This window comes from Leuresthes tenuis, unplaced genomic scaffold (genome assembly GCF_036924035.1).
Source record: "Leuresthes tenuis unplaced genomic scaffold, fLeuTen1.0.hap1 SCAF_5, whole genome shotgun sequence".
Classification (NCBI taxonomy): domain Eukaryota; kingdom Metazoa; phylum Chordata; class Actinopteri; order Atheriniformes; family Atherinopsidae; genus Leuresthes; species Leuresthes tenuis.
In genome coordinates, this window is record NW_027325359.1 from 22,696,527 (window position 1) to 22,768,615 (window position 72,089).

At 39.0% G+C, this 72,089-nt stretch overlaps 1 protein-coding gene across 1 annotated transcript; it reads right to left on the reverse strand.

Annotated features, from left to right (window-relative positions):
- Positions 1-5,577: 5,577 nt before the first annotated feature.
- Positions 5,578-42,930, reverse strand: LOC140306674 (chemokine-like protein TAFA-5). The gene is made up of 4 exons (XM_072385274.1): positions 42,326-42,930; positions 26,598-26,747; positions 18,494-18,621; positions 5,578-6,051 (listed from the first exon to the last, which is right to left on the reverse strand). The coding sequence occupies exons 1-4, from the start codon at positions 42,417-42,419 to the stop codon at positions 6,043-6,045; spliced, it is 381 nt and encodes a 126-aa protein (XP_072241375.1). The 5' UTR covers positions 42,420-42,930; the 3' UTR covers positions 5,578-6,042.
- Between the last annotated feature and the right edge of the window lie 29,159 nt (positions 42,931-72,089).

The following is a 72,089-nucleotide window of genomic DNA, read 5'->3' on the forward strand; positions in this document are numbered from 1 at the left end:
ATTTTTTCTGCACTAGTTTGGATTCTGTACCACTGAAATAATTTATTCTGGTAATTCAAGCACTAATGTTAAGAAGCACAACCAGGGCCAGAGTGGGACTCATGTGATATTTTGTTTTATAAAGATCAATGCTTAATTCAGGATTACTACTGTTCCACTTCAACCGTGTTTCCTGGCTTCATAAAGAACAAGCCAGGAGCTGTCAGAGAGAAGACCCAGGATGTGATAATGGTGATAATGTCATACTGTCATCACATTTGATTGTGGAGTTAGATTACATGTTGAAAGCCGTACAATGAACCATTTGTTTAATTACTGTACAATAACTGTAAGTCTAACTTCCCATTGATGCATTTTCGTGTCTGCATCTTCAGTCAAGTTGCACATTTCGCCGGCATGATTCTGCATTGCTTATGTTTGCACTTACCTAGAGCTTTGATGTAAGCCTAAGGAGAGAGTGTCTGTTGAAGTGCCTCATCCTTAACCTTGGGGAAGATGTATAAAAACTATGGAGTGAGAATCCTGCCAAAACCTCGTAAGCGAGCGCAACGTGTTTCACTCCCTCCCAGCGATTCACAAACTTAATGTGGTCTGCAAAGAAACATATCTTCAATTGCAAAACAACATCCTTCAAGTACGAAACTCAACTCTTTCAAGTGCAAAACAATTTCCTTCAAGTACGAAACTCAACTCTTTCAAATACCAAACAATTCTACAACTGTGAAAAACTGTCACTTCACTTTTGGAGCGATCTTACCTCTGTCTTGTGACTTTTTGGCAGTAATTTACTGCGTCATGTGACTTTTGGCACAATTTTACCGCTGTCACGTGACTTTTGGCAGTAATTTTACGCTTTGCTCATCTGTAAGCAAAGGCAAAATAATCCGTGCACAAATGCCTGTAATTTGCACTCCACAACAACAGGTGGCGTCAGGCTCCAGGATGATTCTGCCTTCAGCCGTCGACTTCCAGGCTGCTCAGCCAAGCCACCCACTGAGCGAACTGTTTCGCATTTATTGCAAACTGCTTTTTGAAGTAAGTTAGATATTTAAGCTATTTGATTGCTTCAACTAATGCAAACAAGAGCTCAATTTTATGACAATTTATAGCTAACCACAATGTTGGATTAGCTACTTTGTTGATACAAAAGCCATATTTTTTCAGTATTCTGTGACCTGCTTTCAAGAGTGACTGGTGAAATTAGTGCCTTGCAGGCTAATTATTAGGATAATGATGATTACATATTGCACGTTGTAGCGAACTCAAGTGTGGAATTTAATACAAACTTAAGATTTTAAATGACTGCAACAATCTTTTGTGATGGTCAGTGTGGAAATACCAGATGGGAGATTTCTACATCAATGAAGAGAAATTTACAACAACCTTCCGCCCATGAAAGCATTTTGGGGGAGTTTTCTCAGCCCCTCTCTCCACAGACCTGTGCCATAAATTTAGGTAAATGCATTAATAGCTTAGTGCTAACTAAGCTGAAGAAACAACGGACCCTTTCAGGAGAGTATTGGGGAAAACCAGAACAGGACCCTTCCGACCCTATATTATTCAAAGTAAACAATGGTGACAGTTTGCCCCGACTCAAGCCAGAGACAGTCGCAGCATGGACCTCTCAAAAGGATCTCACCCAGAATCACTTTTTTAGCTGAATCTTGAAACTGTATTAAATGTGCTTTATATCTTTGTACAAGTTCTTTCATGTTCTCAGTGATATCACAAGCTGCATTTTAATACCTTTTTCATGATCGTACGTGGAACGATACAGAAGATGTTATTATTTTGGAAAATGACTAATCAACTTATGGAACCACATTGCCCCTGAGTGGTTCGTAGTACTGAATAGTTAAACCCAAAACTAAGTCAACAACTTGCATATGACATGTGGCATTTATATGAAATAATGGAACTATTAACCAATGCTTCAGCTGTTTCTTATTGTATTCTGTGTTTAACACAGGAAAATAACATTGGTTGGTGTGTTATTCATACCTCATAACTTTACAGATATCCACCTGAATTTTGAGACTCATAACCATCATGTTATGTTATGTTATGTTGTTTTTGATGTCTTTATATCCTAAGTCTATGCTATATCTTTACCCTTTTTATCTTAACAAGTTATGGTGTTTTAGAATCCTCTGAACAAATGTTTATGAGACCGAGGAATGCAGGAGTCGAGCTGCTTTGAGGCACCCTCGTTGCAGGTCACCTTACAAAATATATAAATCCTTATATCTTATCACATCACGCTACGTGTGTCCGCTATGAATATATATTGTTGGTGCCTCGTGTGGCGGCGATATACAATTTGGCTACAACATCATTATTCAGTCAGCTGCCTTGTAGGTTGATTGTAGAGACTAGTGTCAGCGATGATGGTCTAAACCAACCCATGTAGTGTACATATAGTAGTGTATATGTGTTTATGTACTATATATATATATACTTAATACCATGTGTATGTGACAAATAAAAAAGTATAGTGAATGAGAATATGCATCAAAAGTGTTTTTTTTTTAAGAAATGGTTTGATTTAATTAATTCCTAACGATCTGGGGTACCTTTGGAGAGAAACAGCGCAAGTAAGAATCAGGACTTTTGTAATTTTCAGGTGAGGGATGGGAAAGCTTGGGGTTTGGGATTATTCATATTTTCCTCTGTTAGCAGTGAATATTACATTGTTCTAGTCGTATGCATTGTACTCTGTTTTCTCTCAGTCATTGTCAGATCATCACTGTCATTTCATCCATGGTTTGTGTGGCTTTGTATCTCATGTTCTGTACACATTACAAGGTCTCACTCAGAGTTTTGTTATCACTCAAATCTGAGTTTCTCGAGTTAAGATTTATGGAGTACCGGCTTGGCAGCACCTTTTATTATAGTTTTGTTAAAGAAATCAAGTTAAGTTACCCTCATACCTCCTGCCTTCCGTGTTCATCATATGGATCCTCTCATCACCGCTCACCTACCTTGACAGCTATCTTATAAGGAAACTTAATTTCTTACTCTAACCAATCATGCAGAGGCATGACTGTAGATTTTTATTCCCTGCAGGGTTGACCTCTGTAATGCTTTGATTTCTGCTGTCTCTAAGAAAAGTGTGTCTCATTTACGACTGCTTCAATTCTCATTTCCATGTATGCTACCTAACAAATGAGAGAAAGCTCACATGACATACACATTACATTTCTTTTCTTTGTGGAGAAACTCGGACAAAGGAAATCAGAGAGTGTTGATATTTTCAAGACATGCCTTTTTTGTCATATAATTTTATCTGTTTCTCTTTATTTGTGTGTTTGTTTATGTGACAAGCTGATTCATCTGTTTATTTATTTCAGATCTATATAGAAATATAGGAGACTTATAATATGATTTATTATAATTCAACTATTTTGTTCTTAAAATACTCATTTCATACCATTCCTGTCTTTCAGTTCCTCAGAATTTTTTCATTTATCTTTTCTTTTATCTGCCCCCATGGAGCGAGGGAGGGAGGAAGGGATGGAGAGCATTTTATCTCTTTTGTTTGAAATGTCTCTGGTTTATTTATTTTTCTTTTTGTTACATTTTACTGTGTAGCTGTGCTGCTTTATATATATATATATATATATATGTTTTGAAAAAAACTATATAAATAAAGAGAACTAAATTTTCAGGTGATTATGAGTCCTTATGATACTACAGTAGTTTTATGAATATAATGATAATATGGATGATAGAAACAGAAAAATGTAATTCAAAAACATTTTCATGTTCACATGCTTACATTTAACGCTCCAACAGAAATAAATAAATCAATAAATTTGTAGCGACAAAAATATGTGGTAAATTTCCACACATTAACTTTATTTCTGGCCCACATTCATACCAGACTATTCCTACCCTATTTCTTACATTACTACTCTAGATTATATTATATTACTTCTTTTCACAACTGTAAGTGCTTTCAGCAAGCTAATCAACTGACATCACTTTTCTCTCGTCACTTTTTCACTTAGTGCCTATTTATGTCTCTCAGAATTACTTATTTAGATGTGCTGTGCAACTACGCTGGAAAGCAAATCTTTTGTAGTTGTTTGACATAGCTACACAGGATGATACAGTGAAAAGTTGACTGCCAAATGGAGATGGGTATGCAATAATGTTTGAAAATCAGGGTAATGATACCCATTAGTAACTCGGTTCTATTAATCGCATTGCCTCCCAGCCGCCATCAAGCAGAGGGGATCTCTGTACTCAGCTGGGATCTGCCAACTGAAAATAAAGGGTTTTTTTTAATTGAAACTGTCACATGCTTGTTGTAAATGCAACCATAAATTGCAACTTTAATATAAATAACTTCAAGATAATTTATCAGAAAGTGGTATTAAAAGTCTTCTTCAGTCATTGTTAAGAAACAAAATCACTGTCAGAAACTCTTGAACAATGGCTCGACTCAGTTTTAGAATAAAGTTTTCTTCATAGCTACAACATACAACATATACAACATATAAAATTGTTAAATATAGTGGAAATATAGAATATATAAAGTTGATAAATAAATAGATATATAACTATAAAGTTGAAAATACATGTAATTTATTTATGTACAAACAGCGGCTTGTTATCTGGTACTGTTTCACTCAGATCTGTTGAGCTGACCGCATGTTGTTCACGTGTCCGTGAAAATTGTCAAATTTTATGATGAAAGTGGAAACTGTTGGTCCGTTGGGAGGCTCTGTATTGCAAGATCATGTTGTTTATATGGACTCATTACATCAAATAGCTTGGATTTCCACTGAAGTTTTAATTATTTATGTGTTAAATTAGGAGGTTGGTTCCTATTGCAAATGTGTCATCAATGCATCTCCATCACTGTTCTATCTATAGGATTACTTGTAACATGAGTAACTCTGTATTTAGTACCTTAATTTGTTCTGTTCTTTAACAAAGAAACAGTTACATATGCTTTCTGTACCCTCTCTTATGTTAAGCACACAGCAGGCTAAACTGTCCCTACATGAACATCAAAAGCTTCATCTCTCTTTCATCTCTCCTCATTGAGAGCAATGTTTTATTATTTACTTGTGTGTAATTTAATTGATAATAAAAATAATTTAATTTCCACTGGATTCATATTATGTATGTGTGCATCTTTAACTAAAAAGATAGTATTTTCCTAAATCTAACTAAGAAGTTTATTCTTCATCCCATCCATATAAGATTAACATGAATTGTGTTGCCTGAGCCTAAATAACCAGTTAGTGGAACTGAAAGCAAAAAGCAAGTGAATGAGAAAAAGTGGATAAATAGCTATTCAAAGATGCTGCCAAATGTGGATGTCATAATTCCATCTCCTTTAATCCTTTTAGAATTTCTTCTACCTTTTCTTTAGCCATCTTTGGAGTAGCTTGTTCAAAAGCATACTCCCCAGAGTGATGTTTGCTGTGGACATCTAATATTCCTCCAGCTCAGGGCACAGATGCCAAAGGACACCATGAGCGTATCTCAGAGATACTGGGGCTTTGACAAATTGGGAGCACATGACAGCCTGGGAATTAAAACGTGTTGGCAATTTCACTTTGATCAGTTAAATCTTTTATTATATACAATCACAATGTATTCTTTTGTGTATACAAGGTTCTACTGGTGTGTGTGTGTGTGTGTGTGTGTGTGTGTGTGTGTGTGTATGTGTGATTGGGAGTGTTCTAAACGTCTCCCACTTCTATAAATGTTTCAAAGTTGGCTCTGTTCATCTTTGGTCGGTAAAAATGAAACAGAGTATGGTGCCAAACAAATTATATCCATCCAGTGTGGCACTGTGGCAAATATCTTGGAAAAAACAACGCTTTTTATAAGCTGGAAGTTTCCACAATTCACTCCAGCATGAAACTGGGAGTGCTGTCACATCGCTTTGTAACTCGACTTGACAACGGTCTATGATTGGTCTTCAGCAGTTGTAGTAGCAGGAGGTGCTCTGTTTGGCGATGGTGGACAGTGAACGATGGGAATCATTCTGTCTTTGGGGAGCTTCTGTCCTTGGATTGGCTGTCAGGAGACCTGGAATTCAGATAAACAGCATTAGGATGGAACCTCTCCCAACCCAATAGAGCAGTGTTTCACAATCCTGGTCCTGAATGGGGCGTCCTTAGCCTTCTGCAGAGCTTAAAGACCCAACCCATTCATTTGAATCAGGTGTGCTGGAGCAGGGAAACATGGAAAACATGCAGGGAGGGGTGCCTTGAGGACTAGGATTGAGAAACACTGCAATAGAGTATCAACAGGCATTGGAAAAGCTTGACCTCTATAGAAAAGACAGCTACCAACATTGGGGCAAAGTAGTTCAGTTAGGCTCTGTTTTCGGACAACAGGGGAAAATTGTTCAGTAAGATCAATTCATTGCTGCTTTTGGCATTTTTTACAGCAAATGTTAACCAAATAAGAGATTGAGCACGGTGATGAACTGCTTGTTGCAGCACTTGCCTTCATTTGACATTATCTCCAACTCTACTGAGTCTACAGTATGTACATCTTCTAGGGAACATGTCTTTCTGAAGACTGAAATTAAAAACATGAAAGTCGCCAAACAATGATACTTCATCTCTGTCTGCTGTGGAAAAGGAGCTCTCTTCTAATTACATCCTCCTGAAGACTTGTTGGACAAAGACAAGGAAGAAGCAGTGGTAGGACCTCGGAGCTGCTCACCTCTGAATAGTTTGTCTGTCCTGTTTGATTGCAGCTGGAATCCTAAAAGAACTGAAGAAGTCAAGTCAAGTAAAGGACAAGCAGATTATCTCAACGTGGAGACCTTCTAAAACTGCTTTGCTCACAGCTGACTAAACACTGAGATGTGGTTGTGTTTGGAACAAATTTCCACCCTGCAGTCAGACATTTAACATTTTCATTGCTCCTGTGATACACTGCTCAGGCAATCATATGACACAATGAACAATGTGGTGGTGCCTGTCATCTTCAGAATTCTTCAACTAAGTATAAATTAGTTAGGGTTCTTTTCCTATGATACTCAGGTGACCTTGCAACTATAACTTGAGGTTCAAGATGTGAAACAAATGACAGACCAACACAATCTCACGATGATCTATGAAATATAATTTAATGATTTAGTTTTTGTGCATGTGTTTCAGAAAACAAAAAAAAAACAAACGTTTGATTTTAAATGGCAAAACAAAACTGCATCACAAGAAAAACTGTGATGTCTGGTGGTCTAAAGGATAGAGCAGCCATTTAGATGACAAAAGTTCAGTTATTTTGTTTTTAACTCTGATAAGTTGCCACCGTAATATTCTTTTTTTGGGGAGGTGCAGTTTAAACTTCTTTCAGTTGATGTTCGTGATGGAGTTGAGGTTAGAACACCTAAAACCTTATAGCTTGCCTTTTATAAAAGTGTCAAAATAAACTGCAAACGAAACAAAAAGTGATGCAGCTACTGATGCTTCATGATTAGACGTATTGCATCACATCTTGTTACCTTGATTGTGTTCTATGGAATCTTGTACTCCTCTTGGACTATTTAAAATCACTCAATTTCTCATTATAAGTTACACATTTTTGCATAGTTAACTCTATTGCATACTTGTTCTATTCTAACACTCACTCCAACAGACCTTTAGTTTTCATTTTCACTTTTAGTGGTGTGTCTCCTCTGCCTCCTTTAGCGATAATGGTACATGTAACAAATGTAGTGTTTTTTGTAGGCGAGGTTATCTGAATTGGCAGCTCAGCTCTGTGCCATTGAAAACCACCCGATATCTAGCCAGGTCCCTTTAGTCAGTACGGAGCCACCTAGTGTAGGGAGCCCCATTAGCTGCCCCTTGGTAGAACCCAAGCAGCCGGGACGCCAGAGTGGCTGGATGATGGTCAGGAAGAGGAGGCATAGTCCAAAAAGTCAAGCTTGTGGTTCACCATCGACCTGTCCACGTTTCATATAGATTTTCCCCGCTCAGCAACACACCCACTGAGGACAAAACCCTGGTAATTGGCAGCTCTATAGTCAGCAACATGGTATTAGAGACACCAGCGACCATAGTCAAATGTATTCCTGGGGCCAGAGTGGGCGACGTAGAATCCTATTTGAAACTGCTTGCTAAGGATAAGCGTAAATACGTAAAATAGATCACATTGGCGGTAATGACACCCGGTTACGCCAATCGAAGGTCACTAAAATTAATGTTGTATTGGTGTGTAATTTTTCCAAAACAATGTTGGACTCTGTAGTTTTCTCTGGACCCCTGCCAAATCTGACCAGTGATGACATGTTTAGCCGCATGTCCTCCTTTAACTACTGGTTGTATAGATGGTGTCCAGCAAATAACGTGGGCTACATAGATAATTGGCAATATTTCTGAAGAAAACCTGGTCTGATTAGGAGAGACGGCATCTATCCCACTTTGGAAGGAGCGGCTCTCATTTCTAGATTTATGGGCAAATTCAGTAGTCATCCAAAAACATGACAACCTAGGGTTGAGACCAGGATGCAGAGTTGTAGTCTTACACACTTCTCTGTGGCTTCACACCTGCTGCTACCACCTCAAAACCCCATAATGTCTGTGTCTGCTCCCACACTACCCAAATTAAATAAATCAATAAACACAAGAGGAGTAAATCCAGAAAACCTAAAAAAAAATTAAAACAAAAATGTAACTGAACAAAAACATCAAACTATTAAATGTGGTTTGTAGAATATTAGATCCCTCCTTTCCAAGTCTCTGTTAGTGAATGATTTGATCTGTGATCATCAAAATGATATATTTTGTCTTACAGAAACCTGGCTGCAGCATGACGATCTTGTTAGCATTAATGAATCAACTCCCTCTGACTATTTAAATGTTCACATTCCTCAAACCACAGGCGGAGGAGGAGTGGCAGCTATCTTGAGATCAGGTTTACTAATCAGTCCTAGACCCAAGATTAGTTTTAGCTCTTTTGAATCTATGATTCTCAATTTTTCCCACCCAAAGTGGAAATCACAAAAACCTCTTCTATGTGTTGTGTATTGTCCACCTGGCCCTTATTCTGAGTTTCTGTCTGAATTCTCAGAGTTTTTATCCCAGTTAGTGCTGAGTACAGATAAAGTCATTGTCGTGGGTGACTTTAATATTCATTTAGATGTTGAAAATGACAGCCTAAATATTAACTTTAATTCTATATTAGACTCTACTGGATTTTCTCAAAGTGTTCACAGACCTACTCACTGTCTTAATCATACCCTTGATCTTGTGCTAACTTATGGCATTGAGAGTGAACAATTGATAGTATTCCCTCATAACCCTGTCTTGTCTGACCATTTAGCACTGTAGCCAGGCTGACAAAGAGTACGAGCTCTGTTGAGTCATGTATTCCTTTATCTCTTTGCAGTGATGATTTCTTGAGCTTCTTTACCAGTAAAATTGAGAGAGAAGATGCCAACTATTATGACTGATATATCATCAAGTACGGTCTCTTCTAAACCATTAACTTGTATTTAGAACCAATCCCAATCTAGTTCTACAGTGAGGAACCTTGGAGTTATTTTGGCCAGAATTTATAATTTGACACACATATAAAACAGGTTTCTAGAACTGCCTTCTTTCACCTTCTTAATATTGTTAAAATCAGAGTAATGCAGAAAAACTAGTCCATGCATTTGTTACTTAAAGATTGGACTACTGTAATTTTTCATTATTGGGCTGTCCCATAAATTCTCTGAAAAGCCTCCAGCTGATCCAAAATGCTGCTGCCAGAGTTCTGATGAGAACTAACAGGAGAGATCATGTTTCTTCAGTTTTAGCTTCTCTTCATTGGCTCCCTGTTAAATTCAGAATAGAATTTAAGATTCTTCTCCTCACATATAAAGCTCTTAATGGCCGAGCTCCATTATATCTTAAAGATCTCTTTGTAAGATATTTTCCTAACAGAGCGCTTCACTCCCAGACTGCAGGTTTACTTGTTGTTCCCAGAGTTTCTAAAAGTAGAATGGGAGACAGAACCTTCAGTTATCAGGCCCCAGCTTGTGGAACCAGCTGCCAGTAAATGTCCGGGAAGCAGACATCCTCTCTAACTTTAAGACTAGGCTAAAAGCTTTCCTTTTGGATAAAGCTTATAGTTAGGGATGGCTCAGGTGAACCTGGGACATCCCATAGGTCATCCCTCACTTTGCACTCTTTTTTCCCCTGTTCAATTTCTCATATAACATTATGTACATTTGGCATTATTGTGGTCATTAACTTGTGTTTCCCTGTTCCAACAGGTATCCTTTGAATGGTGGTATGGTTTGTTGCCTCTTTTCTGTCCTCTCAAACCCCAGTTGGTTGAGGTAGATGGCCACCCTTACTGAGTCTGGTTCTGCCAGAGGTTTCTTCTTGTTAAAAGGGAATAATTTCTCTCCACAGTCGCCTCATGCATGCTCAGGACAGGAGATTGGACAGAAAAGATGTTGCAATCTGTTGGTTTCCTTGGCTAGGAAATTGTTTTTGAATTTGCTTTGTATGTATCAATTGGACTCATTTTGAATTTAATTAATTGGATTTGTTTGGATTATGATTACAATGAATTTAACTCCAATTGGTTTGAAATGGAGTGTATTATTGAAGTGCCTTAAATATAAATATATATGATATAAATAAAACTGAATTAAATTGAATTGAATGTGGCAACTCGTTCTCAGTTCTGTCTTCTGTGAGCTGTTTTTTTTTTCTTTTTGGTTGTCACTCATGGGGTCTTTGCATCACAAACACTTGGTAAGTTTTAAGCAACAGATTTCTTGTTAATTCAAAGGCACTGAAAATACAAGGTCACATTCAGGAAGAGACTGTATTCAGATTAAAAAGTACATTGCTTTGTAAAGTTAATTCCATGCATAGTAATAAAGTGGAAATGCATGTTTCACTTTGTTTACTAACTGCTCTGAAAACTGATGTAACAGTCTTCTGCATTGAACAGTGACACCAGGGCTGACAAAGAGGTAGTATGAAGTATTGTCAGACTGAGAATGGTTTATAATGTCAAATCTGGGATTTGAAAATTGCTGTTGTTTTATACTTAGGACCTTGATCTTTCTTTGGACTTTGCTTTTGTTGGATATTTTCAACTCTCTTGTCTTCTGGCTTCAGAATCCGCCATTTGACAGATTTCCTTCATTCAGCTTTAGACATTGAATAAAGCCTGAACACAAGAAGCAGATATTGTCAGAGACTGATGAGCATAGACCATGTTCTAGAGAACCGTTAAAGGAGAGAATTATTAAACAGAAATTACATCGGGGAAAGGATGATAGAGATGAATCTTATCATGTTGTTAGTTACATATCAGTTCAACATATATTGCTGCTCTATGATGACAAACACAGGTTTTAGTTATCAGTGTGCGTGCGTGTTATCTGTTATTTTAATGATAAACACCACAGCTGGGAGTAAAGTGGAAAGCAGGCGACCTTGTTTCCGATATAATTGCTTTATAATGAATTGCAGACGGTGATGAGTAACAAAGCCCTTGGACCAGATGGTTTTCCAGCAGAGTTCTACAAAGAATTTTGGACTGTTTTGGCACCTACATTTCACAAAATAGTATTACACATTAAGGAGAATGGCAGATTTACCCCAAACATGAACTCTGCTAACATTATCCTACTACAGAAACTGGGAAAGACCCGTACTTCAACCAACAACTTGGAAACCACAATCGTCTCTCGAGATGCAGAAAAAACATTTGATCAAGTTAACTGGACATTTTCATTTGCAACATTAAACAAATTTGGGTTTGGGTCATACTTCATCAGGTGGATAAGGATAATATATCGCTCCCCAAATGCATGTGTCAGGATAAATGATCAAATTTCTCCAAGCCCCAGTCTACAGAGAGGTACAAGACAGGGTTGCCCACTTTCCCCCTCACTTTTTGCTATTTTCATCAAACCTTTAGCAGCTGCTATCAGAGAAGATAGAAATATTAAAGGCATCCAACCCCAAAATATTGAACATAAAATAAGTCTTTATGCTGATGATGTATTACTTTTCCTTCAGAACGTGCCACAGTATGGGTAGGCTGGTGCAGGTCCTGGTGCCGGGCTGGTTGCTCTGGGACCTCCGATGTGTCCACGGGTTGTTTTTTTTTTTTTTGGGTGTTGGGGCGTGCGGTGGGGTGGGGCGGTGCTTTTCCCCTGTTGGGGGAAAAGCATGTGTGTTCTGTGGGGTGTATTGGATGGGGCCACGTAAGTGGTCCCCTTTGCTGCACTCTGCAGTCCCCCACCCCTGTTTTAATTATACCTTTGACATTACTGCTTATTTGACACCCACACACACCCACACACATTAGGTCTTGGGGGGTGGTAGCACTGAGTGGTCTCTGGTGGGCGGGGCTCTTTGGGTATGTAGGCTGCCCAGAGGGCCGCGCTCCCAGTTCTACAAGGTTGCCTGCCTCTCAATTTTAATCGCTCACTATTAGAAAATATTGAAGAGCCAGAGGGGCGAGGGGAGGGGTCTTCCTACACCCCTGTTGCCTGGTTACTGCCTGGGGTGGGACATGAGGGGGGACATGTGTGGATGTATGTGATGTGCAAGTGTGTGATGACTGGGCCTGGGTCTGGGACTTGCTGTCCTCTGGCCTGCAATGTTTGGTATCTCGCAACACTACAGCATTACAGTGCTCCTCTATCACACTCCTGCTCCTGCTACATGTATGAGTTAAACAATATATTATCTGAATGTCCTTTTCTAAGCCCTCTATTTCAGCTACTGTCATACAGTGGCTACTAAAGGTGAAAAGTAAAAATAAGGTTTTTTATCCTCTTGAAAAAAATCCACAAACATTATAACCACTGCTAGACATTTTAAATGTCTATCAGTAATGCCGTCAGAAAATGTTACAGGCATTATCTGACTTAAGGTTACTTTCTCAACCTCATGAGGAAGCACTTTAAAAATTATTCAATACTTAAACTCATTGTCTGCTTTGTACTTTAAATAGGCTATACAATAAGCTCCACACATCAGAGTGGTTTCACTCAGAGTTAAACCATTGTAATGTTTGCTTCAAGCAGCACAGCGCAACATGTGCCAATACACTGGTCTGCTATTTGTGCGCCACTGTTCCGCATCCACAATTCTGTGCAGGCTGAGCTTAGACTTCAATTCAGTTTGTATCCAGTCACAATGTTAGCACAAAGTAAGACAGTGTTTGAATGTTTTATTATTATCATCATGTTGTAGTCAATGCACACAATCTTTTTTTTTATGTAGCATATCTGGTGATGCTATTTCCTTTATCTGCTTTTCCCTTGTTTAGTTGCGGTGACCTGAGTCGTCTCTGCTACCATGTGAAAAAAGTTTCTATTTTTCTTTTGATGTCTTTAAGTAATACAGTTCAGCAAATTATGGGTCATCTTGAGCAGACTGAATTCAAGAGTAGAGCCAAGGTTAGGAAAAAAGTATATTAGTAATGTCCAGAAAAGTTTCAGCATTGCGTCTTTGTCTATGTTCTTATGTCACAGAGCTGAAAAATGAAGTTACAACAATCCCACTGAACTGGAATAAAATTGTTTAAAAAAAAGCATGTGAAAAAAAAGGTAACTGGTTTTAAGGTGAATTGGATCTGACTGCAAGAGTGACAATTATTTAATCAGTGCATACACGGGCTGTGACTGTCAGAAGGATCAGTAACATCTTCAGAAGAAGTTATTATGTTACCAAGCTGATACTAAGATTTAAACATGACTGAAATTAAACATAGAGGGAGAAAACAATGGCAATAAACAACATAACTTTGAAGACCCTTTGCAGCAGAGCTTCCCATTTTTGTTCAGTGGTATTATTTTCTGAAATGTTTCTAACTGCAAAGCTATTCATGTCATTCTAAAGGGAATTTTTTTCAAGCAGCAGGAGAAAAAGATTAGTCACTTTGGACAAGTCTTGTTGCTGCTTAAAAGCATGTGAGTTCTTAACAGACCCTGTTTTCACTCGGCACAACAGCAATAGGTGCATTTAGCAAATTATTTTATATCTCATTTTAAAACATACCTCAGATGACCCCTAATTGAAGTTCTCACTTTCCTGCACCTTAAACAATAAGTCCACATCTCCTTATGGAAATACTTTATAACAGAGCTGAGTCATTTCAACTACAGACTGAAGCATGCTCAGATGACTATGGTAAGTGCTTTTGTAAGGCTTAAAGGGAGACTGCGTTGTCTGTTGAAGAAGATGCACCGCTGTCAGCAGCTGCTGTGTCGTGCACGACTTGTGTGAGATGCAAAGAGATGAGTATTTGGAGGAGTAGATGTGCCAGCGATATTGAGTTAGTGAGGCATTTCAGTGCCTCATGAGAGAACAACAGAGCCACTGGTGCTCAAATTGAGCACTGGCATTTTCAGCATAAATAGAAGACATAAGAAAATGCAGTCGCTCCCTTTCCTCTCAGTTTAGGTTCACCTTATGTTTGACATAAATTTACATGGCCACTTACTTGAGAATGCAGCTCAAAACGATGCTCTATGCTACTGGGCAGCAAGAACAACATAAATGGATTAAACAAAGTTTAAGATAATAAAAAGGATACCTTTCATGTGAGGATTTGATTTAAGCCAATTGATTGACTTTTATATTCCTAATCTAAAATTTTAGCCTTCAGATCTGTCACACCCGTGGGGTAAGAGGAGGATGGTATAGTGTTCGGAGAGTGAATACATCTGACGTAAGCCGATCTAAATTAATCTAAAACTTACAACAGCAGGGGATTTGTCACTCAGTTCAAAGTAAGTGCATTCTTGGAACTGTGGGTCTCTGGGAAATGTTTCAAATATTAAACTTGTGTTCATGTAAAAGTGACTTTTGGAGACGGTCTTACTCTTTATGTTGCACAAAAAGTTTCCAATCTATTTCGGAATGTGACTGAGCTGGATTAATGTACATATTTCCAGAAAACTAAACTCTTCATTCAATTTTTTGTTCTCAGACTAAAGCACTTTGCTCAGTGATAGCATATAAGGGTATCAAATCTGAAATAAAACAACTCATGTTTCCTCACCATTACTTGAATTTTTAAAAGTCAACAAGAGGACTATTCTTTGCTCTGTTTATCTCATTAAGGGCCTGAGATATTATTAGATATTTATTAGTGGGTTTCTTTCTATACTGTAGTGTGTACAAATGTTTTTATGTTGTTTATGCAGGGTTTATGTAGGATTTATGTAGGATTTATGTAGGTTTAAATGTGGTTCTTTCAAAAAAGTTAATGTTATGGTGCAGCAGTAACACTGTGATATCTACATGTAAAGTTCTTCAGTAAACAGAGCCACTACAATGGAAAAAACAAAACAAACAAAAACCCCATCACATTTTATGATGATTATATTGGTTGGGAAAATGATTCAGTAGTATTTGCAACCAAGTAAAAATAAATCATTAGAGGTAGCTCTCACAACAGTGTAGCACAGGGTTTCCATTGCTCAGTGACATGGACAAAGAAGACTAAACTTACAAACTGAGATACAAATTTTAACAGTTTCAATGTACATTTTCCAATACTTAATAATAATTACTACTATTATATACAGTACATAGTTAGTCTTCTTAGTCATGACATGAGGTGAACTATATACATGTGTATGTGTACAGCACATGTTTTCCAGCTGCTAAGCAGAGTCAGAGAGCTCGGAGATGGGGCCTCCCAATGCTGAGGTGGTCAAAAAGCTCCTCTGTGGCAAGGCCCCAGGGGTGGATGAGGTCCGTCCTGAGTTTCTCAGGATTCTGGATGTTGTAGGGCTGTCTTGGCTGACACGTCTCTGCAGCATCACATGGACATCGGGGACAGTACCTCTGGACTGGCAGATCAGGATGGTGGGCCCCCTCTTTAAAAAGGGGGACCGGAGGGTGTGTTCCAGCTACAGGGGGGTCACACTCCTCAGCCTCCCTGGTAAAGTCTATTCAGGGGTACAGGAGAGGAGGATCCGTCGCATAGTCGAATCTCGGATTCAGGAGGTGCAGTGTGGTTTTCGTCCTGGCCGTGGAAAAGTGGACTAGCTCTACACCCTCAGCAGGATCCTGGAGGGTGCATGGGAGTACGCCCAACCAGTCTACATGTATTTTGTGGACTTGGAGAAAGTGTTCGACCATGTCCCTTGGGGAGTCCTGTGGGGGGTGCTCCGGGAGTATGGAGTGCCGGACCCCTTGATAGGGGCTGTTCAGTGTCAGAGTTTGGTCCGCATTGCCGGCAGTAAGTCGGACGTGTTTCCGGTGAGGGTTGGACTATGTCAGTGCAGCCAGGGTGTTGAGGTGGTCCCGATTTGGCCACCTCAGAATCGGGTCTCTGCTTTTTGCGGATGATGTGGTTCTGTTAGCGTCGTCGGGCCGTGACCTTCAGCTCTCATTGGAGCGGTTCGCAGCCGAGTATGAAGCGGCTGGGATGAGAATCAGCACCTCGAAATCCGTCCTCAGCCGGAAAAGGGTGAAATGCTCTCTCCGAGTCGGGAATGAGATCCTTCCCCAAGTGGAGGAGTTCAAGTATCTCAGGGTCTTGTTCATGAAAGAGGGACGAATGGAATGGGAGATTGATGGGCGGATCGGTGCGGCGTACGCAGTGTTGTGGGCTCTGCACAGACCCGTCGTTGTGAAGAAGGAGCTGAGCCAGAAGGCGAAGGTTTCAATTTACCAGTCAATCTATGTTCCTACCCTCAACTATGGTCACGAGTTACAAGTGACCTAAAGAATGAGATCGCAAATACAAACGTCCAAAAAGGGCTTCCTCCGCAGGGTGTCTGGGCTCTCCCTTAGAAATAGGTTGAGAAGCTAAGTCATCCGGGAGGGGCTTGGAGTAGAGCCGCTGCTCCTCTGCATTGAGAGGAGCCAGGTAAAGTGGCTGGGGCATCTGGTTAGGATGCCTCCTGAATGCTTCCCTTGCGAGGTGTTCCGGGCACATCCCACTGGGAGGAGACCCCGGGGAAGACGCAAGACACGTTCGAGAGACTATGTCTCTTAGCTCTCCTGGGAATGCCCCCGCAACCTGACCCCCGGAGAAGCATTAGATAATGGATGGATGGTTGTATGGAAGTTATGGTGTTTTCAGAATCCTCTGAACAAATGTTTATGAAATGGAGGAATGAAGAAACCAAGTCCTGTTGTGGCACCCTCGTTGCAGGCTCGTAACTCAGAATAGATCATCCTACAAAACATGCCCAGGCAGATGTCACAACAGTTTCAGGCATACCATTGGCTGAAAGTGTAGCATAAGCCTACGTCATGCCCCACTTCCGCGAATCAAATTCTGGAAACCGCGATGCAAAAGTTAGAACAGAAGAAGAAAAAAGAGAAGAACAGAGAGTGTTGAAATGATTGAATGAGAGTCTTGCGGAGAGTCTTTAACAATAGAAGAGAGGAGAAAGAGTTTTTGACAGTGTTAAGAAATTAAATAACCAGATAGATGGCAGGAGAGATGGAAGACAAAGATTTGAGCAAAGAAAGAACATGATGAAGTAATAGAAGGACAGACGCTTTGTGTTTTTTTGTTCTTCCATCCTGTCTCCTGTTTATGTAGCAGTTTTTCTGCACGCTTCATCACCAAGTTTTGCTCACCAAGAGAGCCAGCTTTAAGCTAGTCAACCATTTTGTCAATCTTTTATGAATTTAAGTTCACCTCATCAGAGTTGGTCAGCAACCAAAACCAACTCGACCCTTGGCCAATTTTGTCATTATTTGCGGTGAATTCCTACACTACCACCCCGTTCGTCTTCTGAGCCACCAGAAGCCCCTCCAGTGCAGGAGAGCGACTGGTCCAGGCCACTTTAATTAAAGTCCCCAAACGTCACCTACAAGGAAATCTGCGAGACGCGGAACCGAGAGAGACCCAGTTGAACCTGCTGGCGTTTACCTGTGGTCTGGAGCTGACTTAACAGGACAAAAGTGTGTAAAGTAAGATCTGCCCTGTTCTTACATTTCAGACGGTATGCTAGAAACTTATTACACATTTATCTACTTGCTAATGTACAGTATAGAGATGTGTCTGACACCAGCATCAGAGAGCTTGTCTTAAGCTCTTGCTCATGTTCATAATTTTGCTTTTGGACTATCTTGAATAAGTTGACATGCTTTATTGTTCATACAACACATCATTCTCATACAGTATGTCTAAAACACTTCATTTTAGCTCTCGCCTCTTTGACTCTTCTCCATTACCTTGTGGCCCAACTCATCTCTAATCAGTCCCACACCCTCATGTTTAAAGAGGCTGTATTCAAACTACACATGGTTTAGAAAAAGAAAAAAAAAAGTTATGTTGATTGGGTTAAGTTATACTCATTCAGGGTGTCACAGAAACACTTTCAACCACATAAAAGATCAATTTGTATGCAAAGCAACATCAGCAATTGGTTGTGTTAATAGAAATTAATACAGAGATGTGTTGAGCTTTTAACCATAAAACATTCCCCCAGTTGAAAGTGAATGGAACTGCCAACACAGTAACTACAACAAAATGGCTCTTTTTGTCACATTTGTATGAGATGGGGTTTCAGTCTCACCGTGGTGGTCTTGACTCGGCCTCCTGGTTGCATACAAGTCCAGCCCGATTGATTGACTAGGAGATTACAGCCTTCATCGTCCAAACATGGAGTCATCTCACACCACATTCGACTCCTGACAATACGAACTGAGGAGGAGTTGAAGAACAGCAAACCAGACAGATCAGTATATTTGTTTCATCTTGCATCTCTGTCCTGAATGACCCAGTTTGAGCTTCCTCAAATTTGCTACTTTAAATCACGAGATCAAGCAAAAACTGTAAGTGTGAATTAATCTTATTCACCACAACACTTAATGTGCATATAGCTGCTGAAGTGAATCGTGCAAAATTAGAACTAAATTTCTAGAGGTCAGAGACACCATGGTGGATAGCTGTGGACCTCATGGTGTCCCTTCTTTTTTTCCTAGTCACTGCAGAGGATCTGACTGAGACCTGTGGGTACACAAAGATATAAGGGAATTAGGTTGAGGAGGGCTTTAAAGGTAAGAAATTCGTAAAATCAAAATTGGTTCTGGTTATGATGCATGCAGCTGAATTCAGGACAAGTTTAACCTTATGAAGGAGCTCAAGATGACTTAATCATAATCAGTACTGGATGTAATCAAGCTATGAGCTATGACTGCAGCAAAAACCTAAGTATGCAGTATGACTACATAATTCATATGTGTTTCAAAGGAAAATTAGCTGTTGAAGATGTCACCAAAATTTTAAAACTGGTGGGATAACCAGAGTTTTAAGCTGTACATGATAATATGAGCAAGAGAAGATATACCTAAACTGAGCCTGTTGTGATAGATATGAACTGTACCACGTAAGAAAGGGGCCACTGATTCCACTGGAAGCTAATCTGTCATGAAGTGTGGAAGGCTGTTAAAGGCTGCACTCACATCAAGGACGAGTACCATTAAAAGCCCAGAGTCAGCAACCATTAAGAGGTCATTAGTGATTTTCACCAGAGCTGACTGAATTTGTTAAAACAAATCACAGATCACATGACTTATTTAGAGTCATGTGATCTTGAACCTCAGCTGTAGCTATTCTGTCAAATATTTTAGAGATAAATTGCAAATTTGAAAATGGTTCTTCAAAGAGTCTTCCTGAATCACCTCTTCACGTGTTGTAACGTCACATAAAATTGTTGGATAATGCAGGGCAGTGTTATGCATTCTTTTAATGCAAAAATACAATATGTACACAACATATTGTTACACAAAATTAGTTGTTAAGCCCTGCCATATTTTTCTTGTAAATCCTTTTTTTTGCCTTTTTCCCAATACAACCTAAGTAACAAACAAAAAATAATTATCCTTATAGAGATAATATACAACTTTAAGAAAACTAAAGTGAAGACTTAGGTGCGGCCTTTCAAAGAGCTAAGTGCATAAATAACTACCTCAGATAAAACAGAGCTATTTGGATTCAGATCATGCCACTGATTTTATGGGAGAATTTTTTTTCAACTGAAGAAAGTGCATTATTCAGTAAAGAAATAGCTAGAAATGTGTTTGCTCTGAAAGAGGTGTGTGCAAAAACATTTTGTATTTTGCAAACGGTTTGCATGCTTACTGGCAGTACAGTATCCTAGTCTCAAAAAGCAGCAAATGATGAGGCGAAAAGAGGGAGAGAAGCTGTATTAGGTTGTATGAATGTCAATGTAATTCAAATTTTTCGTCTCGCAGACACTTTTTAAAAATATTTTAACATTTATAGCACTAAAAGGTAAAGTAGGTATCACTGTTCATCTTATTACAACACAATGTTCTGCTAGAGATAACTTATATCCTAGCATTCACATGGACGGTAGTTTGACACTTGCCACCTATCTAACCAAACCCCAACAGGACAACATCAGCCCTCCCCTATAATCACAGCCCAAACCAGAGGGAGAGCAGTGGCCCCACTGAGCTCAAAGAACATGACAAAGGGTCTGAGCTGTTCAACCGGCCACCAAACAACCTAAACAATCCGCGAAGACCCCATGCCACAACCCAGAGGACCCAAAGGATCTATTGCTAATGTCCTGGCACCAGAACCTGAAGATGTTTTTTTTTTTCTCCATCAAATTGGTGAGAGTTCTTTTTGGTATTATGAGTGGACATACTCAATTTTGCCAAGGTAAATTATAATGTAATGGAGGATCAGTCCATATCAAAATATTATTTTTGTTTAATGAGCAGCTTTCTCGTTCTATCTGATAACTGTATATTTTAAATCTTTTGACCAGGAGAAAAGTTTAAGTAAAAGCCAGTTAAACTTAGTCCAACACCAGGGATTGATTCCATTTACTGAACAGACCTCATCTTCATCACACACCAACCTATTTATAAACAAGTAGGACAGTCCGAAAAAATTCCATTTGCATATTGTGGCTCTCTGATTGGAGAACAGTGGAAGAATGTGTTGTTTAATAAAGTCTAATCAACAATACATATCCATAAAAAAAACTAATCGCAGAATGTAAGGGGAACCTTCACAGTAGTATTGTTCAAGCTCCAAAGCTGTACAGACCCTCCTTCTGGTAATCATTCTAATATTTTGTATATCACACCTCTATTGTGTAAAGCAAGCTTCCTGTTATGAATTCATAGTCCTAAAAGCCAGAGCAGATTCCTCAGATTTCATGACTATCACATTTTCGATTTTATTTTCTCTTTCAGAGACACAGAGGACATTAAAGTAACAACATAAAACAACTACTTACATCTAGTGATCAAGTTATAGACAGAAACCATCTCAAATACCACCATCCCACTGTGTACCAAGTAATATTGTGTAATGGAGATGCAGTGGATTAATTGTAGGTATCAGTGAACAACTGAAGACCTGCAAGCTCTGCATTACTACCCTGATAAATTAACAGCCCCAATTAAGATCCATCCACTGTAGAGGCCATTTTGCAATGGCTTAATTCATCAAAGACTGCATCCAGAAGAAGGGTCGCTGCTTCATCCCAAGAGGATGACACGATCGGATGGGAAAGAGACAGGAATGTAGAAAGTAAGAAAAAGGCAAAGAACCAAAAAAGAGTATTGAAATCCTATCAGGAAGTGGCCACAGAAACCATTATTCATTTTTGATAGAAAACAGTTTGTAACATCGCACAGGGTATCAAGGCACCCTGTTTCATAATTACTTTCTCCTCTCTTTGCTAACTCTTCATCCATCTTTTAATCAACCTGTCTTTGTCTTTACTTTAACATGATTTCTTTTTTATTTTGCTCTGCTAACCCTGAATAGCCTACAAATTTTTTAAAAAGTTCCTTATTTGCTTTTATCATTTCCAGTTTTGTTCCTTCATATTAAGTTTGAATAATTCCTCATCACCCATATTTGTTTCTCCATAGTTTTGTCTTAATTTCTGAGGTCATTTTAGGATTTAACGTCTCTCCAGGATTCATTCTAAACACCTGAACATTTAGTCTCTCTGCCCTTTTCAGTTTGTTTCCATCTGATGATAAACAAAAAGGTCTCATCTCTGTTCTGTTTGTTATTTGCCACAAAGACTCAGAGCCCTGTTGCCTTTTTTGTTTGTCGCTGTCTATCTGATTCCAGAAGAACATAACAGCAGCAGCAGGATGTAATCCAAAACCATATAATTTTTTCATTGTCCTGCTTAGGTCACATTCCAAAGGTAAGATAAAAACATCTGCTGCCATTTCCCAGGAGTTTTCAGATTACTTTTTAATTAAATCTGTTAGCTTTCATTTTGTGTAATAAAATATCTTCATGAACCAACTCACAAGGGCTTCGCCATCCTATTGAAGTATCTGCGAACATCACTGTGGATTCCATAAGAATCCATAGGTTCTCCATAAGAACAAGCTGTTGTTTCAAGCAATTCAATCTGGTGAATTATTTGGATTTTTTTCAATCAATGCAAAAACATTACGCATATCAACTCCTAAATATAGACAAGAGTAGAAATTTAAAAAGAGACAGAATATCATAATTGATCATTTCAAGTTTAAACAATGATCTGATAACTAATATTACGAGTAATATTATAGTAACTATATGAAATATCAGTTAATGGGAATTAATACATTTCTAAGTATAGTTTCACATGCATTTACCTCTCATTAGTGAATATTGTTGGATTATTTTCCCTGAAGATATAGATGTTTAATTATATACATTTGATCTTATTGGCTTCTCTTTATCCATTTTAAAGATTTAAATGAAATGTTTATGTAGTAATAATGATTTACAGCAGAAAAAATAACAAAAGAAAAGGTAAGCGGTTAACGTAGACACAAATTTATGTAATATTCAACACGCATTATCAGTGTACTGAGAGCAACACAGAGCTACGAGTTTGTTAACATGTATGACATTATGAGCAAGCTTTAATAATATCTGAAAAGCTGGTTTTAAGGTTAGGTAAAGGAAGACTGAATATAATTTATACCAAGAAAAATTCCTGTCTCTGCCAACAAAGAAATCTCTTTAGAAAGTATTCAGCTCCATTTCATTTTGCACATTAAATTATGTTTCAGAGTTAATTGTAAAAGGTTCATTTGCTCATTTACTAATAATCTCCTGTCACTAACCCAGTTTTTTCAAAACATATTTTCACATCATCACAGATTATCAGCTGATGATGAACAAACGTAAAATAAAACATTTATCCACTTAAAAGTAACAACACAGTAATGGACAAAGGAAAAAAGCTGTGCAAATACTTTCTGAAGTGAAAAATCAAATAAAAGTTAGCTGAATCATATTCAACCACAATGAGGGCTGCATCCAGTTTTCTGCTTCAGTAAGTCTTTCAAACAACATGACAAAATAAGAGTGAATACATTGGATGTAGTTCATAGGAGCTTTAGATTAATTGAAATTCCATATTATGTGAACAAGGCTAGTCTTTTTCCCTGAAACACTGACAACTCTAGTTTTTATTAAATATTGCACATGGAACCCCAAGTGACATAAATATCAACATGCAGCTCTGTAAAGGTCATAGAGATTCTCCCCTGAGGGCTCTGAAATCTGCTCTGAAAAACATTTCTTACATGTCTTTTGCATGCCAGTGCAATGTGGCATACTTTATACAACAGTTTAAAAATTGTAAATGCCAGATATAGCTAGAAAGAATCTTTATTTCACTTCATTAGTCAACAAAAGTCCTCCACTTTTTTAACACCTTTATTAACTTTATTGTTAATATCTAACAAACAACAGAAACTCCTGTGTATCACTGGGAATCCAGGAAGGTTTACTTTGAGCTTTTCAGAGATATTCAGTGAATAAAAACAGGAAACTGCTGACGAGTCTCTGAGCACAGAAAACAGGTTGCAGAGCTCAGCGGCGCTCTCACAACAAGTCTGCTGCCAAAAATATCCTCCCAAGGCTGCAGAGCATGTTCAAACCAGCTCTAATCACTGACAGCACAAATTTTAAGCTGTTCAGCTCCAACAACACAAACGTCAACTGCAACACCTTCAGTATCACTTGAGCAGAAATAGTTTCTTTACGTAGCTCCATCAGTGTAAACCATGAACAGGGTTTATGCTGTAATCTTGAGTCCCTGACACTGTAAAGAACTGTCATGATTTACTTAAATGAGAAAAGGAAAAATAGATGAGATACTGTTTTTGCTCATTACAAATAGTCATATATTTGTGAGATACTATGAAAACATGCTTTGGCAAGCTTGAGTTTGAGTAAGTTTTTAACATTTAGAGTATCATGAATATCAAAATTGCTGTATCTTTGGATGAGCAGTGTATGACCAGGCTTCAGGTTGACCACCTTGTCAACACTCAATGTGAGTCACACAGGGATAAACAGCTTTCTGTACCCATACTATATCATATTATAGAAGCATGAATACCATCTTCTCTCGGTCTGAGGACTTCAGTACAGGACAAGTTAAGAAAACTGGATGAATCACAAATAACCTCTTTCTGTATTCGTAATACAGTACAGCTATGTAGCGTACAGTACATCAAAATAGCACTGTTAAATTTTAGTATTGTAGCAGCTTTTCACAAAAATTACAAAAAGCAACTTTTGTTACGTAAGTACACAGCTAAGTATATACAACAATAAATAAATTTGCATACTAGGTAGAGGTTGGGTGTTTTCAGTTCACATCAAACTGAGTTTGAATTTACTTTTGGAAAAAACTTTTTTCTGGAATTTAATCTACTTTTGTTTTTTTTTTCGTCTCCTGCTCGTGGGTCCAGCCTCCTGAGGAGTTGTAACATTTGCATTAATGAATATCGTTCATTAATTTTTGATGAGCTATAATTTTTCTTGAAATGTAGTAAATGTCTCACTTTCAACATTTGATTTTTTTTCATTTGTTTTTTTTTACATTTTACACAGTAACACCAACTTTTTTGGATTTGTGGTTCTACATATGTAGTCTGGCAAAAGAAATCCACAGAAGCCGTAGAGTGTTTTCTGCTGCTTGTCTGGTTTTGCTTTGGTTTTACTTTTATTTGTATTTGTTGTTGTTGTCTTCTTCTATCTGTTGCATCTTTTTCTCCTTTCTCCTCTCTTCACTCTCCCCCTTTCTTTGTTCCCCTTGTCAGGTTCAGCATTAATACATCATTTTAACAAATGATTAAAAGAAACAAAACCTAAGCATCCAGAGGAGCTTTAAATACCTCAGAGTAAATATGATTGGCACAACACAAGACTCAGACCTCGCTCTGCTTACCATGATGATGGACAGGACAGGGTATTTAAAAAAAAAACAGAGAAAAGAAACAATCTTAGCATCAAAGAGCTTTCATCATTTCTGTAGATAGATTTATCTGCTGAATTGGTTCATTTCATTATTCCCCCTCATTTTTTACTATGATGACGCCAAACGGTTTGTCCTGAATGCAACCTAATATCTGAGAATATTCTGAAATAACATATACAAAATTCTTTGTAAATAAAGAAAACAGCAGGGGTTACTGAAGAGGCTCTTTAACTCAGCAAAACAACAGCTCTATTCAACGGGACACAGACTGTCCCTGCAATGCAGAATGAGTCCTCCAGCTGTTGTCATCGTTTCAAGATGGCAGAAACAAAAAAAGAATGTGGAGACAGGCGGTGATGAAATATAAAGCAACGCAGGGATGTTCCCACCTGGGAAGTGACTTTCTGAATTTCACACATAGATAAAGAGATGTGGAGACTTTATAGGGAAGCTTCAGGTAACTGTTTGTTTCTTTCGTGAACCACAATTATTAGCCTATGAGCTTGACCTGCAATCTCTGTAAAGGATCTGCATTATGTGACATTTTCACAATCCCTAAAAATATACTAATTTAATCAATAGCTTATCTATCTTAACTTATACAAACACAATAATCAGAGACTGCACATTGAATGATTGTTAATGGAAAAACATAATGACACAGAGGAGAGGTTATATTGCAAAAATTCTGCAGGCTATAGAGATGACAAGCTGGAATAAAAACCAAACTGGATTATGGTGGAAGCATTGATTCAACACTACAAACACTATGCAAAACTCACTGTTTTTCTTCCCTGCCTCAATGATAACTAATTGTAAAAATAGAATAGAATTTATTGTCATTGCACACCAGGATATTACAAAATTCAGGGTGCTCCATATAAGCTTGTGCACTGAATAAAAAAAAAAATAAAAAGAGTAAAGTACAAAAGAATTATGCAGGTGTGTATATGTATATACACATACTATGTGCACACATATGTACATAAATACAGTATATATATAGTATATATATATACATATGTTTATATGCTATCGCTGGGGGAGTGTTGTGAGTTTGTGTAAAAGTGCTTGTAATTTCCGTATTGCACACAACAAAAAAAAAGCAAAAAATACAAAATAGTTCACAAAAAACTGGATCCTCGAGTTGCTGCGCCCACTAGTGCCACCACACATACTACTACATCTTTCTGAAATGTAATGATCAGAAATCTCAGATAATCTTATCAAATTCTACTTCACAAAGAGAGTGCTGTAACCAAATTTTTTTGTTTTAAACATTGCTGTCAAGTTTAAACGTAACCCTCAACTCCTTCTCTAGTTGCAAGGTGCTGTTGGTCAGTTTGGTCAGTTCTGAGTGTCTCCATTCAGATGCAGCCTTCAGAAGAAGGGAGTGTCTTACCATCTATGCAGGCCGGTTTGGCTCGTGTTGTCCCGGCGATCTGTCCCTTCCTGCAGGCGCAGCGTGCCGTCTGACGGGCGATGGTCCTCCTGGGCTGGCTGCTGTCTCGGTCCAGAGTTACAATCTCACAGGTCCCTGCCACCAGCTGGCCTAAAAAAGGGAACAGAGTAAATCATATAAATACCAAACATTTTCACACTCTTAATGCTGATGATGTTTTATATTTACTCACAGTTATACATTTACTTTCTAAGACCATTAGGATCACATCCAAGTCTCTAACAGTTTTTATTAAGCGTTGTTATTGCTCATGGCTGCGTGTTCTGTGGTGGTTATTGCTGTTACCTCTCAGCACAGGAGCCTTTCATTGTTGAATTTGCGTGTTCTCTCACTGCATGTGCTTCCTCCCACCCTCCAAAAACATGCATGTTTAGTTAATTGGTGATTCTAAATGGACCCTTGGAGTGAGTTTGAGCGTTCATGTTTTTTGTCTCGTTTGTCTCTGTGTGGCCCTGTGATGAACTGGCGACCCGTCCAGCTGAAATAGGCTCCAGCCCCCCTGTGACCCTCAATTGAATTAAACAGGTATAGCAAATGGGTGAATTGATGGATGGAGAGTAACCCCAGTCAAGAGTATGAGAGTGCATGTTTTGTCTCTGTGTTGGCCCTATGAAGGACTGACAATGTGGCCAGGGTGTACTCTGCCACTCATCTGATGGCAGCTGGATAAGGTTTCAGCCCTACCAATTTCCCTCCCCATAACCCTGAATGAGATAAAATAGGTATGAAAAATGAACAAATGTATGGTTACTATTCTCGATATGGTCAGCACATAGTATGATTTCCCTGAAAGAGCTGAGATTCTTGTACGTCCATGTAAGCTTGACGCTGATATAACAGGGAGAGGCATTAAGACCTTTAGTGACTACAACCTTATTTAGAAAGTGTTAAACAGCTTCTAAGACCCTGCAGCCCTCTTATACAAGCAGAAAAATAACTTCTTCACAGAAGAGACTAAAGATTTCACTACATTGTCATTTTTGCTTTTCAAATCAGTCTTTATTGACAAAAATGAAAACAATCACATTGTAAAATTACCAATAAGCAATTTTTATGATTATGTTCATTTGTAATTTGTGTTTTTTTATTTTTTTATCTATTCCCCTTAAATGATAGGGGAAAAGAAGACCAAATCGCATCTTCACTAAATGCAGCTGAGGCAGAGCCTGATGGAGGGGTGACTGGTAGGTGGATTTAGTCACTGTGGTGACGGCAGAAGCCCCCCCCTGCATGCTGATGAACTGTCATCAATAGGGCCATGGATCGTACCCTCTCCAGAGAGGACTTTCCTCACAACTGCCAGACCCTCGCAGCAGAGAAAACAAAAGTATCAGTTTAGAGTGATGAGGTTGGCTGGGTCAGAGCAACAAAAACAATGATGACGACATCAGCAGCAGCAATAGCAATGGTAGGAGCTCGTTAAAGACACACTATCTTGATGTTTTAGCATCTTATCTGAGGTGTCTCAAATTCTTTTTATAAGCAAAAAACAATAAAATTCTGCCTGGCATAAAAGACAAGGTGTCGATGGGTACAACTGTCTTGCCTTACATGAGTTTAACCAATTTGATCATTGAGGCAGTGAAAGAGACTGTGGGAGGAAAACCTGCAAGATGATGATGACTGAACTGCTTATGTTAGTCCATACCTTACATTCAAAATAGCTCGTATAAGCTAAAATATTTATTTTTTCTAAAAGATGTCAAAACTCAAACTTTACTTTCCATTTTACCAAGTACTTCAGACTGGAAAAAGCCCAAAGGTGGGGGTGCAACGCTAAGTTTTTTTGTTATCAGCCAAAAAAAATCATTGCCAAATAAATCCAGTGATATCTCTCCCCACATCCATCGATATGCTCTGAACAGAAGCAGCTATTTCTGCAATGCCAGACATATTTAGGTGAGAGAATAAAGAAAAATAAATATTTTGTTTAAATCCCACTGATATGAGAAACTTAGTTCATGTTCAACACGGTGACACTTTGGCGCTGTGTGAGAAAACATTCAAGACTTGCTCTGTTGGACAACAATGCACGTATAAGTATAGCCAAACTTACGGCAATAACATTTGAAGTTACTTAAATTGTGATTTTGTCAGATGATTGCGTGGCCATAAAATCAGGATTTTAAAAGAGCTAAAAGCTTTAGTGTGACTGCAAGTTGACACAAAGTCTTAATGGGCTGTTTTTAGCCATACTTTCTGTCGCATTTAGTCATCTGGCGAAAGAATCAGAAATCTATGTGAAGAAGAGTAGCTTTAATGGGAATTCAGTTGTTTTATGCACTTATATCTTACTGTTTTTACAAAAAGATGGAAAAAAATTTAACTTTTCAGCATGTGTGGTGTGCTTTTAAATCTAGTTTGTGCAGTAGTGACTCTATCCTCACCTGCATTACAAAATTTCTTTTAGCTTTTGGCTTTACTAACATGCTTACAGGTATTTTAAATATCCTGTATTGGTCAGACTAACACAATAATTAGTTTTTTTCTAGTGTTATGTAAATATTCTTACAAACAGTATATATTTCTAACATTAAAAAAACTCTGAGGTACCCTCTAGAAAATTGATAGTGCTTGTATACAATATTTCTCTCACTGAAAGTGGTCATCATCCAACCTAAAGTGTGGTATAAAGTGCTTTGTAGAACCTTGCTAAGATTAAAATTGCAGAATTTTAATTTACAATTAACCTGAGGTAACACATAGAGCTAAATACTGAGGAACTGCAAGTTGCTTAAATTCAAGCTGCAAAAGTTATGTGTAAAAATGTGACAAGAGAAATCCGTCAAAAGGTTCATTCTATCATCTTTTATGTTGAGTATAAAGAAATATTTCATATTATTTTTTAGTGTTCATCTAAGAGGCCACTCTTTCCTTTAGATTTTTGACCTCATTTGGTCATTAATGTTCCCAGGTATGTTTGAAATCCTGACAGTGCTGCTCAATGTTTGAGAGAGAGTTTGGGAAAATGAATGAAATCGCAGTGCTGCTGTTTCTATAAGCTCAGAGTCATTACTCCTGTCTGTAAAGTGAGGTTTGTTTCTGAAGAGGATGGAAAGTTGTTAGAAACATAGGCTACTCCACTTCAATAGAAAAAATTACATCATGGAAACAATACATGAAAACATCAAATATACAGTAAAAATGTCTATGCAAAAAAATTACTTCTCTGGTATGAAGCTGCGTTCACACCATTTTATTTCAACTCCTTGTTTAGACTTGCGTGCAAGTGCTTTGTGCTATTTTTCAGCCATATAGACAGATGTATTATTAGTTTTCAAAGAGTCTGTTTGAATAGTTCAAACATGAATTTACATATCTTTCCTGGGGGAGAGACGTTTGAAATGTGAAATGAACAGTGATATCAAACAACAGTTGTCAACCAAGGGTAGAGTACAGTAGTAGGAATGGGCATTTAAGTGATTTTTTATGTCGACAATTCAAGCCAATTAAAGTCGATTAGTCATGATCTCATCTTTAAACTTATACTATTACCAAAGCAGTTATTTGTTCCTGTTGTCCTCATTTTTCTTTGTCCTTCCCTCTGGTCTTTTAGCTCCTAAAGTGCAACATTTTTCATTGTTCAGTACTGTTATTTGCTTGAAATCACTTCAACATGCTGTTAGCTAATAATGTTAGCAAGAAGGATATATAATCTCTTTATAATTTGAGGAAATATTTAGTTTTCTTTAAACTACCAACTAAGGCATTTTTTGCGTTCCTTATTGTTCTGCTGACACCACCTTCAAGTTCTTAAACATGGTAGGAATGCTCATGATTAACAAGAGATAACCTTTTTAAAGCAACAGTTAGTATTAGCAATAGTTTGACTTATAATAAAAGCCCACTTGTATGTCTAAGCAATTAAAACATATGTACAGTCATCAGTCAGTTAAATTAGTTTAGCTCAATGTGAGCAAAATTTCGGTTTCTTGTTTTCTCTTTCTTGAACTCAACACAGTGAGCAAAGTTTCTTTATAACTTCATCAGTTTGTAGCTTCCTAAAACTGTTACTTAAGGACAAAATGCATAAAAGAGAATTTTTTTCTCTGTGAGGTCCAGGTCAAAGACTTTCTCTGTGTTGCTTGTTATCTGACATTCAAGAATGGCACCGCTCTAGAGGCAGGCAGCCTGTTGCAGTAGATCTGGACATACAGTGTCTTTCTTTCATCTTCTTGAAATTCTTGAATTCAGCTGAGCTTCTTCTATGAAAACACAGATTTCTGAAACACTTCTATACTGGTTTGGATGCTGGGCTGATGGAGAAACTCCTGCTGCTAACTTTGACAATTTTTCACATCTGTCCTTAGGCATTACCATGGCAACAGAAAAGTTGTTAACCAGTTGGAGCAGCTAACTGAGCTTTCCAAAGCCCAAGTCATGCCTGGAATAAAACCCCAAATCAAGATGAACTGAGGGGGGGGTGACATTTTTCTATTCTATTCTATTCTATTCTATTTATACCATGGATAATATTGTTCTCTAAGTGACGTGAAGCTGTTTAAAGTTCAACACCTCAGACAGATATACAAAATATTTTTAGTCTAAGATGGTCACTGTGTCAGAGTAGAAGTATGTCGGTGCACGTTGAAAAATTTCAAATGTATTTCAAGCAAAAATAACAGCAGTTTTTTTTTTGCTTGTTTTACTATCTGTAAAAGCTCAGTGTAGCAGTGCAAATACACCAGTGAGGGCTGTCTCAATCAACAGTCAACTGTAGGTGCCTAATATAAAAGGTAGATTTGGGAAATTGAGTCAAATCAGTGGTGAAATTACTTTTTTGCATTTTTGAAGAAAAAAAAGCCCCAGGTTTTTTCAGTCCTGGATGCTGCTGATCAAAATGCATGTTGTGTTTTCAACTGGTTTTCATAATGATATTCCTCAGTAGTTTAAAGTTATCAGCAGTTTCACCAAAAGGACCAAAGCCTTTTCACATATGTGGTTTAAGCTTGGAGTGATGGGCCTTCAATGGCTTAAATGGCTTCTCACACAGTCTACAATATCACAGCATTGGACATACTTCAGTCAACAACTCAGTATTGCTACAATGCATGTTTACTGGAACAAGGACCAGGTGTCTGAAGTCGCTTGTTTGATGGTTGCAAGGTTACATAATGTAATGGTACTGTATCTTTGCATCATTACAGTATGTATTTTACAAAACATACTAGTATTTTTGTTAAGATGTTGTGAGGCATTCTAGAGGTAGCAACTGTATCCTGTTAAAGAATGAAACAACACATTGCTGTGCAGAGCACTCATTTTCAGTCCCTGTGTATTCCAAGTCGACCTTGGCATCATGCAATCGAACATTCTCAGTGGAGTTGGACCAGTGTCCTAATCAGATAAAAAAAAAACTGCAAAGAGGACAGGCTGGAGACCAATTTCAACAATGTAGGTGTATATAAGTTGCAATATACACCTATATAACAATAGGTTATACTGTAACCTATTGTTACAGTATAACCTATTATATTGGTTATATTGTTATCACCTTATTAATAAATATCTTTATTAAGAAGGTGAACCTCCAGCTTCATTCCGTAATAACACAGAGAAGTTCTGGTGTAAAACTTTGCCAATAGTTGGGACGAATCATGGAGCTGACAATGAGGTGCATAAAAAGCAATAGGACTTGTCTTCAAGGAGACCCCTTGAACTTGTCCAGTCAATGTATTCCATGTTGGGGAAGAACAAGACTGTCAAACCCAATCAGGTTTACCTGATCAGGTTGGCTAACAACACACTTCACCTTGACAGAAAAGACATTCTAGTACATCCATGTATATATTTTCAGCTTGCCAAATCCCTATTGTCTAATTTGATTATTTCAGATATGTTTGATTCTTCATATTGTGATTGTCTATCATAATGGCATCTGACTAGTGTAATCCTCAGAACACAACCTCAACTGAAACATGGAATACACTGAAGGATACTATTTTCTTTGACTACAGGGCTGGACAGAGATGCAAAGATAAAATCTGTATTTTCAAGCACATTTAGTGCTGCTTGCCACCAAATCACACGCTATTTGTTTATTACTGCTATTAAGTCCAGTGTCTGCCGCATAATAGGCTTCTTTCCAGGATCTAAATAAGTTCATGAGCAGACTGAGAGAGAAAAAACTCTCAGTAAACAGAGAACGTAAGGGAATTAAAGTCAGCCTGCAGTTTTGTTTTATCAAAACTTTTCACACTGAGACGATAAATGAAGAACAGACCACCACAGCCTACTAAAACCATCCATCCATTTTCTATACCGACAGTCCGTTAATTGGGTAGCGGGTGGGCTGGAGCCTATCCCAGCAGTCATCGGGTGAAAGGTGGGGTACACCCTGGACAGGTTGCCAGTCCATCACAGGGCCACATAGAGACAAACAACCATGCATGCTCACACTCACTCCTACGGACAATTTGGAGTCACCAATTAACCTGACATGCATGTTTTTGGATGGTGGGAGGAAGCCAGAGTACCTGGAGGGAACCCACACATACATGGGGAGAACATGCAAACTCCACACAGAAAGGCCCCAGGCAGGGCTCGAACCTGGAACCCTCTTGTGGTGCTAACCACCACACCACCGTGCAGCCCCACTACTAAAACCATTGTTATTTAAAGAAAGAGAAGTTTGCCTGTTTTATCTGATATCTTAATGTAATTTCAACTGACAAACCACATCTCTTTAAAAAATAAGTCTCTGTCAAATCACTGAAAACCTGCACCAAATCTATCTGAGCTCTGACTGATGAATTTCAATGAGCAGCTGCTGGAGTTTATGATTTTCCACTTTCTGCACCAGCACATATTTTCCTAAACATCTGCATAAGAAAATAACAAGAGTCAGAAGCAGCTGCTGAACAAACCCTGAGTTTCTGCTTCAGAAGACTAGAGAGCAAAATTATTGTTTATATTTTAGATCAGAGACTGAGAGGCTTTGAATGTAGTATTCCATCCATAATGCGTTCTGATGCCTCTGAACCTCAGGATAATTTGGATAATTTGCGTGAACATTACTGTAAAAAGTCTTGGTTATATTGCAATATTACTGAAATGCTTGAATGAAACAAATGTTAAGCCTTTCTGAAAAATGTACTTCTGCAATGATGTAGTTATCCTTAAAGTAGGGGAAAGCATGACTTTCATGGCTATTGTCGTCGATCTTTCTATGGACACAGTGATGAAACAAGACTAAACAAATGGCTCTCGGCTCATTTTAGAGTTTAAAAACTCTCTGTTATGAATAATCAAATAATAATTGACTAATATACAGAATATTACTATGGTTGTTAGTAGGACAAGCTAGTTTGCTTCCTCTAAGAACTGAAAAGTTGTTTCTTATCCTTTAATTCCCTGATCTTTGCTAGGTTTGGTGTTCATTGTCTTACTTCATATAGGCAAAATGTAACATAAATGAACAGATGGATGTTTAAGATATTTATTAAGAAGGTGATAACTAACATGAACAGGACCAAGACATGCCTTACTACAGATAATAACTTGCAAAAAGCTAATGAACTAAACAAAACTTTTTTATAAGGTTTAAAAAACACTATCTTTCTGTTGAGTATAACACTGTGATGGAAACCATGTCCACTGACCTGTCCTGTAGGAATTTAGTTGACCCACGTAAGATTCAGTCTATATTTAAACATACTCGTAGTAAAAAGTCCACGGGGCCAGACAGCATACCTGCGCTGCTCTTAAAGTCATTTTCAGAGGAGGTCATCACAGCCTGGTGCCATATTTTCCAACAGTCTGAGGATTTACACACTGTTCCTGGCTGCTGGATAAAAAAAATCATCACAGTTCCAACAGCTAAGAAATTGTGTCCAACAGGAAACAATGATTTTGTCACGGTTTATTTTCTGTTCCGTGTCTTGTCTCGTGATTTCCTGTTTTATTTTGGAAAGCACTAACTGTCTCCTCTCTTTTCAGGTATCTTGCCCTTCCTCCCGTGTCAAGCGTCTCATTGTCTTCCCTGATTCCCAAGTATGTCCACCTGTTCCCCTTGGTCCCTCATGTGTTCAAATAGTCTGCGTTTTCCTTGTCTTGTGCCAGTATGTTGTCTCACCACTTGAGCGTCATTACCAGCCCTTTTGTCTTGTTCCACGATCCTGCAGTGCGCGATCATCCTGCAGCGCTTTCTTGTTTTGTAATTTTTTCCTTACCCATAGCCTTAGTTTATTTAGCGACACGGTAAGTTTCATAGCTTTGTTTTTCCTCCGCTTGCAAGGAGTGATTTTTGTTGTAACTTTTCATTTTCACCTCCGTTTAAGGAGAGTTTTGAGTTATCCTTAAAGTTCATAGAGCCTCTGTTTGGTCAGAATGCGTCTTTTGTTTTTACTCCGCCTCGTTAGGAGAGCGTGACTTTATTTTGTTTAATGTTCATAGCTTTTCTGTTTTCCTCCCAGTTGGAGTTTTGTTTGTACCTTTCATAGCTGCGCTCTTCCTCCGCTAGGTTACTGAGGAGAACGCTTAGGTTTTTTTTCATAGCCTTTTCCTTTTGCGCTGCCAGGAGATCGCCCTGCATTGCTGTGCTCTGTGGGCCGCATTTAAATAATAAAAACCCTCTTGAAACCCATACGACCCTGCATCTGTGTCCTGAGGCCCCTGGTAATCTGACAGATTTTAGACCTGTGGCCTTGATTTTGATTGGCAGGGGAGGGCCACCGATGACGCCATCAACAGCATAACTCATCTCACTCTTAAGCACTAAAAATATCTCAAGGTTAACGTATGGATTTTTTATTTTTTTTTAGTTCTGCGTTTAATACACTTCAGCCTCATCTGCTCGTTTTAAAACCGAAGCAGAAGAGTGTCGATAATTTTTTAATTAAGTAGTATTTTTCCTTTTTTAACCAAATGAAGTCAGCGTGTCAGAGTCAAAACCTTTCAGAACCCAGATCCATCAGCACAGGAGCCGCACAGGGTTGCATGAGCTCACCAATCCTTTTTACACTATACAAAAATGTCTGCACAAATGGTCATCCTGAGAACTTTGTTTTACATTTTCTGATGACACCACCATCTTCAGCCTACTGCACAAAGACAAAAGTCCATCAGCCCATTTCTTTTTCAATTTTGTGCAGTGGTGTAATGCAAACAATCTCATTTTAAAATGTTCCTAAAAGTAAAGAGATGGTTTTGGACCCAAAATCATTGGGGGATCATAGTCCTGTGTTCATTCTCAGCATTGAGGAACATCATTGAGGTCCATTCATATAAATGCCTCGAGGTTCACATCAACGACACCTTCAGTTGGAAGGTTCATGTTGACAATATGTGTTCTCATTTACAGCTGAGACTGTACTTTTTACACAGGCTCAGAGTGTATGTTATGGACCACATAATCAAGTTTTTATTTTACCAGTTTGTTCTAGAGAGCATAATCAGATATGGGATGTCAGCATGGTATGGAAACCTGACTGTAATAATAAAAACTAAACTATCCCATCTGGTTCATACAGCAATGAAGATTAACTGAATTCCAGCTTCATCAGTCAATATATGTGTTGATAGGCAAACTCAGACAATAGTGACCTATCACATATCCTCCACAAATAATTTGTGCTTCTGCCCTCTGGAAAATGGTTAATATTCCCCTTCTGCAAATTGACCTGCTTCAAAAATGAATTTGTGCCTTCCTCCATCAGACTTTTGAACAGTGCCATTTGGGATCATAAAACTGGTGGGATGTGTGTATGTGCAATATGTATTGTGAAATGGTTTTATCTGTTTATTTATTTTATGAAACATAGAGCGTGTGCTATGTACTATCTTGTGTATTTTTCTATTTGTGAAGCGCAGCACTTATTGAAACTTATTGAAATGGAAAATGTCTGTTTACCTGGTTGATCATCTTATGCTATTTATCTACCTCCCTCTCACTTTCCTCTTCAGTTGTAGCTGTGATGACTAAACCTCTCCATGGACAAGATCATTGTAACTTTGATTCATCAGGTCTCTCTATTGGTTTTCCATTACATCTACTGCAAAAGCTGAGCTTTTCCAGTAATCGATGGCATTTGGATTTTATACTTTTATTGTTCACAATAATGAACAAGGACGAGGCCATTTGTTGACTTTGTACAAAGTAGCTGTTTTATTCTACAACATTTATTGGAAATTCACTTAAATTAGATTTTTGTAAAATGTGACAGCTTTGGGAAAGCAAAGATCCCTTATGCTGCGATCACAGTTTTCTACCCAGTTGAGCTCTGTAATTTCACTGGACCTTGATTATTTTCTTGTTTGCCCATTCTGTGGTAGATTTGCTGTCGTACTTGGGATCACATCCTGTTGCATGACCCGATTTCAAGCAAACTTTAGCTGTAAGATAGATGGCCTCAGGACAAGAGGAGACTCCTCGAAAATTAAAAAATTTTCACAGGTCACAAATTTTGACCAATTCACATGAAAATTGTCAGAGAGTATCTTTGGACCAATCCGCACAAAAGTTGCTCGTTTTTTACTTCAATTTCGACTTTGTTCACTAACTACAACCAATCAAAGTTAACGGCGACAACGCCAAAAAGGACGTGAGGCCATATCTCAGCAACCGGTTGGTCTTTTGACATCAAACTTATGACACAGACTCATAACTCGATCCTTAACAGGCTTAAGAATTTTAGTGATCTTTGACCTATAGGGGGCGCTATAATTAGCAAAAATTTATTTTTGCTCATATCTTTGGACCCGTTTGTCTAAATTTCACAAATGAGGTACCGTTGTAATCCGTGGATATATCCGAGGTCAACGAATCCTATGACCTCATTTGCGCCATCTTGGATTTTCCGCCATTTTGAATTATGTCAAAAACCTCCAAAACGCATTACAGGTCACCCAGATTGTCTGATTTCCACGGGACTTGACATATAGAATCTTAAGACCAAGGCTCACAAGAGCTATCATGTGGAATTTTTAAATTTGCTTCCGTTTGCCCGTAGCAGCCAATCAAATTCAGCAATGACGCGCCAAACAGGACGTGAGGCCATATCTCAGCAACCATTTAATATTTTGACATCAAACTTGTAACACAGAGTCATGACCAAGTCTGTAAGAAGCCCAAGAAGTCTGGTGCACTTCCACCCAGAGGGGGCGCTATAAGTAGAAAAACTGCATTTTGCTCATAGCTTTGGAGCCGTTGGTTCAAATTCGACAAATGAGGTACCATTGGAATCCCTGGATGAAGACGAGTTAATTTCAAACACCAAACTTGGTCTGTGGACTCATGACGCCTTCCTGAGCAGCTGCAGGCTTACCTGCTGTTCTGCTAGACCCCGTATCGCTGCTTGCAGCTATATTTTTGTTTTGGTTTTGGATTATGAGCCGATATCGCTGCTCTTGGTCTGACCTGTCTGAAGAACATTGTTTCAGAAGTCCTGCTCATGTGCAACTCAGCAAACCTAAGTTGTGCTGCCACATTATTTTTAGATAGAAAAGGCTCTCTTCCGCAACCCTTCCAAACAAGCCTTGTTCAGCCTTTTTCTAATTGTACTGTTTCTATTGTATTGAACTTTAACAATGTGAGCAGTCTTTTTAAGGCTGATGATGATGCAGGATGATGAACTGAAAACAGTGTGAAAATTGCTTAATAGAGTTAGATTCCCAGATTGATGTACAGCCACAGTTGATTGTCTAAGATCATTGCTGATGTGTTTCATTTTGTGCATTGAGTTAACGCACACCTAAATGCTCCGGACAAAGCAAATTGCCCAAACTATTATACAGGTGCTGACATTTGCTGATGATAATTTAATCGAGTCCATTTAATTATCAGCACCTAGCAGTCACTTACTCTCTTAATTCCATTGGAAACAGTGGGTGTGTACTTACTTTTCACATATTGCTTATAAATATTGGCTTAGATTTTTGTAAAATAATATTATGCTGTGTAATGTTGTGTTATTTAACACTTTATCTATAAGTGTGTACTTTCTATTTTTAATTACAAACTCAGGATGGATTAAAAAGCTACACTTGGTATTACTTCGAGCATTCTTAGTGAATTTGGCTAGATATCTTGAGGCTTGTGGTCTGCCAAAACTGAATATTCTGACAGACTTTAGGGACGATGAAGGACACAGGAAAGATTAAACAGCGAACAGTTACCTGCATGTTACCAAACTCCAACAAGACAACAAGGAAAGAAACTGACTGAGAACAGTTCTGAATGTGCAAAAGAGAAGTAGGAACCTTTCTACATTGCATTTGGAATATATTTGGGAGTCTCTTTCTGTGAGACAATTCTTGGTTAAAATTTAGGAGGTCAAAATTGCTGATTCAGTACTTCCCTGTATCATGTTCTGTGTGTGTTATCAGGGCAAGATCCCAAATACTAAATATAACAAAAGTTATATATTTTGTTTATGATTAGATTGACCACCAAGATTTATATCGGAAAATAAAGTTTTTCCTAAAAGCACTAACACCAATGCAAGACACTTTTTAGATTGCTTTTAAGATTGCACAGTGACAGATCTTCCTTGACAGTAACAGGTTATTAATAAAAGTCACCTCGTAACTGAGTCTTTAACTGGAAGATAAGTTGTGCTTTTTCTTCCATCTGTTTATGGATCATTAATCATCATCATTAATTTATTAAATATGTCAGGCTACACAGTTACTGACAGCAGTTGTGTGTGCATTTATGCGTGACACATTAATGATCAATTCAAGTGTTGATTTTATTGGTCACAGAAACTCTTGGTATATTTTCAATTAATTTTAGTGATAAAAGTGTTTACTGAAGAAGAAAATATAATTTTGTCTTTTTTATGCTTGAGTTCAAAGTGAATATTTGCAGCCACAATTATTAGATTGTGGATATTTACCATAAAAACATATGGTACAATCATACACTGTCAAAGACTTAGTGGCAGGAACATCTACAAATGTAATGAATTTTACTGCCTGATTTATCTGCAGTGACAGTGAAAATGAAATATTCTGAGGTTTTATGTTTATTTGAATTGGATCTAAAATTCACGATTCTGTCATTCTCTTTGTTGTGTATACGTATACAACTATTTGTGATCATTGTATATTGTTTTCAATTCTTGTATTACCACTGTGGACTGAGCTTCTGCTGTTTTGGTCAGGAAAACTCTGGCATGAGATAATATCAGGCTGGAAAGTAATGAAAAAGGCAGAAACAACAAAAACACATTTTAATCAACTGTAAGCTGGTGGCATGAGATACAGCATCCTTACACGTGAAAAGAATAAATTAACTGCATCAGCAACAGAGCCACTACATGACTCAAAGTCAGGTAACTGACCAGGTGTCTGACATTCTGGAAGGGGGGCCCATCATGCCAAGATGATGGTGGAACAATCACACAGTTTTTATCAACATGTCCCCTAAAAAGGGTAGACAAAAGTTAAGCGCTACACCCCTGTCTGAACTCGTTGTACCATAACATTGTACGGCAAGCAAAAGGTAATAGTATCATTTCTTTAACTCAGACAACTCTGGGCCAGCTTCCTGATAGGTTGTGTGGACTTGTCTTCTTCTTGCAAGAGTAAATGTGTTGTGTTAATTGTCTCCAGCAACTGAGCCTAATTTTGAGAGAAGTTGGACTCAATTTCTGAAATCAAATAGGCTATCATAATGTTTTAGTCTGGAGGCAAAATTTAAAAACCTGAAATCACAAGGCAGACGAGATATTATGTGATGATCAGTCTCAAGTCTCCAGGAAAAGCACCGGGTTGTGTCGTGATTTTGGCATTTTGACCAGACTTTCCCTTCACAAACTTCTCACAAAAGAAATGCTAAGAAGTTTTTTGCAACTGCAGCTGTCATTCAAATGAATAAGTCACCAGTTTGTAATGAAGTTTCCAATTTTTTTTCTGAGAGGGGGACACTGTTGGCAAGTTCAACCACTGCTACTGACAAAGAACGAGTGATTAAAAAACAACAAAAGTCTTCTCTGTAATATGAAAGTCAATTCATGTTGATTAAGTTTCTTTTTGTCTTCTTTTAAGCAATTTAAGGTATGAAAAAATAATTCCTTGTCTCCTGAGTTTGCATTTGGATGATAAAAAGCTTCTCTGGCTCCTGCTCAAGTCTTATTGTTTCTAAATCTGATGCAGTGCAATTTTCCAAAGCACTTTGTTTTTTTAATTTTTTTTTATATTCTTCAACTTTGCAAACAAAAATTCAATGCTCAAAAACTGTGTTTTGCAAATATAATATGATGTAATGAAACTCACTGCCATGATATCATCAGGTATACACTGTATGAGTTAAAACATCATACATGTTCTCAGAGAACACTAAAGGCCTAATTTGCTAAGGCTGCATGATATCAGGAAGATATGACAACTGCAATATCAATAAATGTGTCATTCTCTTTGTTGTGTATACGTATACGTATATGATGACGATATAACCAGTGATAAATAATCAAATCAATAAGTAACATGGTGATAAGCTCGGTTGTATTTCCACTTCTACACCTGCTGTCTAGTATAAAACTAATGTAAAAGCAGAACTTCCTCAAAGTGGAATGCAGTCCTCATTAACACACCTACTATTTCAAGTCAAATTGTCTGACAAGAAAAATGTTTATAGTTTACTCTTCATTTATGTCATTTTCATTATTGATACCGTGCATGTTGAATTAAATTTTCTGTATAGGTAGGAATCTGGAAGTATTGGTATTTAAAATATACCCTCATTGTTATTATCTTTACAATGTGCCATAGGACAAATTTTTCTCAAAATCTTTTTCAGCTGACAGGGTATTCTGTTTCCGTGAGAAAAATCCTGGGTACATATATTCACATCTTCAACAATGTTAATTTTTTTTTGTAGTAGAAGAGTTCCATGCTTATTGAAGCTGAAAAAATGCTCCAATGTAACTTCAATCCTGGGAACAATAAATACTGTGTTGAACACAAACAGGATGACATCTTATTATCTTTCTTATCTTCTCTGGATTTTCGCAAATGGACTGTGTAAGAGTTCTGTCAAGACACAGCGATGAACTCAAAGTGAACCCATCAAGTGAAATCAAAATCACAAAAATCCAAGGACCAAGCTTTGGTCAAACTTTTTTTCTCTCTCTCCTTTTCTATATTTCAGTTTATTTAAATTCCTCTGTCACTGTGATAGACTAGTGATATGTCCAGGGTCTACCTTGCCTCTGGCCGGAAGGCAGCTGGAACAGGCCCCAGTGCCCCTGCAACCAGGAATAGGAAGGAGTCGGTATGGAAAATGGATAGATGCGGGTGTATGTTCTACCACGTAGTATTTGGTACATTTGAAAATTTTCTTCTGAATGTGAACTGTATAGTGTCTGATACTTAATAGAATAAATAGAAGATGACTGCTGAAAGTTCAGTCATTTCTATTTTTTTTTTCTTCCATGGCCACACAGCCTAACTGCTGCCGCTTCCCCTGTTCTTCATCACCCACCTTTCATCAACAAATCTTCCTCTGCCGAACGCGCGCGGCATGATTGGTGAACAAACATGAACGACTGAGTGCACACGGGTTTAATCCCAGTCGTTAAAAACGGAATTTTAATGTGATCTCAATAAATAAATAAAAACAATCATGCGCTTCTTCTCTGACCAATTATCAACACTTATTTGACCCTAGTCATATAAACACACAACACGTACATACAGCATCACGCACACTGTGAGCAGACCAGTACCTTCTCTCAGTAACTGGTTGCGGAGGAGCAGGAACAGGAGCAGGAGGTAGACAGCTGCGGTAGTCAGAGTCCAGGCCAGTCGGAGGAGCTGCATGAGGGAGAGACGCGAGCCGCGCGGGGAGCTAAAAAGTCCAGATAAAAATGATCCGCAGCCAGGTGAGTTCTCACGGTGACACACTCATTTCGACCCGACCCAGAGAAGGACGGATGCGAGAGACAAGTTCCATCTTTGGTATATGTTACCCTACCACGCACGTGCACAAAATCCAGAGTGGATACGTTTTTTATTTCCTTTTTAAAGAAGCAGAGGTTTTTTTTCTTCGCCGACGTGAAACTCTGTAGCTCTTAAGGTCCGAACAACGGGCGTTAAAGCAGGGGCGGCCGGCTGCGGATGCAGGTGGTCCCTTCCACAGCAGCACGTTCATTTAAGCAGCACATTTGCTCCAAAGTAAAAGTTATCCAGATTCCCGCCTTTAACTTACAGTTCACTGCACTTCCGATCTACCAGGAGTCTCGGTCCGCTCAACTGTTTAAATCCAGCAGTTATGGAGGAAACGTGCCCGACTGGTGCCAAGGGCATGTTATACTTTTTCCCACTGGGTCTGCCGTCCTGGTCAGTGGCCAGTTGCCCGCTCGTAGAGTGAGGAATGTTCTGCTGCTGCTGGTAGTGGAGATCTCTCTCTATCTCTATGTCTCTCTCTCTCTCATATCTCTCTCTCTCTCTCTGTATATATATATATATATATATATATATATATGTATATTATGGCATTCAGCCGTTCAGGAAATTAATCTTTGAATATATGGAATGAAACTTTGAATATATTGAATGAACCTTGAATATATTGAATGAAACTTTGAATATATTGAATGAACCTTGAATATATGGAATGAAACTCTGGATATATGGAATGAAACTCTGAATATATTGAATGAACCTTGAATATATTGAATGAAACTTTGAATATATTGAATGAAACTCTGAATATATTGATTGAACCTTGAATATATGGAATGAAACTCTGAATATATTGAATGAACCTTGAATATATTGAATGAACCTTGAATATATGGAATGAAACTCTGAATATATTGAATGAACCTTGAATATATTGAATGAACCTTGAATATATGGAATGAAACTTTGAATATATTGAATGAAACTCTGAATATATTGAATGAATCTTGAATATATGGAATGAACCTTTGAATATATTGAATGAAACTCTGAATATATTGAATGAAACTTGACTGACGTCAGACTTCACGGAAGTGCCTGTGGCCATCTTGTCTAAGGTGTGGATACTGTGGCGAAAAGCAAATGACAATGAGTCAGTCCGCTCGGAATTTTGTAGGAGGAGTATTAAAGTATGAGGACATCATTGACACACTGGCGAATGCATGTACGGGCCAAAATCCTCCTGATAACCCTGCCCGTTCTTCTAACGAAGAAGTCGTGGCAGACTCACGACAACAGGCCAGGCAGCTGTTTATCAGGCCAACCTCAGCATGCCTTCAACCTCTCAGGAGTGCCCCAAAACAGTCCCTGTGTGCAATCTTCACCCGTAAACAAGAAAGGGCCCAACACACAAGATGTTGGAATAGATAGGCTTTATTTAAAACAACACGAGGGCCCTGATGTAATATAGATAATACCTCAGTGCAGCTATAATGAGCCCTGGTAACACGGCTTCTCCTTAAAAAACAAAAGCAGAACTACTAACAGAACAGTCTGCTGTGTGTAGAGGTCTGTATGTAGGTCTGTATAGTTAGCTTGATAAAGTTTTCAGTTGATTTAATAAAGGTGAAACACAGTGAATGGCCGTGCGTAATGACACTGCACTCTGACGCGGCACTCCTCCGGCACTGGAGAAGCTGCTGCGGCTACAGGGATTTCGTGAACTGAAAGAGAAGCTCTTAATATATTGTTTAGATACAATAAGAATCACCCACATTCATAGTCCAATGTAGGCTGAATATTTAGTTTAGTATTGAACGCTTTGTTCACGTTACTCACAGCAGATAGCGGACAGACAAATGCATCGTGCCCAAAGTGGACATTGTGTCACGCGATAACACAGCAGGTTGCCATGGAGAAGTCCTTGATCGGGTCACAGAGGGAGTCAACAATCAACAGGTGAAGGGAGGGAGGGAGGAAAAAGGAGTTCACAGTGTCTCACTGCAGCGATCTCAGGGGGGGTTGTTTCAGCAGCGGCCTTGGCCAAAGCCACAAGCTTCCTTCAAGATATTTTCCATGTTGCGGTTAATGACCACAGTCTGAGTGCCAACAGCTCTGCCCACTGCTTCAATCATGTCGGGCAGCTTGGGGCCTTTGACCGCTGTCTCAGACTTCTGAATTTTCTGATACACCAGAGCAATGCCTAATCCAATCAGCAGATAGCCCGTTATCATGGTTCCGAATATGTAAAGATCCTCAATGTCCTCAATGGAAAGAATCGCCAGGAACACGACCCTCCATGTCTCCCAGGAGTCCCTCATGTAACCAGTGGCAAATGTTCCATCAGGGCAGACAGTTCCCCCTGAACCCAAGCTTCTCGTTGAGAAAATTTTGTTAATTGCGTTGAGAGACCATTGACCAATTCCATGATTTTAATTTTGAGAGCATTGCAAAGTGAGGCACCAAAGTTTGAGACAAGACAGGACAATACGTGAAGAAAAAGTAGGGAAGATAAGGAAGAAGCAAGACAGGGGAGAGAAGAGAAATGCGACCACCTTCGTTGAGAGCAGGAAGAGAAAGAGGTGCGAAGAATATGGCAATATTGAATTTCTTGCTGTTATATTTCAGCATTTAATTTAAAATGCCATCTGGACCACTGGCCTTCCTTGATTGTCGGGCCTGGATTTTAGTTAGTAGCTCATTTCCAGAATTATATAATTTAAAGGGTTGTGGTTGTCTTTAACGATTGATTCTAGAGTTTGTAATTTGTTGAGGAGCTCATTTTGGGCCGAATTCAGTGTAATAGTACTATACAGGTTTTCAAAGTGTCGTTTCCAAATTTCACCATTTTGAATAGCCAATTCTTCTTTGTGTGGTTTGCTGATTGTTTGCCATTTTTTCCAGAAATCATTTGAGTCAATGGACTCTTCAGTTTCATTCAGTTGGTGTTGTGCATGCTGCACCCTTTTAGTTCTGAGTGTTCTTCTGTATATTTTCAATGTTTCCCAATATTGGATGCGAAACTCGGGGTTGTCAGGTTTTCTGTGTTTTTGATTTGACAAAATTCTCAGTGTTTTTCTCAGATATCTGCAGTGGGGTGGAGTGGTGTACCAGGTGGACGTTGGGTTTCATGACACAGTCTCTGGAGACGCTGCTTTGAATTCCTGTGAATGGTGTCAGGGTGGAACTCTTTCCTGGGCAGCAGGGTTGATATAACTACTCTACTGTTAGGGAATGTGATGGAGGCCTTTTCTATCATTGTGACTCTGATGCTCTTTCCTGCTGCGTTCTCAGCTCGTTGATGCCGGTATGGATGATGATGTGGCTTCGGAGAACCCAGACGCTCCTCTGATAGCAGATTCATGGTATATTGACTGTTTGGACACCAGAGTTCGGCCACTTTGTGGTTGGGGAACAGTTCCTTTTCATTTAAGAACTTTCCATTGGAGTCGATGAGGATGACGATGTCTGGTTGCTGTGTCAGTCTGGATGGAGGAGGGGTGGATTCGATCTGTGGGCTGGGGGTGTATGTGGGTGTGGTGTTGGTTCGGTGACTGGAGGGGAGCTGCTGGGTGGGTGGATTTTCTGGGTTCTGGTGGCTTTACGTGGGTGGAGCCTCTTGGTCCTGGTGCTTCTGTGTGGGGCTCCTAGCATCCTGGTTGTGGTCTAGTTGTAAGTTCAGCTGTTGAGGTGGGATTGAGGTGGTGATTGTGTCTGGCAGGGTGTGGGAGTCATCAGGTGGGGGGCACTTCTACAGTTGGGCTCTTCCTCTTATGAGGGGAAAGACCAGCTCAAACTGCCTGAGGTTCCCCTGCACCATGACAGTCCCATTCTTGTATATGTTGACTAATGTCATGGGGGAGTCTGGTTCTTCTGCCTCTTTGACTTTCAGTTTCCAGTCATTACAGATCCCCTCTTTCTTCACAGAGTAGTGGGTCTTTATGGCAGAGTGCTATGTTAGTGGCTGCTCTGTGAAGAAGATCAGGTTGCTGATGTCTCCGTTTTTGTAGAAGTCAGAGAAGAGTGTCTCTGCTCTTTCCTTCAACACTTTCTGTTTGTATGCCTTTCTGGCACTTTCATTTTTCACATCTTGAAAAAAAGAGAGGAACAGTTTCTGTATGTGCTGTATCTGAGGTTCCAGGGCTCTGCTGAGGCTGCATGGTTGTTGTTCCAACTCCTTAGTAATCGTTGCTAAGGTTTACAATCTTGTTGGTTAGCTGTTAGCTTTAACTTAAATTAGTTTGTAGTTAATTATTTAGTTTTTATAAGTCCTTGTGCAGGTTATATTGCCTCTGATGTTTTCAATCACTTCATTCTCTGGCTTTGTTCTTCTTCTTGGTCGTTGTCAGTTGTGTGTTTGTCGTCCTTTGGACAGTTTGACAAACTCTCAGTTTGTCAGTTGGCTGGACTCCTCAGTTCAGATGGATTTCTCAAAGTTTTCTTTGGTGTATTCTTTTCTGTTCTTCTTCTTTCAGGGGAAGTAATTCCTTTCGTCTTCAAAATTTGATACAAAATTGAAAGTTTATCTCACTTTAAAGCAAAAAAAGAGGTTGTCTTCAGGAGTTCATGATGCTACCTACCTACCATGGTGTTTGGGTGCAAATCCATCGCCATATTGTACTAAAAATGGATTAAAAGTTCATTAGCAGACCTGTTTATTTACTATTATACATAAGGCAAGCTAAAACACACAGTCGACATATCAACCAAACCTGTCCAACCATATCATCTCATAAAATTCTTAAGGCCTTGTAACTTAGTTACTGCAAATCACTCATTCACACTAACTAAACATTATCTCATTCTCCAAGCTGGGCAAATGCCATCCCAATAAAATCATCCCTTCTATAGAGGTGTGGTCTGAGAACTCACTGGCATTACAATTGGTGTTATACTAGGCACAAATGTTAAAAAATACTTACAAGATATTATTTGTTATATTATATTGAAATGAAAGTACAGTTGAAGTTTTTCACAGGAATGAAAGTACTTTGTAGCTAACTTAACTTAAACGGCTCATTTCACCAATAACAGCTCAGTGTCTGACCCTTTATTCTCTCCTTAGTTTCTCCTGTTCAGAGTCATGGGGGTTTGAGCATATTCAAGCTGATTTAGGGCATGACAATTGGTACCTCCTGGACAGAGTTCTGGTAACGGGGCTTACTCAGAGAGGAGAACAATCACGTATGCACAGTCATGTACTCGCACTCAAATGAGGAGGAAATCAGAGCACATTGGGGAAAAAAGATGTTTTCAAATGAAGACCATGCAAACTTCACACAGAATCCAGGAATGAATTAAACTGGGAACCTTTTTGTTGTCTGAGACACCCCCAACTTTTTGTATACAAATTCAAAGTCTAAACAAGAAATTTACTATAGTAATGTCTACTGAATTTAGCAGACTGGGGATATTACTAATTAGGTCTGCTTATAATTAACCATGCAGTTGTCTTTATATGTGCCTTTATGTCAATATGTGGTGTGGCGTGGAGGTGAGGAGAGAGGACCCGGATGCAGGTGTATAAATAAAAAATTGGATATATTTCACAGAGCTGTAGCAAAAAGCGTGGCTGAGCCAGAATTCACAAACCTTAAAGGAGAAGTTCGGTTTTTTAAACCTGGAGCATATTTCTGGCATAAAATACATTCATCTACTCACCGATAACAGTTTGGTGAAAGTCGGCGTCATTCGGACGCTATTTAGATCACTCATGATCCGCGTATATCCATATCCATACAGCCTCTAAATAAGGCATTATCTGTACTTATTTCACCAATACTTTAAGATGAATGAATGAATGAGTGAATGAATGAATGAATGCTAACTATTGCACTGTTAGTTCAGAGCTGCCATGCTGTTGTTATTGGGGGCTATCGGGGGCTTTCTACACACGCGTCTAGTGGGATGACGTCATTGATGTACCCCGATTAAAAAAACGAGTAACTGTTAATAGATGAATAACTATGACTATAAAAAAATAACTTGGATCATAACAAAAAAATAAATAAATGACAAAACTTGACTAAACTGACAGACCCAGACAAAACGACATCAGTGACGGTGAGGATCTGACAAAGAATACGAACCAACTGGGAGACTAAATACTGAGGAGGGTGATTAGAGAGTGAGTGCAGATGATGATAATGAAACACAGAAGGGAATGGAGCTGATGACCAGACCAGAGAGAACTGAGGAAAAAGGTGAAGACATGGCTAAAGACTAGACATAAATTTCAACCATAGAACATAACCAAAAAAATGCAGAACGTGACCGAGACATGAAACCATTGGTCCTTACTCTTTTTGGTCCTTAATGTACCATGGCTATCTTCTACGCACTTCGGCTTAAAAACTAAGTTTTGTTTGACCAAAGTCTGTGCCTCTACTGCAGGAAATAAAATGTCAGCCCAATGATGCATCACCCCCTCTTTTTCCTGTAATTAATCCTACTCCTGTACAGTAAAGTGAGCAAAATAATTCCACACAGACTACTATGGTCTGCCTAATGTGCTGGCCTACCTCTGACTTTAAAACTGGCCCATAAATCCAGAAACTTTAGAGACAATGACTGAATAATGTGGTGATTAGATTATAAGTAGCATGCATGATACAAGGCCAAGGTCCAATGTAAAACTGCGATGAAAACTCTAATATAGTCATTAAATGTCACTCTGAAGTTTGCATGATAACAAATGCACAGCTGAAGCAGCAGATATCTGATTATCAACATGGGACCTACACTGATTTAGTGAGGCTAAAATGTCAATGACCTTTTCATTGTGTATTCTCTTCTTAGCAAGGGGCATTGCCAAGGGAAGATGCTAAACAACTAAAAGCACCACTCACTAACCAATCAGTTCTTTTTGGAGAAAAAAGTTCATTTGCTGGTCCTTTGAGAGAGGATGGTTTTCCAATTCTTGTTAATACAGGATTCTAGCTGTTCAACAATCCTGGATCTTTTTCGTCACATTCTGCAGTTCATGATGTGCCAAAAGATTTCACTTGGTGAAAGGTCTGTATTACAAGCAGGCCAGTTCAGCATCCAGACTTTTCTACTACACAGCCATATTGTTACATCAGATTAAATAAAACACAATAAGAAATTGGATTTTGTTGTCAGTATTTTTTGTCAAGAGAGACCTGAAAAATGAAGGCTCTGCCTCTCATCCTACTTTTGGAAACTCTGCGAGCAATGTGATATATTGGGCAAATATCTAGCAGAACTAGCAGAATTTTTTATATATTTTTTTTCTCCCCCTTGTCCTGTTCAGCATTATGGCAGCAGAATTGTAGTCTGAATACCTTTGATGCCAAACAGATTTGCTTTGCCAAGGGAAGTTTTATAAATGTAAAGCTCCCCTTGATGCCCATTTATTTATTTCTGTTGACAATATATGACATGTAATAGAACTGAACCGGACCGGGGGACAAGGAAAGAAGAAGAGGAAAGAAGAGGAAACAGAACAAAAATAGAAACAAAAACCAGACAACCAGCTGCTACACCTGTAAAAAACAAAACAGACAACAATCCATGGCCTCTGAGGGGAATACAGCCTTAGCGCCACCAGGAGCACCTGAAAGCAGACAAGAAGAGAAAAAACAAACACACAAACAAACAAAAACAAGCACAAGAAGCGGCAATCGCATACAACACAACTGTGGATATAGATGACCTGAGACGACATGATAATACATCAACTGCTTAGCGACCATGCTACTGGACTAATGAATGTGTGTGTGTGTGTGTGTGTGAGAGAACCTGCAACACCCATGGCACAGGACCTACATGATAACCGTGCTTAGTTATGAGTGTATAAGTGTACAGAGCCACAATCCACAGCTGCCCCCCAGCAATCAGAAGCAGGCAGAGAGGGCCACAAGACCCAGGCCACCAGCAGCCCCCACGGAGCACAGAACCCAGAAAGCCCACCACAGGGACAACCACGCATCCACCCAGAAGACTGCAGAGGAAGCCCCCGGACAGAGCCCCCATAAGCATAGGGCAGAGGCCCTCCGGGAGCCAGGGGCAACAGCCCACCGACCCCGCCAGGCCCCAGCCACCCAGACATGGGCCGTGCACTGGACCCGGGCCCCGGGAGCCCGAGCGCCCCCAAACCCCCCGGCAGAGGCCCCACCCAATACCCAGGAGGGCCAAGCGCCCCAGACAGCCACACAGTGGGTCAGCGCCTGCCCCAGCGCCCCTGGCCAAGTGCCCTGGGAGTCAAGACGTGCCCACAGGTGGGTGAAGTCGCGAGCAGCGGGGAGAGGCAACGCCGCCCCCCCATCGGGAGAAGCACAAGCAGATCTTTGAAATATGTTGGAGCTTGGTTATTAAGAGATTTGTATATGTGGAGAAGAATTTTAGATTATTTTCTGAATTAAACAGGGAGACCGTGAAGAGAAGATAAAACTGTAGAAATATGATCTCTCCTGTTAGTCCTTCCATCCATTTTCTATACCTATCTAATCCAACTCAGTCACGAGTCGCTGCACCTGGAGCCTATCCCAGCTTTTATTGGAGCGAAAGGCAGGGTACACCCTGGGCAGGTTGCTAGTCCATCACAGGGCTCTCTCCTGTTATTTTTCATCATAACTCTGACAGCAGCTTTTTTGGATCAACTGGAGACTTATGCAGATATTTTTGGGGCAGCCAAGTAGTAAGGAATTACATTAGTATGATCTTGATATAACAAATGCATGCACTAGTTTTTCTGCATTCCTTTGAGACAAGATATTTCTAATTTTTAGCAATATTATGAAGGTAAAAGACGTCAGTCTTAGAAACCGGGACAAAAAAATAAGACTCTTCATTATCATGAACAAACTACAATTGTTACGTCCACTTGGTGTAACCAGTTAGCAGACAATAACACGACAACCAGTAAATCAAATGAGTCTCAGTTGAAGTGAACAAATGAGCTTTATTGTAACAAAAAAAAAGACACTCCAAGAAAGAAAGAAATTAAACAAAATACCCTCCAAAACAGTACAGTGGTGGCACACCCAATAAACCTAGTGGAATAACGATTACATGCTACGTGAGTGCAAAAGAAATGTAAAGGGTACCCCAACTTACCTAGTCCCAAACCTTCCCACACCTACCTGAACAATTATGTCTCTGAAAGAGCACCAAACAGAGACTTCCTCCATTTTAAAGTGGCTCCTCAGTTGTGATAGGTCAGCGGTAGAGGTAATTATCCAACCAGCCCCACCGCCTGCTCAGACAGGTGAGCAGCATCCCTGCAGCAATTACCTAAAGACAACACAACACACAGGGAAGGGGGGAGGAGACAAAACCACAGAATACCTGGCTGCCTGGCACGTAACAACAATCTATTAGATTAATATGATCTAAATCAGCCTAATTCTGTTTGAAGCCTTTGTAATAGAATGTTGTGATTGATCATCAATCAAATGCAGCTCTGAGATCCAACAGGACAAGCACAGATACAAGTATACAATCAGAGGCTAAGAGAATATCATTTGTACAATTGCTGTCAACAAAGACAGATCGAAATCAAATCCAGTATGGAAGTGTTAATAAAGATGGAAATCTCCTTGAAAATTCTGGTTTGGATTGGGTCTAAAATTCAACTTGCACTTTTGAGCTGCTGTAAAACTGTTATTTACTTTTATCTGACTTGCTGCTGTTGAAGCTCATATCTTACACCAGCTGTCACTGGGAGACACAGAGTACACCCTGGACAGGTTGCCAGTCCATCACAGGGCCACATAGAGATAAATAAGACAACTCATTTACTCCAAGAGACAATTTAGAGTCGCTAATTATCACATTGGATGTTTTTGGATGGTAGGAGGAAGTACCTAGAGAATACCCATTTATACTTTACCCAGCTGCGTTTTGAACCAGGAACCCACTTGCTGTGAGGCAACAGCAGTAACAATCACACCACCATGCAGCCAATCCATCACATCTGGGTTTTTTTTTCAACTTTTCGCTTTCTATAAAAGTAACCTGCGGGCGCTGTTGGTGTTGGCTACAGGTGTCACGTGCATGCTGTGCAACCAATCATATGAGGATTGACAAGGATCATACCACCAAGCAGGGAAGGGCGGGGGTAGCATCAATGAGACGGTGACAGGAGGAGGTGGAGGGAGAGACGCGCTGAAGGAGAGAGAGGAGTGAGGAAGCGAAAGGAGTGTGGTGCTAAGATGAGTGAAAACAGAAAAAGAATTATTTGGAGGCATTTTGACAGTTGTGTCAATAGCTGCCCTATTTTAATTTCTATGCTTAGGTTTTTAGAGGCATTTTCTTTCTGCTTTGTGTAGCAGAGTGGTTCTTCAAGCAAGTTAGAGAGTTACAAGGGATTTTACAACTGTAAATGCAATTGGCTACAGCAATTTATTGAAATGTAAGTGATATATGTGTTCAAATACAAATCACAAGTCAAAACAGCGCTAAATTTAGCTGACTTCTAAAAGGTATAAGTGGTAAAATGGAGAGCCGTTTGGGAGCCATTTGAGAGCCGAAGGAACCGGCTCTTCTTGGTGAGCTGAGCCTAATGATCAGGCTCACTAAATAGAGCTGAAATTCCCATCACTAGTGGGATAGTGTTGAGTTTAGAGATGGATAATTTTTTTCAATAACCAAACAGAATAACTTTTGAGACCATTTGTGCATTAATTTTATTATTCTACCATACTATTCTCCACAATAACTTTGACATGTCTTTGCATAGACCTAATCAATTCCATAATTCTGGAAAACATGAATTTCTTTGGGGTGGTGAACATGAGGCAGATTTAGAGAATTTGGGTTAAAAAACTATGTAGTGGCACAAACATAAATTTGAAAATTATAATTTTTTGCTTAAGTTTATGGTTTTTAAAGTATTGCTTCACCTTTAAACCATCTCCACATCAACCTCCACTAAGATGAAAGTGATATTTAACAGATTGTGAATGCATTTGGCCTCTAAAGACACTAAATAAATCTCAATATGACTATTTATTTTTTTTAAAAAAGGTGTTAAAAAGAACAATCCTCTGCTTTTTGTTATATTCTTTCTTTTCTGCAAATTACCCATTGGCATGGCTCTGCTCTCTGTGGCCAAGTTCCAGTACATTCTCTTCTTCTGGCACCTTTTGGGAAATTAATTCATTTATTGCTAAAGTGTCTTAATAATTACAGTGACATCAAGGTTAATTGCCTAATCTCTATTGTATTGAAGGCATCCTGTTGAAATCCCCACACAATCTGTTCGAGAAACAGTAGCCAAAAGATCCTGTGTTACCAGAGGGGACACTGACCTAAATAAACTGTATTTTTTTTCTTCCTTTTTTTTTTAAACATCCAGCAGGTAGTAGACAAGGAGCTCAGGTACACTGTCAACTGTTATTAATTCTCCATTTTGATTTAGCACTGTAAACTTGTTCTGGAGCACAGGGAGGGAAGCTGTCTGAGATTTTTAAGATATAGAGGTTCACTGAAGCGATGTCAGCTGTGGTCTTCTGTCAGTAAAATTAAAGTACCACAGTTTGCTGTAATCTTAAAACTCTGAATTATGATTCAGAATCACTTTGTTACAGACACAGCTTTCACTTAATCTTCAAATTTTCCTTTCACACATTTAGTCTCTAATCAGGTGAAAGTTTGTTTTTTTAAAACTTACAAATGTCAAGAGTGTCAAGGATTTGTCTGGATACCAAACTCCTTCCAACCAACTCTGCTGCATAAATAAACTATGGTGAAATAAGTGCTGTATTAAATTGGCATTGTACTTTGTTTACTTTCACTTTTTTCCAGCGAGTTTTTCATGTCTGTGTCTGTTGTTCCTTGGCTATGTCTCTAGTGCAGTACATGTCTGTTGCCCCATTCATACATGCAATCACTTCCATTTACATGAAATCTTCTAAATGTGTGAATTAGCATCCTTCTTTTCATCAAAAAGTCATGATAGAAATTTGGCTTAATCTGATGTAGTAACAATGAATTTCACCAGGCCTGAGCTAAAGGATAGACAAACAGTAGTGATGGGTCTGAATTTGTTTTTAAAATTAATCTTACTTGAGCCAAATGAATAGGGGAAAACTATGCTGACTGTTGGCCGTTATGTTGGCCTCACAGATATATAAGACGACAAAAAGAATCCTTTATTATATCGTTCTCAAGTATTAAAAAAAAGCTAAATCTATATATATTCAATTAGACTCATCTAGGGCTGCATGTTTTACACAACAATAACATCCTGTTAAAAAGAGACATAACTAATAACTTATTGGCCTTAATATACTCAAATTAGCCTCTCCTATGAGGGTTGTTTTTGTTTTGTTTTTATCATAAAAAAATCCTAAAGTTTATCACATACTTTAAAATACATATGCTGGTATTACTTTAGGTGCACACTGCTTTCTTGGTCAATGCCATAATCTCACTACTCTTAACAGTTGCCACTTTGGGATATTTGTAACACCTGTAAACCAACAAGATATCATTTCAATGCCACATGGTGCTGCTTTTGGTTGTAGTTTCCAACCCAAAGGTCACAAGGGAAGTAAAGCAAGTCTTCACAGCTTTGCTGACAATAACAGATTCTTGAATATGAGTAATGTCATTTCTATACATTTTTCTGATACTAAATGGCTGGACAGCAAGTGAACAATGCACAGCTGCACCTGAGGTTAAAAAAGAAAGCGCAGTACGGTAGACAAAAACATTAGGCTCATAATTCTTACTCCTTTTGACTCTGCACACATTTACCAAAGCTGACTGAATCTTACAAATACCTCAGTCAGCAATTATCAGTTATATGGAGCCAAAATGCAATGAATAAAGGAATAAATAAATAATCATTTAAAGTTGAAGTTGAAATTGAGTTTGTTTGTATCCCGGAAGTTGTTTGTAATGTGGAAGCCTACTCATGCTAGTTACATGAAGGGCCTGAGAGGTAAGGTCTGCAGTTTCACTGTAATGGGTATTGCATCTCTGCTCCTTGTGTCTCCAAATCTAAATATCCGAAACTGAAGTAAAAAAGGTAAAGTAAAACTGCCATTATATAAATAAATGTAGTGTTATGTATGGCATGCCGTTCAGGAAATTAATCTTTGAATATATGGAATGAAACTCTGAATATATTGAATGAACCTTGAATATATTGAATGAAACTCTGAATATATTGAATGAACCTTGAATATATGGAATGAAACTCTGAATATACTGAATGAAACTCTGAATATATTGAATGAACCTTGAATATATGGAATGAAACTTTGAATATATTGAATGAAACTCTGAATATATTGAATGAACCTTGAATATATTGAATGAAACTCTGAGTATATTGAATGAAACTTAACTGACGTCAGACTTGACGGAAGTGCCTGCGGCCATCTTGTCTAAGCTGTGGATACTGTGGCGAAAAGCGAACGACAATGAGTCAGTCCGCTCGGAATTTTGTAGGAGGAATATTAAAGTACGAGGACATCATTAACACACTGGCGCATGCATGTACGGGCCAAAATCCTCCCGATAACCCTGCCCGTTCTTCTAACGAAGAAGTCGTGGCAGACTTACGACAACAGGCCAGGCAGCTGTTTATCAGGCCAACCTCAGCATGCCTTCCACCTCTCAGGAGTGCCCCAAAACAGTCCCTGTGTGCAATCTCCACCCGTAAACAAGAAAGGGCCCAACACACAAGATGTTGGAATAGATAGGCTTTATTTAAAACAACACGAGGGCCCTGATGTAATATAGACAATACCTCACTGCAGCCATAATGAGCCCTGGTAACACGGCTTCTCCTTAAAAAACAAAAACAAAAGCAGAACTACTAACAGAACAGTTTGTTGTGTGTAGAGGTCTGTATGTAGGTCTGTATAGTTGGCTTGATAAAGTTTTCAGTTGATTTAATAAAGGTGAAACAGTGAATGGCCGTGCGTAATGACACTGCGCTCTGACGCGGCACTGGAGAAGCTGCTGCGGCTACAGGGATTTCGTGAACAGAAAGAGAAGCTCTTAATATATTGTTTAGATACAATAAGAATCACCCACATTCATAGACCAATGTAGGCTGAATATTTAGTTTAGTATTGAACGTATTTGATGATCCGCGACACAGCTTTGTTCACGTTACTCAAAGCAGATTGTGGACAGACAAATGCATTGTGCCCAAAGTTGTGTCATGGATCATCATATACGTTCGTTACTTAACTAAATATTCAGCCTGCATTGCCGTTTTGGGCCACTCCTGAGAGGTTGAAGGCATGCTGAGGTTGGCCTGATAAACAGCTGCCTGGCCTGTTGTCGTAAGTCTGCCACGAGCGAACGTCTTCGTTAGAAGAACGGGCAGGGTTATCGGGAGGATTTTGGCCCGTACATGCATTCGCCAGTGTGTTAATGATGTCCACATACTTTAATATTCCTCCTACGAAATTCCGAGCGGACTGACTCATTGTCATTCGCTTTTCGCCACAGTAGCCAGTGCCACACCTTAGACAAGATGGCCGCAGGCACTTCCGTGAAGTCTGACGTCAGTCAAGTTTCATTCAATATATTCAGAGTTTCATTCCATATATTCAAGGTTCATTCAATATATTCAGAGTTTCATTCAATATATTCAAAGTTTCATTCCATATATTCAAGGTTCATTCAATATATTCAGAGTTTCATTCCATATATTCAAGGTTCATTCAATATATTCAGTTTCATTCCATATATTCAGAGTTTCATTCCATATATTCAAGGTTCATTCAATATATTCAGAGTTTCATTCCATATATTCAGAGTTTCATTCCATATATTCAAGGTTCATTCAATATATTCAAAGTTTCATTCCATATATTCAAAGATTAATTTCCTGAACGGCATGCCATAGTTATGATATAAAATTAAATATGTACATTTCATTAGTTACTTTTCTTTAAAAATGTATCTCCTCGATACATTTCTTTCTTGGGGGGATTCTTATTTCTCATTTTGAATTAAACTTTTGTTTACAGTTTTTCTCAGTCGCTTTGGTACATTTCTCGAATCATCGACATTTGCAAAACAGTAAGTGCATTTCTCAAAACAATTCGTACAAATAGCAAAACACCATGGATTACCTGCAAAAGCCAGTCTCTAGCTCAAAATCCTGAGTTCATCTCTCAAAAGTAAGTATATGTGTCAATGAACATGTCACTGCCATTAGAATGACAAGTCTTTGTGTCATTGTGTACGGCTGAGACAGTCAAATTGCTTAGTCATGACGTCAATATAATAGTGTACTCTGGTGGGATGTTTTGATGTAAACTATGGCTAAAGTTTTGATGACAATTATTGTACATTGTAATGTGAGAGATTGATTGCAAGAGACTGGACAAGATTCACATTTACCCTTTAACTGTTTGTACTGTAATTTGTTGACAGACCATGTCATTGCAATACAGAAAGGAAAAGACAGCACTGCATAGCACAAAGAAAAAAACTAAAGCAGAAAAGTGAACATAGGACAATCCCTGAGGGAAAACTGTACATGGAGTGCTGTAGTAATTACAGTGCAGTCTTCCTTCACCTCCCAATGTTCCTGTCTGTTGGGCCACAAATTCTCATCCACATCACAATGAATATATTCTATTGCGATGCAGCGTGGAAAGTGTCTTATCCAGCCTCTGCAGGCATCTGCTGTGATGTCATCACATGCTGCATCCATGGCAGCCAGAAGGGTCATCTGTGTATGTGGCTGGAGATCATACACGTTCCATCTCCATGCTGAGAAAAATTCCTCAATGGGGTTAACGAATGGGGAGTAGGTCAAGAGGAACTCCATCAGCATCGTGTTGTGGGTCGCAAACCATTGCCTGATGATGTTGGAGCGATGGAAACTGACATTCAGATTCAGATTTCTTACAGATTTCTTTATTGTCATTGCAACGAGTATGTCAACTTTCCTCTCTCATTTCAGGTATCTTGCCCTTCCTCCCGTGTCAAGCGTCTCATTGTCTTCCCTGATTCCCAAGTGTTTCCACCTGTTCCTCTTGGTCCCTCATGTGTTCAAATAGTCTACGTTTCCCTTGTCTTGTGCCAGTATGTTGTCTCTCCACATGAGCTACATTACCAGCCTTTTGTCTTGAGCCATAGTTTACATTGAGACATAGATTCCACGGGCCTGTAGTGAGCGATCCTCTTGCAGTGCTATCTTGTTTTGTAAATTATTCTTGTTCTTAGTCATAGTTTATTTTTTTTAATACGGTAAGTTTTCATAGCATTGATTGTTCCTCCGTTTTCAAGGAGAGATTTTTCTGTTGTTGTTGCAACCTTTCATAGTCGCCTCTGTTAAAGGAGAGCTTGAAGTTAAAGGAACAGTTAGTTAAAGTTTCATAGTACCTGTTTTGTTAAGAGTGCGTCTTTTGTTAAATCCACCTCATTAGGAGAGCGTGAGAGTTTGTTTGTTACTGTTCATTTCTGTTTTCCTCCCAGTTTGGAGAGATTTATGTTGGTTAACTTTCATAGCTGCGCTCATCCTCCGCCTTAGTTACTGAGGAGAGCGCTTAGGTTTCCACAGCCCATTATTTTGCTCTGCCTGGAGATCACCCTGCCTTGCTGTGCTCTGTGTGATATTATAATAAACGTCTCTTTGAATCTGAAAAGACCCTGCATCTGTGTCCTGAGTTCCCTAGTACCTGACAGAGTACAACAAAAACTAAGGTGCAGGCCTTTCAGAGTAGACATTAAAAACTGTGTAAATACTATAACTATAAAAGGACACTATGACTATATAAAAATCAATATGACTATTGTAATGGAAAATTGTATTTAGCCATGTGTCTCATCATGCTTAAATCACTTATAAGACTTGATATTCTTCCCCAGGTATTAGATGCACCAAATGTTACAGTACAATATTTATGTTGTTACTTGTGAAACCTGGTCTCCCTTTCCCATTCACTAGAGAGATAAGATGTTTCCAATCAAACAATTCTGTATTTCATTGTTCATTTTGGTTTGCGCACTCCACAAAGTCATCCAGCTCATCAAGAGATAAGAAGTTAGCTTGCATAATCTGATACATAGACATCTCTATGTGTTCGGGTAAAATACAACATGCACTGAAACTGCATGTTGAGCTACACTCTGACACAGGTGCTCTGTGTTCAAGTTTTGCTCTCTCTTGTACAAGAACTGTTCAATAAACCTACCTGAATGTTTTTCACCTTAACAGTGCTTGGATAATCATTTTTTTTCCACCACACTATGGATTAAAAAAACAATATATTGCACTTATCACCGTAAAGAGGCATTTATGGCTCTGACAGCAGTTGGAAAGAAACTATTTGTCCTGGTTTTGATGGCCTTTTTAACGTCTTCCCAACGGCAGTGGCTCAAACGAGATGTACCAGGTGGAATGACTCCTTCTGCATGGTGTTGGCTCCCCTGATGCAGTAAAAACCATGACAGTCCTCCAGTGTGGGTAAAGGACACCCAATGACCTCAGTAATTTTATAGACCCTCTGGAGTTTCCTGTTTGCCACTGTGCAGCTGGCAAACCACGTACAGAGGCAGTATGTATGGATGCTCTCCATGGTGGAGCGGTAAAAAGACAAACAGTCTCTAGCAAATATTGTTCTTCCTTAGGATTATCAGGAAATGGAGTCTTTGCTGTGCCTTCTTGGCCACCTATGTGGTGTTCTTGTCCCAGGTCAGTTTTTCCTCTATGTGGACTCCCAGGAAGCGGAGTGGTCCCAGTAGAGTGCCTGTGTACAAATCCCTCCGTTAGCTCTCCTATAGCCGCAAGCCACATAACAGCACCTATGAGCTAACAGAGCTATAGTACACGTTCATTCAGTCATTCAGCTTAAAGTATTGGTGAAATAAAGACACATAATGTCTTATATTATTATGGATATACGCAAGGAATCGCAAGTTATCTAAATATCTTCCGATGGAGACCCGAGTTTCACCAAACTGTTCTCGGTGAGTAGATAAATGTATTTCATGCCAGAAATAAGGTCTAGGTTTAAGAATACCGGAATTCCCCTTTAAGTACACTAAATGTCATGTACTTGTTATGTAAGACTTTTACTTAAGTAACATTTTAAAAAGTGACTAACTTCTACCAAAGTCATTTTCTGGTAAGATACTTTTACTCAAGTATCGCTTTCAAGTACTTTATACAAGACTGGTTTTAGTGCATGAATGATTGTCTATGTTTGACCCTAAACATAGACCTAATGTTTACCTAGTCAGGGTTACCTCTCACCATGTGGATAGGTTGGATAGGCCCCTGCCCCCCTGGATGATGAACAGGAAAATTCAGGCATGAAAAAGAGGATGGATTGAATATAACAAATACTTGGACAGCAAAAGAATGTGTACCTCTTTTAATACCTGCCCATTAAACGTATAATTGTGTGTCTTAAATCAATAGGATGGTAACTTTTAAAGTGGCGCTCTGCTTTACTAAGACCAGCAATTATCAAAGTTTGATCTTCACAACACAAGTGTTTCATGACAGGGTAAATGACAGAAGATTTTTCAATGATGTAAGAACAAACGTTACTGCTTATTAGGCTGGAAATAGTCTAAACCATGTCTAAACTGTTTCAACTCCTTAATCTACCGTCAGACAAAATGTGTACAAAGGGAGAAAATGTAAAACCAATCAAAAGCTAGTCCCAAAGAGTCATCAACAAAGCTCACTCCAAGAGTAATCTGCAGTCATTTTCAAAGTCACAAAATAAACCAAAGTAACTTCTGAGTTAAACTGGCCAAAAGGTCAAACTGGCGAACATTAATATTAATGAGACCAATATCTTGAAAACACTGAAAACACTACCATGGAAAAACAGAAAGTAGGTGTCTCCTGGGTGTTGTATTTAGAGATGGGAAGAAAATGCCCTCCTGCATATTAATATCTCTTTTTTTAAAAAATAAATAAATGACCAAGTTTGATATTAATTAGTCCCAAATTTTTGGTTGGATTGGAAAAAGATACAAAATGTCATACTTTAGGTGCTATTTATACAAAAATATAGAAAATTCATCAGTTTGTACCTCATATCCTCAGTTTCTCAAAAATGTCTGTTGAACCAAATACCTTATTTTCCAAAACTAGCTTGTTTTTTTAAAAATGTCCTCTATTCTCCAATACATCCTAAGTTTCCTAAAGTGCCTTCCCCATAATTTAAATTAAATTCACCATCTATGTGTCTGGTTAAAATGTAAAATTGCAGCACAATTAGTAGTGCCCTCCTTTTTCTCCATCACTACTCAGGTGGTGTGGCCATGTCAGCATGATGTCCAGACTATACCGCTGATTAATGACGACCTGTATCCAGAGCTGATGGATGCAGGTGTTAAGGCGAGTGGCAGACCAACAGTGGCGAGGGGGGTCACAATAGACATTGGCCAGCACTCCGTCTATGTAGACTGACTCTCTATTATCTCTTGGGACAAACTCACGTGCATGAAAAGTCAGTAATCTGTTAATGATAAGACGGAGCAAAGGGATGTCACTGAACTGGCAAATTAACACATACTTTATAGTGTACCTGTGAGAACAATTGTAGACTTATTGACAAAGATTAATTTAATCTTAATCATGGCTGTATGAGGGGAAAAGATCCTGCTGAACAAATTTGAAACTAATTGTCACCCAGATTTTCCTTTGTGGTGGGTAAAACCTGGATCTTGTTTAAGTTGTATAAATATTAACATTCTGAACAGTTTTTTTTTATTTCAATGTGGTCACATACATTAAAAATGACAGACACATGACACCACAGCATGATGTCATCAACAACTCACTTGCATACAGTGTGAACTGTTGATGACTGTTGTATTTCACTTTTTTTTACAGTCAATGAGCCTGCCCTACACATGTCGACACGGCTACGTACTGGGCTCCCCTCGTCACACTGTCTACAACCAAACTGATGGCTTATTTATCTCTGTTTGAAATGGCAGCAGAGGAAATGGTGGCAGCACCGCTTTGCCACTTTGACGGCAGGAAGAAAAGTTGACCAAAAAGCTTTGCGAAATGGAAATACTGAACATTCAGCAATATGTTCACTGTCCTCAGGGGCAAACAACACATTCCATTTAGTGCTTAATAGGTTGTCATAACATGGCAGACAGTCTCAGAGAGTGATTGAATAAACTACTAGCTCCTTCTCTGCAAAAATAGTTTAGGGTGGTCATGGGGGGACCTGCTGTTCAGTGAGAGACTTATTGATATAAAGTTTATCTTTAGTGATAGTTATTTGTTATTTGTCACAAAAATAACAAATATTAAATTAATATTGAAAAAACTAAACTACCATCAGCTTTAATGCATTATTTTTTGTTTTTTTCCCTGCATATAATAATAAAAAAGAAGTACACTGTCCACATTTTTTACATTTAACCAACTCCTACAGTCAGTCAAATTTTATAAAATTAAATAAATGTTAAAATAAATTTGTAAGAAGTATTTATCACAAAAAAAACAGTCCCTGTTGGATCATATTGTAACTCTCTGGCAGAAAACAGTGGCCTGTGAGCCAGAGTTGGTCATTCCATGGAAAAAAAATTCACACCACAACAAAAGCTGAATTTATTTGTAACGAGAATTTTCATTCAAGGATTTCCAAAATTGATAATGTAAATTCCAGCCTTTTGTGAATTATTATAAATATGACATCATTATATCTGCTAAGTCAGTATTCCTCATCTTAGACACATCTTTGGAAATCTAAATAAAATGGATGCTATTAAAACAGTATTTCAATGCCAATTAAAATGGCAGTAATGTCAGAACTAAACTTTTGATTATTTTTTTAGCCAGCTGAGTATCAAATAACTTGCTATAGCTCCAGGAATCTTAAACAAGCTAAACTAAAAATACGATCTTGTCCCCATCTGTAAAACTATGTTGGTATCCCTGTAAAAGAAGAGAAAAAAAGATTCAGTGCTTGAACGTACGGTTATTGCTCATTGCTTATCTTTAATATGATCAAATTTTCTTTGACCAGTCTTTGACCACTGAACTGTAGTGGTTAGCTTCCTTTAGTTCTGGTTGTGTGCCTTCAGCCAGTCCTGCAGTATTCAGGCGCAAGAAGGGTTTTTATTGATAACCACAGTCAGCCAGTCTCTGGCAGCCACAAGCACAGTACCAACAATTAGCAGAGTGACCTCGAGGGTGACTGATTAGGTCGTGCCAATGGATCCTATATTTACTTACATTACCCACTCAAGAGCTCAGAAGATGAATTACTCAACAAACTGTGTCAGGCAAATTTGCTATAATTCAATTTAGAAACTTTGATTCGTATATTTAAACCTGCAGTGAGTTATTACAGTGAAGGAGATAACAAGAAGAGGAAATAGAGAAGCTGTGTCACAAAGAAAGTCTAACTTATTCATTCAAAGCCACCTTTCTGCAGCCATGAAGCAGACCACCTGCCTTTTGCTATCCCCCATTATCCGAGCTTTCTCCTGTCAGTTATTCAGTCAGCCTGTCCATCTGTTCTGTTTTCCTTTGAGTTTTGTTCCTCTATTTTCCTCAGCCACAAAGTCTGCATTTGGGTCATTTTCCTCTTTCGGCTCTAGCCATGAATCATGACAGGTACAGCTTAATTAAAAGAGAACTAATCATCAAATAAAAGGAAGAAGATTAAATGGACTGTATTTGCACTTTTCTAGTCTAGTTTACCACTCAAAGTGCTTTTACACAAGCCACATTCAACCATTTCCACAGTACATCTTGTCCATATGATGTTACAGGCTAAACATCGCTTTTTTCTTTAATCTATCACACACATCCACACAACAATGCAGGGTTCAGTGTCTTGCCCAAGGGCACTTCATCACATGGTCCAAGTAGCTGGGACTCAAACTACCAACTTTACAATTGGCAGACGATTGCTCTTCGCCCTGAGCTACAGCTGCCCCAAGATTGAAGACTGTTTAGTACTGTCTATAAATATTAGGAAGGCTGCAGCCACGTCAACACTGCATGCATATCAGATATTTCTGTGGAGCTTGAGTAATTGCCATGATTCGTTCCTTTGGGTGTTCTTCTTGTACACTGAAACATTCTTTGTTTATCAGTACTCCATCCCAGCAAAACTTGGATATTTGTGACAGAGTGTGGGTGTGTATATGTGTTCAAATGTCTGTGCTGTGTTGACTGTCATAAGTGCAAAGGAAGATAGTGACTTATTGATTAGTGTAATTGACTGCTCACATGTTTCTTTGTAAAACTGTTCTCATCTAAAAGGACCGGGCTTTTATTCAAATAAATTTTTCAGACTTTTCTTTGACTGCATTGTGTACTGAAAAATTTTCCCCAAATCCCTGACCTCACAAATGAGTGCAATAGCTAGCCTTTAGAATCTGTTTTACACAGACCAGGTACACATTGTGAAAATACTTAATTCCTTCATCAGTACTCAATATGCTGAATTAACATTATCAAGCCATATTTCAAATCCAATCACGATCTTCTTCTAAACCTAAACAAATAGTTTCAGTTTCTTAAACCCACTTAAACAGCAAGTAAAATGGTGAGTAAAACTGAGCTTGTAAAGGTGAGAAAGTGAAGCAATACCTATCCCAAGGTCAGGTTAATCTCAAGTTTGATGTTTCCAAGTCTTGTTTCCTCCTCTCCCTTTTTAGCAACCAAATGAGGACCATATAGCATGTTTGTAAGTAAACACTCCAGAGTTATGTTTGAAGCATGTACTGTCGCAGTCTAATATCGACCAGTGCATCAGGCACAAACACCAAAGGACCCCTTTCATGTATCTTTAAGACTCTTACACTTTTGACATAAAAGCAGTATTTTAAGTCCTGTGATGAAAACAAGTTGGGTTTTTTGCGTTGAAATGCCAGGAGACAGAAGGCTACTGAATGTTGAAAGTTAGACATTCCATTGTTTCGTGAAAAATACTAGCTCATCTTGAGTTTGATAGGAGCAACAAAAAGTTGGGATAGGGCCAACTTTTGGTTCAGAAGCCTGTATCTCTGAGGGATACATTAGTATCCATGGAACTGGGAACATGTACAACTGAAACAGCACCATCTATGCTGAAAGGTATATACAAGTTTTAGACCAACATAAGCTCCCATCCTGAATACGTCTTTATCAGGGAAGACCTTGCATACTTCAGCAAGACAGTGCTAAACTGCATACTGCATCTATTACAATAGAATGGCTTCATAGTAGAAGAGTACATCTACTGGCCTAACTGAGGTCCAGACCTTTGAGAAATTAAAAACATTTGCCTCAAGGGGAGCTTTACATTTATAAAGCTTCCCTTGGCAAAGGAAATCTGTTTGGCATAAAAGGTATTCAGATTACAATTCTGCTGCCATAATGCTGGACAGGACAAGGGGAAGAAAAAAAAAAACATTTGCCACATCAAGAAACACAAAGTACGACAAAGAAGACCCAGTAGTGTATGGTTAGAATCCTATAACAGCATTACACTTCACTAACTGGTCTCCTCAGTTCCCAAACGTTTACAAATTGCTGTTAAAAGAAAAGGCGGTACTACACGGTGATGAACATGACCTATGAACATGAATAATCAAAAGATGACAGCACTTTCTGCTTGGTATGGTATTTGCAACATACTCTTTGGAAATTTGTTATCTGTCCTAATGTAGAAGAAGTTGTTCTAGAGTTAAGATGAACATATCAATTGGAAATATAGCCAGTGAAACAAACCTTGCAGCATTTGACACAATGTCTCACATCACTCTCCTTGACAGACTTGCTTCACTTGGTTTCATTGGGATCCCCCCTCGCCTGGTTTAAGTCATATCTCTCCGACTGTACTCAGTTTGTTCAACTTAAAAATATCAGATCACAGCTCACCCCAGTCACTACTGGCATTCCCCAGAGCTCTGTCCTGGACCCCCTCTTCTTCATAATCTACCATCTACCGCTTGGTCACATCTTTTCATCAAATTTGGTATTCACTTTCATTGCTATACAGATGACACCCAGCTCTATCTCTCCTCCAGGCCTCACTTCACCCTTCCCCCCTCATCCCTCTCTGATTGCCTTACTGAAGTCAATTCCTAGTTAACTCACAACTTTCTCAGACTCAACAGCAATAAAACTGAGGTTCTCCTTGTTGGCTCCAAGCACACTCTGACCAAGTCCCCCAGATTCTCAATAACAATAGACAAATCCACAGTACCTCCCTCCCCCAAAGTTAAGAGCCTGGGTATCATCCTTGACAGTACATTATCCTTTGAAGCTCACATCAACAACCTCACTTGGTCATCATATTTTCACCTTTGTAACATCCAGCATCTCCGCCCGTCTTGCAGTATCGCCATCTTAGTCAATGCCCTCATCACCTTCCGTCTCGACTGCTGCAATTCCCTCCTTTCTGGTCTACCACTCAAGCTTCTCCATAAACTCCAACGGATCCGGAATTCAGCTGCCCGGATCATCACCAAAACCCCCTCCATGAATCACATCACTCCTGTTCATCAAGAGCTGCACTGGCTATCCATCAAACACCACATTGATTACAAGATTCTCCTTCTCTCCTTCAAGGCTTTTCATAATCTCCCACCTCTGTACCTCTCTGATCACCTTAACATCTTCCCCCTCCATGCTCCTCACTACACCTCCTTTCCATTTATCCTCAATGGGGTCCTCAGCCTTTAGCCAAATCTTAAGCAAGCCTACAGGACTTATCCCTCCCCCACCTGGGACTGTCAGATTGCTTATCACTGCTTCTGATCCCAGCAAAAAAAAAAAAACTCAGAAAGAGATCCAACCCTGCCATAAAATACATTAAAACCTGGCCTGAAGGAGCACTCTCCCAGCTACAAGAATGCGTTGAGTGCACTGAGTGGAGTATCTTTGAACACCTCGTTCTTCAGGAGTACACAGAGACAGTGCTGTTCTACATAAAGAGCTACACCAAAAACGTGACAGTGGACAAACGCATCCGAGTCTATCCAAACCAGAAGCCTTGGATGACCTCAGTTGACCGGACTCACTTGAAGAAACAGAACTCAGCCTTCAAGTTAGGGGACAAAGCTCAATACAGTGAGGCAAGGTCAAAGCTGCAGAGAGGCATCAAAGCTGCAAAACAAGTCAAGAACATCACCAACTACAGAGGCTCAACCTCCATTGATACTTCACTGGCAGAATAATTACATAACTTCTTCTCTTGCTTCAAGACAAGGAGCCCTGACACAGCTGAGCTGTCTCCTCTGTCCACCAGCCAAAGCTCTTCCAAGAACACTAGGTGAAGCAGGTGCTGAAAAGTGTACACAACAGGAGGGCTGCTGGCCCAGATGGAGTACTTGGCAAAGTACTTTGTGCCTGTGCTGACCAGCTACTGGGAGTCCTGACCAGGATGTTCAGCCTTTCACTGTGACAGGCCAACCATAATTCCTGTGCAACAGTCATCTGCCCCAAAGTGTCTCAACGATTACAGACCAATGACCCTAACACCTGTAGTCATAAAATGCTAAAAAGAGAGAACATGGTAGAGGAGTTGGACCCTGATTATGGCCACAAATACATCACAGTATCTCATCCTGCAGCAGCATAAAGGCCTGCCTCCCACAGAACCTGGATTGTCATTAGTTTGTCTACAGGACAAACAGATCAACAGAAGATGCCATTGCCACAGCCCTACACATAGCATTCAGTTACCTCAACCAGCAAGGAAACTATATAGGTTCATAGGTTCACCATTCAACACCATCATTCCTGGAATCCTGGTCGACAAGCTGATTAACATTGGTCTCTCCCCTCCATCTGTACCCGGATCAGATATCTTTTTGTCTAAAATTGGCACCGTCAGCTCCGCCACCCTGGCTCTCAGCCCCCAAGGCTGTGTGCTGATCCCCCTCCTTATGTTGTGTACACTTATGACTGTACACCCACCTACCCCTCCAACACCATAGTTAAATTTGCCGATGACACTACAGTCACTGGCCTAATCAGCGGAGGGGAAAAGACCGCATTAGTGATGTTACCCCATAAATATTGCAGTTTATGTTTAAATCAATCTTATTATCTCGGTGGAATATCGGGATATTTAATAACAGCCTCATTCAAGTCTCCCAAGCATAGAGCAGTATCTATCCTCCTGAAATGCAACGTTTTCCATTTTTGTTTTGAGACACTTAGCAGTTACTAGCTGAGCAACCCCTGTTGTATGCAAATTGAAGGGGGACAAGCAGGTGGCTAGTTCTTAACAGTTCTTTCAGATGGTTAGTGGAGGTAACAGTACTTTGTCTGTATTTTCATTCTTTATTTTCACTATTTCTATTCTGAGGAATGAATGCATGAGTGAAAGCACTTAAGAATGTATGTATGCTAGTCTGCTGAAATAAAAGCTCTGCCCTAATGTCACTGTACGATGCCTACATCTAGCGACAATAAAGGAATCTTTATCAGACATTGATTTTACAACTCTTGTGTGGAGTATTGCACTCAAGTTCTTCCTCCTTGACACAGTTTGGTGACATGGTGGCCCTTCAGGCTTTAACAGGATGTCAGTGAAGGGTTAGTTTATTTATATTTGGATATTGGCTAAGGACACACTTTCATGCTGGCTGTCACTGACACAATTTTATATTATATGTTGTGTTTAAGTACGTTCAGCTGTACTCAACAAGTGTAGGTTCAGGAACATGTTTAGCTTGGTAGAGGAGTTGGACCCTGATTATGGCCACAAATACATCACAGTATCTCCCTCCGCTCAGCCAGGTTGGCATGGTAGTGAGTGACAAATTTTTCAGCTGAACATTATTGTTGTGATGCTGTGGTAAAGACATAAATGGTAGAAGATTCTTGAATATCTTGGTCAGTGTTGGTAACATTATTCTTCTTATTATTATTATTATTATTATTATAAGCATTGTTTTTTTCAGTAACGAGTAATCTAATTAATTACTTTTCCCATTGTTGCAACACAGTTGCCATTACTGAGAATGTGAAATGGCGCATTACTACAATTTGGTCGAATGAAGCACAAAGTGTCGGGTTTTGCCCACACATCAGCTGCCTGGAAAGAGCAGGGGTGGGGATGATGGCGCCGTTCCAAATGCGATGATGATTGACTGGATCATGCCCTGCTTACGCTGTCTCACTGCACACCAGTGTTGCCAGGTGTACGATAATTATCATATTTGTACGATAATTTTGCCCTGTGCACTATCAATAATCCAAAAAAAAAGGCCAAATATACTGTAATTTGACCATTCTGTGAATGTGTGGTTGTAATCGGTTGCAATGAGCCTGTTGCAACTGTCTGTCTGATTTTTCTGTGAACCTGAAGGCATTTCCATTTCCATGTGACAAGTTTCAAGCCAATCGTGCTTTTCTATGTGAGGGACGTAAATGCAACTTGTTATTTTGGGTAAGACGGGTGTACGATAATTTCCCTCAAAATACGATAATTTTATGTCTCTGGTATGATAATACTACATTTCCCACCTGGAAACACTGCTGAATGCTCTGACTGCCAAACACAACAAGACTGCAACAATTGCAACAAGCCAGGGAAATTCAGAGGTAGTGTTCTGAAACTGTTATTGGTACGCTTGTTCTGATAGATTTGTTTTCAATGGTTGATTAACCAATTCTTCTCAAATTCTTTCTGCTCTTGAAGACTCTTCAAACAATTCTTGCTGAGTTTGTAGAAGTCAATCAAAGTAGTAAAAGAATTTGCTTCGATAGATATCCTCTATTAAGAGAAATTAAATGCTTTGAGTTGAGAATATTCATACATTTCAGTAGTTTAATATTCCAATCACCCTGTCCAGCATCCCTTCTGGAGCTCCCAATCTGCTGTCTTATCCATCAATCCTGGTGCCTAAGCTGTGTATCAATCACCGCAGCTGCTTAATAAGGTCCTGAGAGATGGTTCTGTGATTTAGCAGTATCAGCAGTGATCGACCGCACTGATGGATGGTCAAATCAAAGTTTGGATGTGTGTTTCATATGCTGTTTAGCGCTAAAATGCAGCCTGTCTGAGCTGAAATTAGACTGTTTTCACTGAAGAATGTCATTACTTTTGCATTAGTTTAGAATTATGAGTTAAGGGGAAATTATTATCTGGCCAGACACAACCTCTTCTTAATTGTCCAGTTCAACACCCCAAACTGAGTCGGCACATCTAATCTGTTGAGACTGTTAGTGTTGTCTCCTTCAGGTTTTTGCCCCTGCAGACTGCAATGCCGAACACGGAGCTGACCAATGCAGACCTGCATAACATCAGCAGCATGGTGCCAATTACACTGTGGCAAAAAAAGAAAAACATTTTAACTACCTCCAAAGCAATTCTTCAAGTTATATGATCCATGATATATTTGGCTTAAAATTGTGAGGTTTTCATTCTGTCTCAAGTGTTCCTATCTATAAAGAACACAATGGCTGAGTGGCTGGGGCAAAAATGTCCTCAGCTATTTATTGTCCTCTTTCCCACTTTTCCTCTCTAAACAAACTGTAATTGTCCAATGAAGGAAAATGCCAGAAAAATAATGATAAAAATCTTGTAATTGGACCTTTGGGGTAATAGTAGTGTCGCTTTGCTTCTCAGATAGGAGACCATTTTTTCCAATCAAAATTTATTACAGACTAATTCGCTGTTGTGTTTTGTCACTCTAAATGAGCTAAGATGATTGTTATGGGTGTGAAATGGCTGGCGTTTCTCCAGATGTCCCTGATGATACAAATTACACCTCATAAATCAGCGAGGTAAAGGGGGTTGAGGTCATTCATTTTTGAGACAAAATATCTTCACTGAGTCTTGGGTCCTCTCAAAACATTTCAATTTGTTTAGAAGCCAAATATCCAATGGCATCAAATCCAATGTTTTGCTGTTTTCTCTGATACTCTGGAGGTAAAGTAAAAAAAATAAAAGCTTTCAGATTAAAGCTCTATGATTTTCATACAAGTAAAAGAGAGGAGGACTCACGTTGTTGTGGTTAGCAATGTCGTCTTACAGCTAGAAGATTCTTGGTTTAGATCATTTAAAAATGTCTACATTTGGTGACAGTTTAATCTCCACTGGCAGTTTGTTCCACTTGTTTGCAGCATAACAGCTAAATGCTGCTTCTCCATGTTTAGTCTGGACTCTGGACTGGACCAGCTTACCTGAGTCCTTGGATCTAAGAGCTCTGCTGGGTTTATATTCTCTGAACAAATCACAGATATATTTTGGGCCTAAACCATTCAGGGATTTGTAAACCATCAGTAGGCTTTTAAAATATATTCTGTGACTGACTGGAAGCCAGTGTAAAGATTTTAAAACTGGTGTGATGTGTTCAGATCTCTTAGTCCTGGTTAAAATTCTAGCAGTAGCGTTCAGGATGAGCTGCAGGTGTTTAATACTCTTTTTGGGAAGTCCAGTTAAAAGACCATTGCAGTAATCGAGTCTACTGGAGATGAATGCATGGATGAGTTTCTCCTGGTCTTTTGGGAGAGAAAGCCTTTAATTCTGTGAGTTGTTAAAAGCTGCCTTGGTGACAGCTTTGATGTGGCTGCTGAAAGTCAGATCCGAGTCTATCCAAAAAGACCAAACGCCTCAGTAAGTGTTGACTGTTGGGACGAAGGCTCTGCATCTCGAGGTGCAGTTTTGTTCCCCAGCTGGGAAAACTGGGTTGGGTGTTTATGTTTTA

Excerpts from the sequence above, each read along its gene's own strand:
- LOC140306674 (XM_072385274.1), bottom strand. The coding sequence starts at position 42,419 with ATGCAGCTCCTCCGACTGGCCTGGACTCTGACTACCGCAGCTGTCTAC. Across the intron at positions 26,748-42,325 it reads CAACCAGTTACTGAGAGAAG|GCCAGCTGGTGGCAGGGACC; the intron begins GTACTGGTCTGC and ends TCCCTTTTTTAG. Across the intron at positions 18,622-26,597 it reads CAAACCGGCCTGCATAGATG|TTCGTATTGTCAGGAGTCGA; the intron begins GTAAGACACTCC and ends ACTCCTCCTCAG.